This window comes from Triticum urartu, chromosome 6A (genome assembly GCF_056163025.1).
Source record: "Triticum urartu cultivar PI428250 chromosome 6A, HENAU_Tu73, whole genome shotgun sequence".
Taxonomy (NCBI): domain Eukaryota; kingdom Viridiplantae; phylum Streptophyta; class Magnoliopsida; order Poales; family Poaceae; genus Triticum; species Triticum urartu.
Window position 1 is genome coordinate 582,250,810 of NC_141878.1, and position 72,089 is coordinate 582,322,898.

General features: G+C 45.9%; 1 protein-coding gene and 1 non-coding gene across 2 annotated transcripts; one reads left to right on the top strand and one right to left on the bottom strand.

Moving 5' to 3' along the window:
• Nucleotides 1-4,595: 4,595 nt before the first annotated feature.
• On the bottom strand, nt 4,596-7,222 carry LOC125515383 (diphthamide synthesis DPH2 family protein). Its single transcript, XM_048680846.2, has 2 exons — nt 5,729-7,222; nt 4,596-4,977 (listed from the first exon to the last, which is right to left on the bottom strand). Exons 1-2 carry the CDS (start codon nt 7,116-7,118, stop codon nt 4,946-4,948), a joined length of 1,422 nt encoding a protein of 473 aa, XP_048536803.1. The 5' UTR covers nt 7,119-7,222; the 3' UTR covers nt 4,596-4,945.
• A 2,968-nt stretch (nt 7,223-10,190) lies between these two features.
• TRNAW-CCA (transfer RNA tryptophan (anticodon CCA)) lies at nt 10,191-10,262 on the top strand. The gene has a single exon. It is a non-coding gene; the product is annotated as a tRNA-Trp (tRNA).
• The last annotated feature ends 61,827 nt before the right edge of the window (nt 10,263-72,089 follow it).

Here is a 72,089-nt window from a genome sequence, read left to right on the forward strand (position 1 = left end):
GCCGTCTCCCTTAGCGATCCTGGTGAGCCAGTGGCACTTCCGGGTGGTGTGATTCGACGGCTTTGTGCCACTGTGGAACTTGCAAGGTCCATCCAAGGTCTGCTCATAGGAGAAGGCCGGCAACCAGTTTGGCTTGCCGCCTTTCTGTCGCTTGGGCGGGGGCTGCTCATCTGGCTGTTGGGCTTCAACGGTCGCGACCTGCCGGCTGCTGGAAGCCGGCTCCGGGGCCTTGCGCTTGTGGTCGCCCTGCTGTTGTCGCCGGCCGGCGTCTGCCGCTGGAGTTCTTGGAGCTTGAGGGACCACTTTGCCAGTTGTGCTAATTTGAATCTCCGCCTTCATGGAGGAGTCGGCCGTGGCGTACTTGTCCGCTATGATCAGCAGCTCGTCGAGGGTTTCTGACTCGTCGCAAAGGAGTTTGTGCTTGAGGAAGGTGCCTTCTCTGCACCCAGCTGTGAAGTACTCGATGGCCTGCACCTCGTGCACGCCCTCGCAGGAGTTCCGAAGCTCGGCCCAATGCGTGAGGTAGTCACGAGTCGACTCGTCGGGGCCTTGCACGCACAAGGAGAGCTGACGAGGTTTGGGAGTGCGCTTGTACGTGCTGGTGAAGTTGCGGACGAATGCTTCGGTGAAGTCGACCCAGCTGTTGATGCTGCGGGGCTTTAGGCTATTCAGCCATGTCCGGGCCGTGCCCTGGAGCATGAGCGGAACATACTTTACGGCGACACGCTTGTTGCCGTTTGCTATGCTGACAGACGTGGAGTAGTCGACTAGTCAGTCTTCCGGCTTCACGGAGCCGGTATACTTGGGCGTGTCTCTTGGGAGCGTGAACCCTCTGGGAAAGGGCTCGTCCCGAATGCGGGGCCCGAAACAAGGCGGACCCAGCTCGATCGATCCGGTGGCGGGCGTCATTCTCTCCAACTCCTTCTCGGCGGCCAAGGCGATCATCGAGAGTCGGATGGTCAACAGGCGGTGGGGAGACTCGCCTCTCCTTGCGGGGAGGGGGAGGCGGACAGTCATCCCGTCGTTCCACTGCTCTTGGGCGGCCGTCTCGGTCACGCTCTATGGTGATGCGAGTCCGACTGTGGCTGACAGCCGGCTCCTTGTCTCTTCTTCCTCGGGCGCCGCCAGTCGGCGTCCGAGACGTCGCGCCTTGATCTCGGTGAAGGTCGTCGTTGGGCCGTTGAGGCGCTTCCGTGCGGCAGCCGGCCTCGTTCTACGCGGCGGCCGCGTCGAGGAGCCGCTGGACTCGCTCCATCATGAGGCGGCATTCTTCGCCCTCGAAATTGTCCAGCTCATTCGCCGCTGCCTGGGCGGCTCGGATGTACACAAGGCGGCCTGCCCCAAACAGGTTGGCGATGGCTACGCCGCGCTGCTGGACCGCGCCAAGGCGGCTGGGCCCCGCCGGGGCCGGCGAGCCGCCGACGGGGCGATCCATCTCCCGCTGGTAGGCTTCTGACAAGCGCCTCATGCTGGCCAGCTTCTTCGCGCCTTCAACGAGCTGAAGGCGGCGCGCCTCCAACGTCTCTGCGTCAGCGTCTTCCGGAATGGGCGCAGTTAGGTCTTGCAGCGCCATGCCGAGTGAGTCGTGCGCTCCTCCGCCGGGAAGCTCGTCATGACTGATGACTAGCACCTCGGTGACAGTGCTTCCGTTGCTCTCCGCGCGAGGGAGAGGTTTGTCGTAGACCACCACATTGGTGGGGAACGCGTCGAGCGACGCGGTGTCGGAGTCGACCAGCATCGGGTCGGTGGAGCCTACGGACTCCAAGTCTACGGCAGGCTCGCCGGAAACGTGGAGTTGGTCGAGGAGGCCCGCGAGGAGGTTCTCGGGGCCGCCCGTGCCTGCGTCGGATGCAGGTTCATCAGAGAGGGGGACCTTGCTGACAAGTTCGGCCAAGGAGCTGGCCGCGCAGGCGATCTCAACGCCGCTTAGCGCGTCGGTGCAAACTCCGTCTGGCGTGCCTGGCTGGCTGCGCTCGCCAGGGAGGAAAAGGGTTCCCGTCCAAAACAGATCTCCGGACGGCGGTGCACCACGCCCCACGGTGGGCGCCAAATGTCGGGAGTTTGGTGCGACATATGCCAAAGGATGGCTTATCATGGTGGGGCGAGTAGAACGTCGCCGGTGCCTGGAAACGTGATGAGGCGAAGACATGCACGCCGGCGAATCTTACCCAGCTTCGGGGCTCTCCGAGGAGATAATACCCCTACTGCTGCTCTGCGGGGTCTCCGCATGATCACTATGGCCAGGTGTTTACACGGTTGCTCCTTGAGCTATTTCTTGGAGGTAGGAGAGGGCAAGGCTAGCTCTCTCCCTTCTATATGATCTGGTCTAGAGCTAATGGGTTCCAACCCTTTGCATGGGTGCCCTGGGGGGTTTATATAGGCCTACCCCCAGGGGTACAATAGTAATTCGGCTGGTCGCGGGCCCAGCCGTCAGTGCCTCTGGCCTCCGTCTTCTCTGCCGACCGCTGGGGCCCGCCGGCTGGTCTGGTACGGAGCCGACAGGCCGCGTCCGTCGTGGGTGGGTCTTGCCAGTTGCTGATTACTGTAGCCGTGCTTCTGATGGCGCGGGCTTGATCATGAGGTCGTGGCAACAGCCCCGCCGCCTGACGGGCGATCACTGTTGCCACTCCCCATCACATCTTGATTAATGGCGCGTGGGCCTCGGGGGAGGGCTCGGCCGACCTCCCCGGGCCGACTCCCGACGGGTCCGACTGGTGGTTCTCCTGCCGTCCCCGAGGTCTCACTGACTGGTGGGACCTGCTACCTCTAGGCCGTACAGACAAGCCGTCGTGGGTGCAGGATTCGGCCCTGTGGTGCTGATGTCAGAGCCGGCATGGCAATAGTGCCACGCCGCACGGAGATCTTCCGGGGTAGGGCTGGGCGTTCGGTTCCCCCGAACCGAACGGTTCGGTGCTTCGGGTTTTAATGAATTTCGGTTTTGAGATTTGGCAGACCGATCGGTTTCCTATAAAAATACTAACCGAGAGTTCGGTGTACCGATGCTTCGGTTCGGGTCTCGGTTGAGACCGAACAACTGACGAAAACAAAACTGAGCAGGCAACGAAGATAGAGGAAATATGACAGCGACGAAGATCAGTTGTGGCAAAAATCAAATCAAAAATCAAATCCTCAGATCCGTGCGCAAAAACAGAACCAAAAATCGAAGATCTGCAGCACGGATCTGCGCTCGGTAGGTCGAAGAGAGATGGTCGCCGCCTCGCCTCCATGAGCACCTGCACTGACGCCGTCATACCGGGGATGGATATAAGCAGAGGGACATGGATGAGAGGTGGAAGTGGAGCCGCCGCCGCCGCTGGACGCAGGGATGGATAGAAGTCAAAGGCAGTGGCAACTAGGTTGCGGTGGTCGAGGCACAGGCACTCGCGGGCGGCGGCTAGGGCGCGGTCGAGCGTTTAGGGCTCGAGATGCTGCTGATGTGAATGTACGACTCGCTCTATCCAGGTTCAGTAGTTGGGCTGTGGGCCGTGGGCTACGTAGATATCTCGTGAGTTGAAAATTGCTTCGATACTTCAGTGTGTTCGGTTACTTGATACATGCACCCGAATCAACCGAAGAAAGTTCGGTTCTCCAGATTGGCTGACCGAAGTTACGAGCGAACGAATCGGTTTCGGTGCGTTCGGGTTCGGTCCCGGTTATTTCGGGTCGGTATTTCGGTCATCGGTTTATATGCCCACCCCTATTCCGGGGTACGGCGTGTTGTGGCCATGCCTGCCCTTGGTAAGGGGCGGAGGTGGGCTTCGCTGTAGCCACGTCCATGCCCCATCCCCTTTGATGAAGTTATGGGGTTTATTGGAGTCGCAGGCCGACTCCCCGAAGCCGGCTTCTCTGGAAGTCGGCTCTCCTTGAAGTCGTTCCTGGGACTCGGCCGTGAGTGATCAGTCGGCCATCTTGCCGTTGACTTCTTGAAGGCGGTTCCTTATCCTGGGATCTTGAGGGGCGCAGCCTCCCCCGATATCTTGAAAGGTTCTGGGGCTCGGATTGGCCTACCCGTGGCCCAGTACTCCGACACTGCAACTGCAACTTAGGGCCATTTATTTTGGGGATTATGGGTGGCTGTCAAAATAAGCTACCCCCTACCCGTTTTATTCTAGCAGACCAACGTAAACTTTCATTCTAAAGCCTACTCCTATGCGTCTAGGGCCCTGTTTGGAATCTCTCTGCTCCACTCCCCGGAGCTGCGGAGCTCGGTTTGAGCAGCTCCATAAAAAACTGCAGTAGTCTGCTCCGCCCCGGGAGGTGAGTCACGGGAGCGGATAGAAACCGAACAGGCTCTTGATACACTAATTTCAGACGTTTAATTCCAGATGGAGGTTGTACTAGCTAATCCTTCATTATTATTTTTAGAATAAAATTTTAGGTTGGGCTGTCAAAATAAGCTAAAGCTGGGTAGGGCGAGAGCCACTCATAAGCGTCCCTGCACCACGCCACCAACAAAAATTGGCATTGGCTTTTATCCTAGTCGAATATCAGCTTGAAGTTCTATAGAAATCTAAATAAACAGGTCTGCGTATCTGGGTTGTTTGATAAAAAGAAGCATATAGTATTCTGATGCTTATAGAACGATGATGCGAAGATTTTGCAGTATCAAAACTTAATAGTCTGATAACCTGGGCCAAAGATTCAGCAGTAAACGATACACAAGTATACAGTAATGATGCAGGGAAAATAAATATACATTACATCCCAGTATACAGCAACGGTACCACAGCAGCGAACAACATCGTACATTGGGTTGTTTGATGATAAAGGAGCTCCGAGTATTTTGGTGCTTATAAAAGGGCCTGTCAGCACTGGCTAAGTTTGTCCTCTGTTGCGTTGCGTGAAGAATGACGATGCCAAGATTGAAGTCTGGTGTCAAAAATTCTGGAGCCAAGAAGGTTTTAGATATCTCAGTTGGCTTCCGTGACCTCAACAACATTTTATTTCATTGCTTCTCCTCGACTTGGACACTGCTGCCTGCTAATTGGAATTGATGAATATAAATGACCATAGACCAATATAACACATAGTAGAAATTTTGTGTCGACACGACTGATCATGCAGGATTTTGTTAATGAATAAACCAGAGCAAAGTTGCGCCAGACCAATTCATGCAAGATGTGTACAAATACTTGCAAATATTACCCTACGTCCCTAAGAAAGTACACACAATAGTTAGGACAGAATCTTAATTCTCAAACATGGGTTCATAAACAATCAGAGTTATGCACATGAGGCCTTATTCGGTTTGGTGAGGATCGAGGGGTATTAAATCCATGATAAGTCAAAATCCTCCTCATTCCCCTCCAATCCTCTTCGGAAACTAACTAACGTTCCTATTTCTCTCTATACCGACTATGCTAAACAATAACATCAAGAGAAATCTTTACAGACTTACAGTATACTGTTAGTGTTAGATATGAGCACAGTTCAGAGAAGCCTAGGTTTTCTTGAAATATTTCTCTTTCATTTCACTTATGCCTTTCTGCAAAAGAACACGACAATTCACTGAAATTACCATGCAAAAATCCGCTCTATGGCAAGATGTGTATCTATTCATAGCTTGTCAATTTAAACTGGTTACTTAAACCTATGGAAATGTCACTGAAACTGACAAATGCTAAATGCAAGACGTGTGTTAATAATACAAAGAATCAGTGCCATAATGTGCAAGGAAAGAACAGAACCGAATTGTAAGTAAGCTACTATGATTTTTTCAAGCAATTACCGATTCGAACTCGCGACTTTCTCTCGCCAGTGGAGGGCTTCTTCTTCATGTAGCAGCCATTCCAATCACCCCCGTCCTGCGAGTAGTAATCCATCGGGTATTCCCCTCCAAAATCATCTCCACCACAATCACCACTACTACAATCACCATTTCCACAAGTTCCTGATCCTGAACAGCACCCACTGCCACCTCCACCACCGCCATTTTGCCTACTCCCCTTCTCCCACCACCCAGGAACATACCCCAGTGCAACATCAAACTCAAATGTTGTCAGCACCGGCCTCTTGAACCCCTCCCCCCAATCGATCGACAACCGAGGGCACGCAATCTGCACCCATGCATCCACAGAATCCCCGAATAGCTCCATCCTCGTCGGGGAGAGCTCCGACATGAGCACCACCGTGTGTTCCAAACCTTTCTCCTCCAGATGCTCCACCACCCGGTCAAGAACCTTCAAGCTCCCCTGGCGGCCCAGCGTGCCGAGCACAACCCCCCAGCTCTTGGCCTTCCTCGCCGCCAGCACCGCCTCCTTCCTCGCCTGCTTCATCCCAACATGGTCATACTCCTCCAGCACAAGCACACCAAGAAAGGGATCGAACCGGTAGGCCTTCACCGCAGGGTTGGCAATCATGAAGGCCTCGAGGTGGAACCTGCCATCGGCGACGAACACCACCACGCCCACCCCCTCCGCCTTCTTCAGCGTAGGCGCCGTGCACCCGAGGATCTCGCCGGCAGAGAGCGGCTTGGCCTGCGGCACAACGATGTCGCGGTAGCCGTCCCGCGTGAGCATCTCGCGCGCCGCGTGCACCGCGGCGATGAACTGCACGGTGCCGGCGAGAGCGAGGCGGGGCGCGGCGTCAGGGTCCGGGAAGGCGCCCCGGACGGCGGCGGCGAGGCGGAGCGCGTCGACGCGGATCTCGACGAAGACGTAGAGCACGGGGAGGAGTGAGGATGTGACGGGGACGAGGCAGGAGTGGCCGTAGTGGACGAGGAGGTCGGCGGCGAGGGCCTTGGCGGGGCGGTCGCCGAGGCAGCAGGCGCCGTAGGTGGGGTCGGCGAGGATGAGGACGTCGTTGGAGGGGTCCTCGGCGAGGAAGGGGCCGAGGAGGTGGGAGAGGGGCAGCGAGAAGAGGAGCAGGCCCTCCGGGAGCTGCAGCGCGGCGCGGCGCGCGCCCGAGGAGCGGATGCGGTGCGCCGTCTTGTGGAGCTCGAAGTTGTAGGCGGCCGGGAGGAGCGAGGTGGCGGCGGCGGCGAGGGTGGGGTCGTTGAGGATGGAGACCGGAATCGGGGTGTGGATGAAGCGCTTGGGGGCCGGCTTCTTCTTGGCGCTGCTCTGGAGCGCGTCCACCGCGGTGACGGCGAGCGAGGTGGAGGGGTCGCCGGCGTCCATGGCGGCGGCGGCGGGTGGGGAGAGACGGGAAGAGGGGTTTGCTTAGCAGTACGAGACGACACGGAACCTCCTCCCCAAGAGGAGCAGCAGCAAGAGAAGGCCCATCCACACTGCGAAAAATGCATAGCCCTGCTGTATAATGGGCCAAAATGATTTTCTTTTGGCCCAGTTTAACTCGTCGTCTTCTTCCTTTCTTCCCATTGTCATTCTTCGGGGAAATTCTAATTTTGTTTTTCAAGAAACTTTAAACACATTCATAATCAATCATGAACGCCAACTATAATAATTTTACAATAAGGTCCATGGACCACGTAGCAATGAATAAAAGTGCTGAAGCGAGTCGAAGATGTGCCACCATCATCGCTCTTCCCTCACTGGAGCTTAGCAAACTTTGTTGTAGTAGACAGTTCAAAGTCATTGTGCTAAGGCCTCAAGGACCAGCGAACTAGCACCGTTGAAGTGACCCGCAGATTGAAAAGATCAAATATATAAACACATAAAACGAAGACTGCATCCAAAAGAGATCCACCGAAGATCAACACCGACCGAATCCTGGAAAATCGGACGAAGACACATCTTCACACACCCTCCAATAACATTGGACACACCACCAGAACAGGGATTAAACGTGGGAGACATCATTCCTACTAAAGGGTATCGCCGCCGTCACACAACCTCCACCAAGACGTTGAACTTAACAAGAATTCATCGGCAAAATCCTATCCGATGCTAATAGCTTCGAATAGTCACTTCTGGTCATCAACAACTATCAGCTTTTGCCAATCCTAGCGGTTGCCGCCATAGCTTCTCTACACATTGCGGCCTCAACCCCCCTTCTCTTCCTTGTCTGGTGCCCTCATTGGCGGCAAGAGGAGTGGTGCTCACATGTCTCATTTTCTTGTCCTTAGGTTTTTGTTCCCACTAGCAACATCGACGAGTTGTTGGTGGCATAACATGTTGGAATAAGGTTTCTTCGATCTCTCCCTAACTCGACGGCATCTGATCCGGCATCGACGGAGGCCCTGTGAGAGTTTGTGTCCTCGGATCTGTTGGTTCCCATCAGATATTAGCAGTTGTATGTGCTTTTCAAGGAGAGTTATGGCTGGCTATTGGTGCAGCGGTTTTGACATCTTCCTCCATGTTGTTCTATGACATGGTCCGGATTCTTCATTCTTCAACCCTGTGAACTACGTGGGGTGATGCTCCAACCAACATTGCTTCAGTGATTTATAAATCTCGCCTCAAGGGTCGAGTGGCTATTGCGGTCTTCAAAGCCTGGTACAGTGATAGCATTTGTAGGTAAACATGTCCTTTACTATTAGTTTATTGTAATTTTTAGTCTGCATCGGACACCGTACAATCGAGGAAGAAGAAGGTTATTATGATTTTCGATGTAATTTATTTTTTACTGCTCGTTCTACATTGAGTTGTCTTTACATTGTACTAGTTTTTGTTTTCCTTGATATTAATCTGATTTAAGATGCCTTTGGATGCCTTTACTAAGAAAGAAAAAAGTCATTGAACACAGATGATCTGTACATTCTGGTCTCGCCAATTTCAACTGTTTTTTTGTGGTCTTTGTTTTTCACTCGCTTATTTTTTGGTTTTTCTCAGTCTATTCTCTATTGATTCTTGTCAGCTTTTTTTGGTTTATTGATTGAATTTTTATGTTTTCTCTTTTTTAAAATTTATTTAATTTATTTTTATTTTTGCCTGTTTTTACTAATGAGCCAAAATTTTATATATAAACATTTTCAAATACATTGTAAACATTTTGTGTAAAATGGCAATAGTTTTTAATACATGTTGAATATTTTAAAAACATGATGAACAATTTTTAGATACACGAAGAATCCTTTTCAATACATGATGAACTTTTTTATACACATTGATATTTTTGCACATACCGTCAACATTTTATATATGCATGATGATTTTTGAAAGAAAGTTCATAATTTTATAAAATTTCCACACACTTTAAAACCATATAACTAGATTTTTTTGTTGACATTTTTATAAAAAGTGTTTTTGTTTAAAACAATAAATACCGTACAGCGCGAGCCCAAACTGGATGTGCCTGGTGCGCCATCCCCCCTCTCATTGGTTAAAAATGGAGAACTATGCACGGGGTGGTGCCGTGGGAGATCACCGAACAGATGATCCGCAATACTTATGTAACACTCTGGCAACATTAAATCTCAAGGGAAAATAAACGAGTCTCAATTGTTTGCCGCCAACACAGAAATACGGCTCTCCAAAGTCCAAACCTCTCTTATAATCCATACAGAACCATACAAATCTCACTTATAATTGCTTGTCAAGAAGTTGCTCGGCAAACGGGAAGGAAGATGCTTGTCAAGAAGTTGCTCCAACGACTGAATAAGCAGACCATCGTTTTGTCCTTAATTAAAATTTAATCTCTGAATCTTAATTAATTTGGAAGCATTTGGCACCTCCGCAGAATTCAAACCCTGCAAGCCAACAAAAATCAGGTTCCGAAAGCAATTCAGAAACAGCTGCGTCAAGCGAGCCAAAGTTAAGCTTCATTATAGGGGCAGCCGCTCTGCTCTCCCCTGCTTGACTGTAGAATGTGTTGAGTTGCTACTTGTACCAAGTACCAAGTGATTGATATCCTAGGGGGAACACATCATCTCATCCATATGATTTGTTGATTGAATTTGAACCATTGTAGATGTAGATGGCTGGGTGGAAATCTCAGGAATATTTCTCATCGAAAACAGTAGTATCAACTATGAAGGTTTACTTGCACAAGAATGACTGGAAACTATGACAATGTTCACTGACTTCAAGGGATGTTCCATATGATATATGAAAGAGATCATAGATAGTGCAAGCAATCGTGCTAATTCATGTAAAGTTCCCATGGATTGGGAGATACTGCTGCGGAACTTCAGCAAGTCAGATGGCCATGAAGGCAGTGGGCCAAAAAATCCTCAGCTACAACTAGAAAAGGAGAAGAGAAAAAAAATAAAATCATTGCTTCTGTCAATCTCCATCTAGCAAAGGTGAAGGGCGCGGTCTTGTAGCTTGATTAGCGAGCAACAGCACACCGGATCCGTGGCGCAATGGTAGCGCGTCTGACTCCAGATCAGAAGGTTGCGTGTTCGATTCACGTCGGGTTCAATACCCCCGATCCTAATCCGGTCTATTTTTCTTCCTTTTTCCTATCATTTCAACCGTTGGTTAGCTTTTTTTTAGCAGTAACTGTCAACGTCTCCCTGCGGCCCTGTGGGCTAAATTTGCTACATTATCGTCTATCTGACTCGGGACGATGACGACGCCATGTGTTGTAAGCTGAATAATTATCTGTGATGGGAATGAATAAGCAGGGTATTGTTTTGTTCCGAATACAAAGTTCCGTTCCCAATTTGGCACCTCCTCAGAAATTCAAACTCGGAGCCCCGAGCTAAAAAACTGTGTCTGCGTCTTGAACGGGACCGAGAACAAGCAAATCCTATGTCGTTGTGTACTTGTGTTATGTGCCAGTTCGAGCGTAGCACAGCATACGTAGGACTGGAATCGGGATTAGCAGTCGGAATTGAAAATTGCTAGGCAAAGTGGGATTAGGTGCTTTTCTTTTTGAGATGGAACCATATTTATTCCATTAACCAAATAGCTCAGCAAGATCGTTGGCAATCAAGTTGTGCACGAAATCAGGAGCTCCATCCGGCTGGGGAAGGGAGTCCCGAGCCTGCAACGAACATCGCAAGAGCGTCTGCAACTTTATTATAAGCCCGCGGGCAAAAAGAAGTGCGAAAGAAATTGAAATTCAAACGTGCAAAACACTTAATCTCTCTGAAGAGAATTCCATTCACTCCCATATCATGATCAGTGGTGGTCAGAGCTTGCACCAGCGTTGACGCATCAGTTTGCACATGGACCTCTGATAATCCCCACGACTGGGCAGCCTGTAGGCTTTGAAAGCATGCCATCGCTTCCGCATTCAGAGGGTCTTGTACATGCTGCATGAATCCCGCTCCCGCACCTATTGCTTGACCTTGTGCATCTGTGATAGTGAAAGCCCCAGCCACCAGTTCCCTGTTCTTCAGACATACTTCCATCAAATATTAATTTTAAGGGCGTTCTCACCTAGCAGTTTCCACCTAGTTTCTGACACGCTCTGGACCTCCTTCTTATCCCCAAATAGCTTGTAATCTTGCACCCAGACTCGTACTCTCTTCATGACAGACAATGGTGGAGCTATATGTATAGCTGAGGGGGCTGTCGAAAAGTGCCTGCAGCTCCCGAGCTTCATTGCTCTTTGATATTTGAATTTTTTGAAAAACACACTTTCGATGCTCAAAAAAAATCTTAAAACAAATATGTGAATACGTACACATATTCCTAAAGACTGGTAGAAATCTAGAGATGAAATACTTTGTATTTTGGGAAATACAAAAAAGAGAAATTTCCGACCGAAATGGCACCTTTTTTCTCCTATATACTGTCAGAAATTTGTTTTTTTTCTATAGTCCAAGAAAAGAGATTTGTACCGAAACTTGCAACGGGTATTCGGAATGTGTATATGCATCCCGGGAAATAATTTCACATTTTTTTGAAACTTCAAAAATACGAATTTGAAAAAGTCAAATATAGAGAGCACCGGTGCTCGGGTGCTGCAACGCCGCTCTCAGGGGGCTGTGCGCCTGTGCCCCCCCCCCCCCCCCCCCAGCCCAACACAAATCCTTGAAGGAATTACTTTTAGGTGGATATAATTAGGACAAAGTATTTTTATGAGCCCCCCAAACATGTATACTTTGCTTTTTGCCCCCCTGACATTGCAGTCAAGCTCCGCCACTGATTGACAGAACTGGTATTCTCATTGGCTCTCTTGTGTTCTTTTTATTTCTTACATCCCACCACACCCACAACATAGTAATACATTCAAGTTTGTTCTCTTCTAGTTGAGCTAATATTTTACTGACCAAATCCTTTGGCCCTTGATTGTGCAGTAGCCCTACTCTAATCTGCTCCAGTTGTAGTTCTCTCCACAGCGGCTTGACAAACTTACATTTCAAGAAAATGTGTGCCCCATCCTCGTCCTGCCTCGAACATACTGGGCAAAGTCGATGATCAATACTAAGCTTATGCGGGAGACTGTTGTGAGCAAGCCGCCATAGGAAGTGCTTCAGTTTCGGAGGACATTTGCTTGCCCATATATCACGGAGCATGTGGTATGCAGTTTTAACTGAAAACTTTCCATGCGAATCAAAATGCCATGCCTAGAAATCTTCAAAATCTTCATAGAGTGCCGGTAAGGCAAGAATTGCTCTAGCATCCTGGGGCAGAAGATTCCATTTACTAGATTTTCATCCCAACCACCTGTCACTAGACTGATCAGTTCCGAAACCTTCTGGAGCACAACCTGTCCCCTTTGTGTAACCACCTTTCTGCAGTCATCCCGGGGTAGCCAAGGGTCATCCCAAATATCTGTGCTTTCGCCATCACCGATACGACATCTATGTTTCTAAGATTCTTGTGGTCACTAAAATTTTCGGTGTTCTTCTCGACAAAGGGTGGATTTTATTGCCTCCTGAAAGGACATGCGGTGCCCCCATGTGTGGTTTTGGTAATTGATGACATTCTCTATGGACTAATGATTGCATTGAGTTATATTTGAAGGATTTTTCCATAGGCATTTCTTGAAGTCCATGTGTTGGTTTCAAGGAGTTTATGGGTTGATCAAGGTGCTATTAAGGAATTATCCAAAGATTGGTCATGTGAGTGTTGAGCTTATTGCAAGCATGTCTTGAAGAAGAAGATTGTGTGATCATTCATGTTTACCTTCAAGACATCATCCAAACGAAGAGAGTTGGAAAGACTCAAGGTTGATCAAGACTAAGTCAAGAGTGAATCAAGTTGATCAACTCACAAAGAGTAGAAGATGTACCGAGAGGGATCAAATGATCCCATGGTATGGTAAGCATTGTCCATTGCACTTTGTGTACTAACCCATGGTCTATGTGAGAGTCTATGTAGGGTTAGGTACATGTCCATGGGCTTGCATCAAGAGGATGATATCATACAACCCATGGGCACTAGTAGAAAAAGGGTCAAACGTGAAGCACATTAGTGCTGGTTTGAATTTGAGCCGGCACTAATGTGTACATTAGTGCCGGTTCCAACAGCTAGCCGGGCCGCTCTCATTAGTACCGGTTCGTGGTGAACCTTTAGCACCGGTCCGTGCCACGAACCGGTACTAAAGTGAGTGGTGGCAGGATGTTGTCAGTCCGGGGCCCCTCCAGCACCTTTAGTACCGGGTCGTATCACGAACCGGTACTAAAGGTCATCCTACATAGACCCTTCGTCCACCCGAGCTCGCTCTGTTCTTCCCCTTTCCCCTCTCCTCTCTGTTCTTTTCCCTCTTCCTCTCAAGCTCATCACATATTTTGCTCAAGATTTGAAGGCCCCCATCCATTCAAATGATCACAAAGGTTAGCAACTCTTTCCTTTCATCTCTCATTGCTAGATTAGCTCGTGCAATGCTTTATATAGTAATTGATTTTTGAGTTTAGTAATTTGGGAGGAATTATATATATGTGCTAGTATTTGATTTATATGAAATTTGAGGTCAAAAATAACACTTAGTTTTGCATATGTAGGTGTGGTTTACTTAGTACCTTTTAAATCTCCGTCGTAACCACCGTCGATCGCTCGCAACGTCCCGTCATCGGCACCACCTTGTGGTGAGCCTCTTGTTCATGAAGTTTTATATAAAAAATGATGTTTGTGTGATTTGGATATATAGTTACTCGTATAATTATCTTACCCATACGTTGTTTGTTATGCATAGTGCCATGGTTTTGATATTCGTCCCCGTCGGCCCTCGTCCGGGTTATGATTCGGATGTGGTATATTCTCTTTTAAAACTATTCATTGCATTTCGTGTTCATGACAAATTATGCCCATCAAGTTGACATAGATATTTGTATGTAGGAGGTAGTTGAACCCGAAATTCCAACCGACCCTATTGTCGAGAGGTTAAATTTAGTTGAAAGAGAAAACGAGGATTTGAAGGAAAAATTGAAAAGAATTGAGGGGGAGAAGATGGAATTGGAGTTGTATGTTGCCGATGTCGTCGATGATCACAAGATTAAGATGAAGAAAATGCGCTTGAAGATTTGAAAGATTAGAAAATATGCCATTCATAGTGAGGCTTGGTATCATTATGTTGTTGGATCAATTGTTACCTTAGTTGCGATCTTGATCGCATTTGTTGTTGCATTCAAATTCTTTAGCTAGAGAGTTATTTGTTTGTTGCATTGAAGTGTTGTATGCTCTTTATGTATGAACTTTATGTATTGTATTAATTTGATGTTTTCGGTGCTGTGTATTGAAGATGAGCCGGCAATGTATGTACGATGACCGATGCTCTCCCGAGTTCATTAATGGCGTGCGTACTTTTCTGCTTGCGGCTGAGGCAAACAAGCGAGCGGATGGTTTTATGCATTGTCCATGTGCTGGCTGGAAGGATGACATCAAGTGGTGATCGTCATCAAGATTGTCGTGTGCAAGTTCAAGTGGAGAATCATGAAGAGATCAAGTGCTTGAAGCTTGCCATCCATTGTGGTGTCAATGGACTTGTGAACATGTGCCGAAGAGTGGCTCACCCATAGTGGAGTATGGGGGAGCAATCATCTAGTCTCCATCGACCCAACGCAATCAAGAAAGGTGGTCCATCTTGAGGAGGACAAGATCGTCATCATCTAGCTCAAGTGAATCATGTGCAAGGCAAAGGTTTGCCCTTGATAGGTTTTCTATTTTACCGGTTTCATGGTGGTAGTTGGGAGACCGGGTTATAGGATCGATAGCCGTACTATGCTCTCAAGTAAATATCTTATTGGTATATGTATGACTTCCTTTTGGATATCTTGTTCCTTCGTGTTGTAACTATTTCGGGTGTACATCCTTCTTTGTAGATATATATATCATCATGATTTCATCTACCTAGAATCTTATACACTTGAGAGAAGTTGCATATCTAGATGATATCCTTTCTTTCACGTCCATCTTGTCTTTCTTATGTTATTTCTTTGGTGGCTCCGTGAAAGCTTTTTCCTTGAGTGTGTGTCTTCTATCGTTGCATCTTGATGCGCTCTTTTGTGGTGACGATTATTTTCCTCATGCTTATCTTTACGAGGTTTTTGCCATCTTAATTGGCATCCCTCGTCTTGATGCGCCTTTCATCTTCTATCTTCACCGCGGGTTGTCACAAGCATAGGTTCTCTGTATGCTTATTAGTAAGCTTGTGAACCCATTTACTAGTTGTGTGTGGGAATGATAGGCCTGGCACCGTGTGCCTCATTCTTTGAAGACTTTATTGATGCTTAATGCTCTTCTGTACATTAGTCTTCTCAAGTGCATTGCCTTGACTCACACACATCTTTTTGGTTGAGCCCACTCTTAAGTTGCCTCTCTTACTTGTTGCTCAACCATGTGTTTGTTGCAAGTACTAGGCTTAGTTTCTATATGTTGTCTTGCACTTGTTGTAAGTTTCTATTGATTTTGGGGGAGCTATGATCCTATTTTGTGCATTTTGTATCCAAATACAAAAATTCTTGATGTGCACAAATCATGGGGAGCTTCTCTAGTTTCTTTAGAACACTGCTCCGCTCTTATCATAATATCCTTTATTCATGTGGCTCGTAGGATCATTGGCCTAGTTGGTTCAATTGGTATCTTTTGATAGCTTGCTTCAATTGGTATCTTTTGATTACTTGATTGCTTGTTTCTCTCTTTGATTATGTCTTTGTGGCATATCTTCCGTTTGCAATCTTTGGGCCTCAATATAGTTTGTCTTCTTCCAAGTATTTACCGTTGGATATGTGAATGGCATTCCACTCTCTTGTTGTGAAATACACAATTTATGGAGGAACACATTTTATATTGGCCTTCTAAGCTTTTAGCCCATTTTGGCAATCGATGCCAATGGGGGAGAAGTTTCAGAGAGTTTTGTGGAGAAGTTTAGAGAGTTGTCTCTTCTGGCTTTGGTTTGTTCCTAAGTGTTGGGGAACGTTGCAGAAAACAAATTTTTTCCTACTCGTTTCACCAAGATCCATCTAGGAGTTCATCTAGCAACGAGTCATCGGATCCATCTACATACCTTTGTAGATCGCGTGCGGAAGCGTTCAAAGAACGGTGATGATGTAGTCGAACACGACGTGATGCAAATCACCGATGACCAAGCGCCGAACGGACGGCACCTCCGCGTTCAACACACGTACGGGACGGGAGACGTCTCCTTCTTCTTGATCCAGCAAGGGGGAAGGAGAGGTTGATGAAGATCCAGCAGCACGACGGCGTGGTGGTGGATGCAGGGCGTCACAGTAGCAGGGCTTCGCCTATACTACGAGAGAGAGATGTAACAGGGAGAGAGGGAGGCGCCAGGGGCTGGGGTATGAAGTCCCTCCTCTCCCCCACTATATATAGGGGTGCCAGGGGGGGCGCCGGCCCTAGTAGATGGATCTACTAGGGGGGGGGGCGGCCAAGGGTGGGGGGCTTGCCCCCCAAGCAAGGGGGCGCCCCCTCTAGGGTTTCCCCTCAACCCTAGCCGCATGGGCCCTAGGGGAGTGGCGCCCCAGCCCACTTTGGGCTGGGTTCCCTCCTACTTCAGCCCATGGGGCCCCCCGGGATAGGTGCCCCACCCGGTGGACCCCCGGGACCCTTCCGGTGGTCCCGGTACAATACCGGTGACCCCGAAACTTGTCCCGATGGCCGAAATAGCACTTCCTATATATAATTCTTTACCTCCGGACCATTCCGGAACTCCTCGTGACGTCCGGGATCTCATCCGGGACTCCTAACAACATTCGGGTTACTGCATATACATATCTTCACAACCCTAGCGTCACCGAACCTTAAGTGTGTAGACCCTACGGGTTCGGGAGACAAGCAGACATGACCGAGACGACTCTCCGGTCAATAACCAACAGCGGGATCTGGATACCCATGTTGGCTCCCACATGCTCCACGATGATCTTATCGGATGAACCACGATGTCGAGGATTCAATCAACCCCGTATGCAATTCCCTTTGTCAATCGATATGTTACTTGCCCGAGATTCGATCGTCGGTATCCCAATACCTCGTTCAATCCCGTTACCGGCAAGTCACTTTACTCGTACTGTAATGCATGATCCCGTGACCAGACACTTGGTCACTTTGAGCTCATTATGATGATGCATTACCGAGTGGGCCCAGTGATACCTCTCCGTCATACGGAGTGACAAATCCCAGTCTTGATCCATGTCAACCCAACAGACACTTTCAGAGATACCCGTAGTCTACCTTTATAGTCACCCAGTTACGTTGTGACGTTTGGTATACCCAAAGCACTCCTACGGTATCCGGGAGTTACACGATCTCATGGTCTAAGGAAAAGATACTTTGACATTGGAAAACTCTAGCAAACGAACTATACGATCTTGTGCTATGTTTAGGATTGGGTCTTGTCCATCACATCATTATCCTAATGATGTGATCTCGTTATCAAATGACATCCAATGTCCATAGTCAGGAAACCATGACTATCTGTTGATCAACGAGCTAGTCAACTAGAGGCATACTAGGGACATGTTGGTGTCTGTTATTCACACATGTATTACGATTTCCGGATAACACAATTATAGCATGAATAAAGACAATTATCATGAACAAGGAAATATAATAATAATGCTTTTATTATTGCCTCTAGGGCATATTTCCAACAGTCTCCCACTTGCACTAGAGTCAATAATCTAGTTACATTGTGATAAATCGAACACCCATGGAATACTGGTGTTGATCATGTTTTGCCCTAGGCAGAGGTTTAGTCAACGGATCTGCTACATTCAGGTCCGTATGTACTTTACAAATCTCTATGTCTCCATCTTGAACATTTTCACGAATGGAGTTGAAGCGACACTTGATGTGCCTTGTCTTCTTGTGAAACCTGGGCTCCTTGGCAAGTGCAATAGCTCCAGTGTTGTCACAGAAGAGTTTGATCGGCCCCGACGCATTGGGTATGACTCCTAGGTCGGTGATGAACTCCTTCACCCATATTGCTTCATGTGCTGCCTCCGAGGCTGCCATGTACTCCGCTTCACATGTAGATCCCGCCACGACGCTTTGCTTGCAACTGCACCAGCTTACTGCCCCACCATTCAGAATATACACGTATCCGGTTTGTGACTTAGAGTCATCCAGATCTGTGTCGAAGCTAGCGTCGACGTAACCCTTTACGACGAGCTCTTCGTCACCTCCATAAACGAGAAACATTTCCTTAGTCCTTTTCAGGTACTTCAGGATATTCTTGACCGCTGTCCAGTGTTCCTTGCCGGGATTACTTTGGTATCTTCCTACCAAACTTACGGCAAGGTTTACATCAGGTCTGGTACACAGCATGGCATACATAATAGAACCTATGGCTGATGCATAGGGGATGACGCTCATCTCTTCTATATCTTCTGCCGTGGTCGGACATTGAGCTGAGCTCAATTTCACACCTTGTAACACAGGCAAGAACCCCTTCTTAGATTGATCCATATTGAACTTCTTCAATATCTTATCAAGGTATGTGCTTTGTGAAAGACCTATGAGGCGTCTCGATCTATCTCTATAGATTTTGATGCCTAATATGTAAGCAGCTTCTCCAAGGTCCTTCATTGAAAAACTCTTATTCAAGTAGGCCTTGATGCTGTCCAAGAGTTCTATATCATTTCCCATCAATAGTATGTCATCTACATATAATATGAGAAATGCTATAGAGCTCCCACTCACTTTCTTGTAAACGTAGGCTTCTCCATAAGTCTGCGTAAACCCAAACGCTTTGATCATCTCATCAAAGCGAATGTTCCAACTCCGAGATGCTTGCACCAGCCCATAAATCGAGCGTTGGAGCTTGCACACCTTGTCAGCATTCTTAGGATCGACAAAACCTTCCGGCTGCATCATATACAATTCTTCCTTAAGGAAACCATTAAGGAATGCCGTTTTGACGTCCATTTGCCAAATTTCATAATCATAAAATGCGGCAATTGCTAACATGATTTGGACGGACTTCAGCTTCGCTACCGGTGAGAAAGTCTCATCGTAGTCAACCCCTTGAACTTGTCGATAAACCTTAGCGACAAGCCTAGCTTTATAGATGGTCACATTACCATCCGCGTCAGTCTTCCCCTTAAAGATCCATTTATTTTCTATGGCTCACCATTCAACGGGCAAGTCAGTCAAAGTCCATACTTCGTTTTCATACATGGATCCTATCTCGAATTTCATGGCTTCTAGCCATTTGTTGGAATCCGGGCCCGCCATCGCTTCTTCATAGTTCGAAGGTTCACCGTTGTCCAACAACATGATTTCCAAGACAGGGTTGCCGTACCACTCTGGTGCAGAACGTGTCCTTGTGGACCTTCGAATTTCAGTAGGAGCTTGATCAGAAGTATCTTGATCATTATCATTAACTTCCTCTCTAGTCGGTGCTGGCACCTCAGGAACATTTTCTTGAGTTGCGCCATTTCCCGGTTCAAGAGGTAATACTTCATCAAGTTCTACTTTCCTCCCACTTACTTCTTTCGAGAGAAACTCTTTCTCTAGAAACGACCCATTCTTTGCAACAAAGATCTTGCCTTCGGATCTGAGGTAGAAGGTATACCCAATAGTTTCTTTTGGGTATCCTATGAAGACGCATTTTTCCGACTTGGGTTCGAGCTTTTCAGGTTGAAGTTTCTTGACATAAGCATCGCATCCCCAAACTTTTAGAAACGACAGCTTAGGTTTCTTCCCAAACCATAATTCATACGGTGTCGTCTCAACGGATTTCGACGGAGCCCTATTTAAAGTGAATGCGGCAGTCTCTAAAGCATAGCCCCAAAAAGATAGCGGTAAATCGGCAAGAGACATCATAGATCGCACCATATCTAATAGAGTGCGATTACGACATTCGGACACACCATTACGCTGAGGTGTTCCAGGCGGCGTGAGTTGTGAAACTATTCCACATTTTCTTAAGTGTGTGCCAAACTCGTGACTCAAGTATTCTCCTCCTCGATCTGATCGTAGGAACTTGATTTTCCTGTCACGTTGATTCTCAACCTCACTCTGAAAATCCTTGAACTTTTCAAAGGTTTCAGACTTGTGTTTCATTAAGTAGACATACCCATATCTACTCAAGTCATCAGTTAGGGTGAGAATATAACGATAGCCACCGCGAGCCTCAACACTCATTGGACCGCACACATCAGTATGTATGATTTCCAATAAGTTGGTTGCTCGCTCCATTGTTCCTGAGAACGGAGTCTTGGTCATCTTACCCATGAGGCATGGTTCGCACGTGTCAAATGATTCATAATCAAGAGACTCTAAAAGTCCATCTGCATGGAGCTTCTTCATGCGTTTGACACCTATGTGACCAAGGCGGCAGTGCCACAAATATGTGGGACTATCATTATCAACCTTACATCTTTTGGTACTCACACTATGAATATGTGTAGCATTACGCTCGAGATTCATTAAGAATAAACCATTCGCCATAGGAGCATGACCATAAAACATATCTTTCATATAAATAGAACAACCATTATTCTCGGATTTAAATGAGTAGCCATCTCGAATTAAACGAGATCCCGATACAATGTTCATGCTCAAAGCTGGCACTAAATAACAATTATTAAGGTTTAAAACTAATCCCGAAGGTAGATATAGAGGTAGCGTGCCGACGGCGATCACATTGACCTTGCAACCATTCCCGACGCGCATCGTCACCTTGTCCTTTGCCAGTTTCCGCTTATTCCGCAGCCCCTGCTTTGAGTTACAAATGTGAGCAACTGCACCGGTATCAAATACCCAGGAGCTACTACGGACACTAGTAAGGTACACATCAATTACATGTATATCACATATACCTTTTGTTTTGCCGGCCTTCTTGTCTGCTAAGTATTTAGGGCAATTCCGCTTCCAGTGACCGCTTCCCTTGCAATAAAAGCACTCAGTCTCGGGCTTGGGTCCATTCTTTGGCTTCTTCCCAGCAGCTTGCTTGCCGGGCGCGGCAACTTCCTTGCCGTCCTTCTTGGAGTTCTTTTTACCCTTGCCCTTCTTGAACTTAGTGGTTTTATTGACCATCAACACTTGATGTTCCTTCTTGACTTCTACCTCCGCTGATTTCAGCATTGAGAACAACTCAGGAATGGTCTTTTGCATCCCCTGCATGTTGAAGTTCATCACAAAGCTCTTGTAGCTTGGTGGAAGCGACTGGAGGATTCTGTCAATGACCGCATCATCCGGGAGATTAACTCCCAGCTGAGACAAGCGGTTATGTAACCCAGACATAGTGAGTATGTGCTCACTGACAGAACTATTTCCTCCATCTTACAGCTGAAGAACTTATCGGAGACTTCATATCTCTCGATCCGGGCATGAGCTTGAAAAACCATTTTCAGCTCTTCGAACATCTCATATGCTCCATGTCTCTCAAAACGCTTTTGGAGCCCCGGCTCTAAGCTGTAAAGCATGCCGCACTGAACGAGGGAGTAGTCGTCAACACGTGTCTGCCAAGCGTTCATAACGTCTTGGTTCTGTGGGACCGGTGGATCACCTAGCGGTGCTTGTAGGACATAATCTTTCTTGGCAGCTATGAGGATGATCCTCAGGTTCCGGACCCAGTCCGTATAGTTGCTGCCATCGTATTTTAGCTTGGTTTTCTCTAGGAACGCGTTGAAGTTGAGGACTACGTTGGCCATTTGATCTACAAGACATATTGTAAATGTTTTAGACTAAGTTCATGATAATTAAGTTCATCTAATCAAATAATTAATGAACTCCCACTTAGATTAGACATCCCTCTGGTCATCTAAGTATTACATGATCCGAGTTAACTAGGCCGTGTCCGATCATCACGTGAGACGGACTAGTCAACATCGGTGAACATCTTCATGTTGATCGTATCTTCTATACGACTCATGCTCGACCTTTCGGTCTTCTGTGTTCCGAGGCCATGTCTGTACATGCTAGGCTCGTCAAGTCAACCTAAGTGTTTGCATGTGTAAATCTGTCTTACACCCGTTGTATGTGAACGTCTGAATAAAACACCCGATCATCACGTGGTGTTTTGAAACAGCGAACTGTCGCAACGGTGCACAGTTAGGGGGAACACTTCTTGAAATTATTATGAGGGATCATCTTATTTACTACCGTCGTTCTAAGTAAACAAGATGCAAAACATGATAAACATCACATGCAATCAAATAATAAACGTGACATGATATGGCCAATATCACATAGCTCCTTTGATCTCCATCTTGGGGCTCCATGATCATCTTGTCACCGGCTTGACACCATGATCTCCATCATCATGATCTCCATCATCGTGTCTCCATGTAGTTGCTCGCCAACTTTTACTTCTACTACTATGGCTAACGTGTTTAGCAATAAAGTAAAGTAATTTACATGGCGTTTCTCAATGACACGCAGGTCATATAAAAGAATAAAGACAACTCCTATGGCTCCTGCCGGTTGTCATACTCATCGACATGCAAGTCGTGATTCCTATTACAATAGCATGAACATCTCATACATCACATATAGATCATTCATCATTCATCACAACTTTGGCCATATCATATCACAAACCACTTGCTGCAAAAACAAGTTAGACGTCCTCCAATTGTTGTTGCAAGTTTTACGTGGCTGAATTAGGGTTCTAGCAAGAACGTCTTCTTACCTACGTTAAAGCCACAACGTGATTTGTCAACTTCTATTTACCCTTCATAAGGACCCTGTTCATCGAATCCGCTCCAACTAAAGTGGGAGAGACAGACACCCGCCAGCCACCTTATGCAACTAGTGCATGTTAGTCGGTGGAACCGGTCTCACGTAAGCGTACGTGTAAGGTTGGTCCGGGCCGCTTCATCCCACAATACCGCTGAAGCAAGAAAAGACTAGTAGCGGCAAGAAAGTTGACAAATCTACGCCCACAACAAATTGTGTTCTACTCGCGCAAGAAGAACTACGCATAGACCTAGCTCATGATGCCACTGTTGGGGAACGTTGCAGAAAACAAAATTTTTCCTACTCGTTTCACCAAGATCCATCTAGGAGTTCATCTAGCAACGAGTCATCAGATGCATCTACATACCTTTGTAGATCGCGTGCGGAAGCGTTCAAAGAACGGTGATGATGTAGTCGAACACGACGTGATTCAAATCACCGATGACCAAGCGCCGAACGGACGGCACCTCCGCGTTCAACACACGTACGGGACGGGAGACGTCTCCTTCTTCTTGATCCAGCAAGGGGGAAGGAGAGGTTGATGAAGATCCAGCAGCACGACGGCGTGGTGGTGGATGCAGGGCGTCACAGTAGCAGGGCTTCGCCTATACTACGAGAGAGAGAGAGATGTAACAGGGAGAGAGGGAGGCGCCAGGGGCTGGGGTATGAAGTCCCTCCTCTCCCCCACTATATATAGGGGTGCCAAGGGGGGGGGGCGCCGGCCCTAGTAGATGGATCTACTAGGGGGGCGGCGGCCAAGGGTGGGGGGCTTGCACCCCAAGCAAGGGGGCGCCCCCTCTAGGGTTTCCCCTCAACCCTAGCCGCATGGGCCCTAGGGGAGTGGCGCCCCAGCCCACTTTGGGCTGGGTTCCCTCCTACTTCAGCCCATGGGGCCCCCCGGGATAGGTGGCCCCACTCGGTGGACCCCCGAGACCCTTCCGGTGGTCCCGGTACAATACCGGTGACCCCGAAACTTGTCCCGATGGCCGAAATAGCACTTCCTATATATAATTCTTTACCTCCGGACCATTCCGGAACTCCTCGTGACGTCCGAGATCTCATCCGGGACTCCGAACAACATTCGGGTTACTGCATATACATATCTTCACAACCCTAGCGTCACCGAACCTTAAGTGTGTAGACCCTACGGGTTCGGGAGACAAGCAGACATGACCGAGACGACTCTCCGGTCAATAACCAACAGCGGGATCTGGATACCCATGTTGGCTCCCACATGCTCCACGATGATCTCATCGGATGAACCACGATGTCGAGGATTCAATCAACCCCGTATGCAATTCCCTTTGTCAATCGATATGTTACTTGCCCGAGATTCGATCGTCGGTATCCCAATACCTCGTTCAATCCCGTTACCGGCAAGTCACTTTACTCGTACCGTAATGCATGATCCCGTGACCAGACACTTGGTCACTTTGAGCTCATTATGATGATGCATTACCGAGTGGGCCCAGTGATACCTCTCCGTCATACGGAGTGACAAATCCCAGTCTTGATCCATGTCAACCCAACAGACACTTTCAGAGATACCCGTAGTCTACCTTTATAGTCACCCAGTTACGTTGTGACGTTTGGTATACCCAAAGCACTCCTACGGTATCCGGGAGTTACACGATCTCATGGTCTAAGGAAAAGATACTTTGACATTGGAAAACTCTAGCAAACGAACTATACGATCTTGTGCTATGTTTAGGATTGGGTCTTGTCCATCACATCATTCTCCTAATGATGTGATCTCGTTATCAAATGACATCCAATGTCCATAGTCAGGAAACCATGACTATTTTTTGATCAACGAGCTAGTCAACTAGAGGCATACTTGGGACATGTTGGTGTCTGTTATTCACACATGTATTACGATTTCCGGATAACACAATTATAGCATGAATAAAGACAATTATCATGAACAAGGAAATATAATAATAATGCTTTTATTATTGCCTCTAGGGCATATTTCCAACACTAAGCATACACATCTCCTACGCATGCATTATTGGTTGTTGCATTGCATGGTGATGCATAATTCCTTATATAAACTCTCTTGAACGTGATTGTCATCAATTACCAAAATGGGGGAGATTGAAAGGACATGCGGTGCCCCCATGTGTGGTTTTGGTAATTGATGACATTCCCTATGGACTAATGGTTGCATTGAGTTATATTTGAAGGATTTTTCCATAGGCATTTCTTGAAGTCCATGTGTTGGTTTCAAGGAGTTTATGGGTTGACCAAGGTGCTATTAAGGAATTATCCAAATATTTGTCATGTGAGAGTTGAGCTTATTGCAAGCATGTCTTGAAGAAGAAGATTGTGTGATCATTCATGTTTACCTTCAAGACATCATCCAAACGAAGAGAGTTGGAAAGATTCAAGGTTGATCAAGACTAAGTCAAGAGTGAATCAAGTTGATCAACTCACAAAGAGTAGAAGATGTACCGAGAGGGATCAAGTGATCCCATGGTATGGTAAGCATTGTCCATTGCACTCTATGTACTAACCCATGGTCTATGTGAGAGTCTATGTAGGGTTAGGTACGTGTCCATGGGCTTGCGTCAAGAGGATGACATCAAGTGGTGATCGTCATCAAGATTGCCGTGTGCAAGTTCAAGTGGAAAATCACGAAGAGATCAAGTGCTTGAAGCTTGCCATCCATTGTGGTGTCAATGGACTTGTGAAGATGTGCCGAAGAGTGGCTCACCCATAGTGGAGTATGGGGGAGCAATCATCTAGTCTCCATCGACCCAACGCAATCAAGAAAGGTGGTCCATCTTGAGGAGGACAAGATCGTCATCATCTAGCTCAAGCGGATCATGTGCAAGGCAAAGGTTTGCCCTTGATAGGTTTTCTATTTTACCGGTCTCATGGTGGTAGTTGGGTGACTGGGTTATAGGATCGATAGCCATACTATCAAGGGGGGCTCTCAAGTGAGTAGCTTGATCGTATCGTTCGTCGAGAGCTCAAACCATTGCATCCTTGCATCATGTTTCTTGGTTCTTGTTTGGTTCTCTTTGTGAGTCTTAGAGCTTATGGTCATCTTGATGACAAGCTTGAGTTCATCGAAAACAGAGTTTGCATGCGTCTTCTATGATGTTTTCGCTGTTGGAGGTTTTACCGGTCTTATCCAAGGAAGGGTTCTCACCATTTTCTTTTAGGCCTTTTATCATTTGCTTCTTATTGCTATTTCTATCAAGATTGTGTTAGCCCATGTCGTTAGCTTTTCCAACAAACTTGGTTTCATTGAATTCGGAGTCCGTTTGAAGAAGTTGTGGCTATTTTGGTAAAGGCTGCAGCGGTACTACCGTGGCTAGAGCGGGTGTAATTTTTTACTACCGCTCCAGAGCGGTACTACCACGGATCCTGAGCGGTAATACTGCTCCAGAGCAGTACTACCACGGCTCCTAAGCGGTAGTACCGCTCCAGACCAAAATCTCGTGTTTTGCTCAGCGGAAGTAGGCACAGAAGTGTTGTCTTGTACCGCTCGCAAGTTGTAGTGCCGCTACCATTTTGCGGTAGTACCGTGAGGTCGAGCGGTAGTATCGTGAGGACGAGCGGTAGTACCGCTCCGGCGGTTCTACTGGCCTTTTGCCTCCTCGCTATAGTACCGCTCCTTGGAGCAGTAGTACCGCTCTGTGCGGGCTGTGAGCATAACGGTTGGATTTTTCCCCACCTATAAAAGGGGGTCTTCTTCCCCAATGAAACACATCCTTTGAGCTCGTGTTCTTCCCCCATTGTTGACCTTCTTCGAACTTGCTAACTCTCAATCCCTCCATGGATTCTTGCTAGTTTTTGAGGGAAAAGAGAGAGGAGATCTAGATCCACGTTTCCACCAATCACTTTCTTCTCTAGGTGAGGGGAACCCCTTGGATCTAGATCTTGGAGTTCTTGGTGTTCTCCTTCTTGTTCTTCCTCTCATTTTCCTCCCTAGCATTAGTTGCTTCGGTGGGATTTGAGAGAGAAGGACTTGGGCACTCCGTGTGCCCTTGCCATTGCATTTGGTGCATCGGTTTGAGTTCTCCGCGTGATACGTGGAAGTTACAAGTTGAGAAGCTTATTACTCTTGGGTGCTTGGTACCCTTGAGCTTTTTCCTCTTGGGTGCTTGGGCGCCCTGGATGGTTGGTGGTGTTCGGAGCTCAATCATTATGGTGTAAAGCTCCGGGCAAGCGTCCGGGTCTCCAATTAGGTTGTGGAGATCGCCCCGAGCAATTTGACGGGTACCGTTGACCACCCCCAAGGGTTGCCAAAGTGTACGGGTTCGGTGACCGCCCCCAAGGGTTGCCATTTGTACGGGTTCGATGACCGCCCTCAAGGGTCCCTTAGTGGAATCACGACATCTTGCATTGTGCGAGGGCGTGAGGAGATTACGGTGGCTCTAGTGGCTTCTTGGGGAGCATTGTGCCTCCACACCGCTCCAAACGGAGATTAGCATCCGCAAGGGTGTGAACGTCGGGATACACCATTGTCTCCGCGTGCCTCGGTTATCTCTTACCCGAGCCCTTTACTTATGCTCTTTACTTTGTGATAGCCATATTGTTTCTTGTCATATATCTTGTTATCACATAGTTGTTTATCTTGCTTAGTATAAGTTGTTGGTGCACATAGGTGAGCCTAGTTGTTGTAGGTTCTGTGTTTGACAAATTAACCACTAGGTTTATTCCGCATTTGTTCAAGCCTAAACCATAATTATTTTAAAGCACCTATTCACCCCTCCCCCTCTAGGCGACATCCACGATCTTTCAATTGGTATCAGAGCCTCGTCTCTCTTTGTTAGGCTTAACTACCTAGAGAGTAAAGATGTCGACTAGGGGATTAGTATTCTCTGACACTCTTAGTTTCGATGGCACAAATTTTGATGTTTGGGTAATTCGCATGCTTAATCTCTTGAGGGTCATGGACCGAAATTTGGAGCGAATTGTAGATATGGGTTTTTCTCCTCCAAAGGATCCCCTAAGATTATCTTTAGAGGATGAGAAAACTCTTATCTCAATGCTCAAGATTCTAATGTGCTTTTCGATGCTTTGGGCAATGTAGTTATATTTCAACTCATGCCGTTCCGAGATGCTCATGAGTTGTGGACAAATCTTCAACATAAATATGACGTGTCCAAGTTTTGTGGGGATGATTGTTCTGCCTCCACCTCCGGCCGTGTTGTGTTCTCAACTTCTTCTACTTCACCTACGTGTGGTTTGCCACAAGGTAATGACATGGTGAGTAGTGGTGCTCATTGCAATGATGATAGTGGGCTCATTGTTGATAATCCTTCATCACTTTCTTATTGCAATGCTTCATCTTTGGAATTTAGCACTTCGAGCACTCCAAATGTTTCACATGCTTGTGTTGATAGTCCTTGCATATCATGTAGAAATTGCTTGACTAAATCTCATGATGATATGCTTGCTATATCTTGTTGCCATGATGAAAATGCATGTATTTCCTCGAGTTGTTGTGCTAACAATGTAGAGGAAACCCAACACTCCATGGAACAAGATGTGGTCTTGGATGGTGCTTCAAGGGATCGTAAATCATCATCTATTGCATTTTTCCTTATGGCCAAGGCTTCAAAGGTATCTCCCACTTTGAATCGCAATATATCTTGTGATGATATTGATGATGGCAAGAGCGATGATGATGTTGATTATGATGATGTTGCCTCCTTAAAAATTAAGGGGGAAATGATTTTTAAAGCTCTTCTTAAGAATAAAATTGCTCGTTTCAACTTCATGGAAATCATGTCTATTGCTACCGAGGGCAAGAAATATATTGATGAGTTGGAATCTCGTCTTGAGGAGCATGAGGTCACCATTGATAAAATGGAAGGTCATGAGCGTGATTATGCTAATGAGATTGCAAACCTCTCTCAAGCTCTTGAACTTGAACAAACCACCAAGGAATCTCTTGAGGAGACTTTTGCTCTAGAATTATCTAGAGTGAGGGAATCTCGTGATAGAGCTCTTGTGGTGGCCAATGATTTTGAAACTAAAAATGCTAAGCTTGAAGTTTCTCATGCTAGACTCCTTGAGGATTTTGAGCACCTCGAAAATGGCTCAAGGGTCATTAAGGGTGAGCTCATCAAACTCACCGAGTCTCATGCTCAACTTGAAGCTTCTTATTTAAAAGAGCTTTCCAAGTTGTCCTCTCCTCTTGTTTGTTAATGATCATGCTCGTGCTACTAACTCTATTACTTGTGAAGCATCCATTTTGAAGGAGAATGTTGAGCTACGGGCTCAACTTGAGTTGCTATCTAGCAATTATGGGAAATTGGAATAAAGTCATGAAAAGCTCTCAAGCTCTCATGATGATCTTCTAGTATCCCATAATGTGCTAAAGATAGCTCATGAGGCCATGATTGCTAAGGCAACATCTAGTGAGCCTCATATGGATACTAGCACTACTTCTAGTCAAAATGCTATGTTGCCATGTGCTAGTCCTTGTAATTCATCTACTCACAATGTTGGTACATCTTGTGATGAATTGCTTTCCTTTCCTTGTTGCTCTAACAATGAAGCTTATACTTCCTCTACTACTTGTGTTGAGACTAACCATGTAGAGGAAATCAAAGAGCTCAAGGCCCAAGTCACTTCTTTGAAGAAAGACTTGGAAAAGAGTCATGAAGGGAAATTCACACTCAACAATATCTTGACTGTGCAAAAATCCCCCAATGACAAAGGTGGACTTGGATTCAACTCCAAGAAGAATAAGAAGTCCAAGATAAACAAAAATAAGGGCCAAGAACAAGTCAAGAATTCGGCCAAGATTGTTTGCTTCAAGTGCAAAGTAGAAGGGCATCATGTTAGATCTTTCCCATTGAAGAAGAAGGCCATTGGTGACAAGCAACAAGGGAAGCGGCCACAAGTTCGATCTCATGCTCAACCATAAGTTGAAGAAAGTCCTCTTCCCAAGAATCCTCAAGCTAACGCTTCTCAAGTTGAGAAATCAAGTGAGAAGAAAGTGAAGAGTAGATGTTGCTACTTATGTCGTGAGAAAGGTCACCTCGCCTCTTCATGCACTAGTGGTAACTTATCCAACCCAATTATTATTGATGATATCTATTCTCTTGGGAAGGATAAGGTTGGCAATGTGTTTGCCAAAGTTGTTGGTACTCAAAGTGGTGTCAAGAAGAGAACCATTTGGGTAGCCAAGCCTATTGTGACTAACCTCTTAGGACCCAACTTGGTTGGGGACCAACAAGCTCCACCTTGATCAATAGGTGTTGTTGGAGGGCATTGGAGACTTGGCTACTTTATGAAGAATTAAAGGGACTTCATCATTCTAATTGTCTCAAGCCAAGTTATTCGAATTATCAAGTTTCTATCTTATATCCAATGTTTCTCCATGCGGTAACTCATGCTTAAAGTGTTTACATTGATAGTTACTGTGACGCCCCCGATTTAATCGTACACTAATCATACACGCAAACGTGTACGATCAAGATCAGGGACTCACGGGAAGATATCACAACACAACTCTACAAATAAAATAAGTCATACAAGCATCATATTACAAGCCAGGGGCCTCGAGGGCTCGAATACAAGAGCTCGATCATAGACGAGTCAGCGGAAGCAACAATATCTGAGTACAGACATAAGTTAAACAAGTTTGCCTTAAGAAGGCTAGCACAAACTGGGATACAGATCGAAAGAGGCGCAGGCCTCCTGCCTGGGATCCTCCTAACTACTCCTGGTCGTCGTCAGCGGGCAGCACGTAGTAGTAGGCACCTCCGGTGTAGTAGGAGTCGTCGTCGAAGGTGGCGTCTGGCTCCTGGGCTCCAACATCTGGTTGCGGCAACCAGGTAGAAGGGATAGGGGGAAAAGAGGGAGAAAGCAACCGTGAGTACTCATCCAAAGTACTCGCAAGCAAGGAGCTATACTACATATGTATGCATTGGTATCAAATGGAATAAGGGTATCATATGTGGACTGAACTGCAGAAAGCCGGAATAAGGGGGGATAGCTAGTCCTTTCGAAGACTACGCTTCTGGCAGCCTCCGTCTTGCAGCATGTAGAAGAGATTAGACTGAAGTCCTCCAAGTAGCATCGCATAGCATAATCCTAACCGATGATCCTCCCCTCGTCGCCCTGTGAGAGAGCGATCACCGGTTGTATCTGGCACTTGGAAGGGTGTGTTTTATTAAGTATCCGGTTCTAGTTGTCATAAGGTCAAGGTACAACTCCAAGTCGTCCTGTTACCGAAGATCACGGCTATTCGAATAGATTAACTTCCCTGCAGGGGTGCACCACATAACCCATCACGCTCGATCCCATTTGGCCGGACACACTTTCCTGGGTCATGCCCGGCCTCGGAAGATCAACACGTCGCAGCCCCACCTAGACCAACAGAGAGGTCAGCACGCCGGTCTAAACCTAAGTGCCCAGGGGTCTGGGCCCATCGCCCTTAGCACACCTGCACGTTGCGAACGTGGCCGGAAGCAGAACTAGCCCCCTTAATACAAGAGCAGGCTTACGGTCCAATCCGGCGCGCGCCGTTCAGTCGCTGACGTCACGAAGGCTTCGACTGATACCACGACGTCGAGTGCCCATAACTGTCCCCGCGTAGATGGTTAGTGCGTATAGGCCAGTAGCCAGACTCAGATCAAATACCCAGATCTCGTTAAGCGTGTTATTTTGAAGTAACCACGAACACCAACCAGGGCCAGGCCCACCTCTCTCCTGGGTGGTCTCAACCTGCCCTGTCGCTCCGCCACAAAGTAACAGTCGGGGGCCGTCGGGAACCCAGGCCCACCTCTATCGGGATGGAGCCACCTGCCCCTTCAGCCCCCATCTCTGAACAGTATCATAAGTAATGTAACTATGTAAAGTATATAGTATATGCCCGTGATCACCTCCCGAAGTGATCACGACCCAGTAGTATAGCATGGCAGACGGACAAGAGTGTAGGGCCACTGATGGAACACTAGCATCCTATACTAAGCAGTAGGATAGCAGGTAATGGTAACAACAGTAGTAGCAAGGACAGGCTATGCAACAGGATAGGATTAACGGAAAGCAGTAACATGCTACACTACTCTAATGCAAGCAGTAGAGAGAAGAGTAGGCGATATCTGGTGATCAAAGGGGGGGCTTGCCTGGTTGCTCAGACAAGGAGGGGTCGTCGGTGACGTAGTCGACCACAGGGGCATCAGCATCATCACGGGATCTACCGGAGAGAAGAGGGGGGAGAAACAGTAAATACATAGCAAGCAAGTGCATAACAGGACAACTGGCAAAGCTAGACATGTTCTAACGCGGTATGAGGTGATACCGGTGAAGGGGGGAAACATCCGGGAAAGTACCCCCGGTGTTTCACGTTTTCGGGCAGAGGAGCCGGAGGGGGAAAGTTACGAGTTCGATAGATTAGGGAGGTGTGGCGGACGAACGGGTTGCGTATCCGGAATCGTCTCGACGTTCTGAGCAACTTTCATGTTGAAAATATTTTAATCCGAGTTACGGATTAAAAGATATGAGTTTCTAAAGATTTTATTAATTTCTGGAATTTAATTAATTATTTAAATTAATTCAAAAAACAGATTAATGACATCAGCATGATGTCATGCTGACATCAGCAGTCAACAGAGTTGACTTGGTCAACCTGACCAGTGGGTCCAGTGGGACCCACCTGTCATACACCTTTTAGGTTAATTAGAGATTAGGCTAAACAAACTACTGTTTAATTAACTAACAGATTAGTTAGACTAATTAACTAGGATTAATTAACTTAGTTAATTAATTAATTAATTAATTTTATTTATTTATTTTATTATTATTTCCTTTTTTTATTGGAAACGTTCTGTGGGGTGGGGCCCGTTCGTCAGTGGCACTAGGCCAACCCCACGGGGCGGGTTAACGGGTAGAACCCCGGGGTCGGGAGCGGGGCGGGCGCCCGTGGAGGCCGCAGCCTGCCTGGGGCGGGGCAAGGCCGGCGGGGCGCCGGCAGCTGCCAGCAGCGGCGAGGGACGGCAGTGCAGGACGACGACGAGCAAAGGCGCGAGCGATAGGCGGGGCAATGGCGTGGTCCGAGCAGCAGCAGGGGACGGGGACGGTGGGCGAGGCGCGGACGGGCGCGGTCGTGGCCGGTGCGGGTGCGGCGATGCGAGCCGCGGCGAGGGAGGCCGGAGCGGAGCGAGGGAAAACAGGGGTGAGCACGGGCCGCGGTGAGCGCGGGCCAAGCGGGGCGCGAGCGGGGGAGGCCCGAGGCACGGGCGACGAGCAGCGCGGGTGGCGGGCGCGGCCGCCGCGCGGCGGGTGCGTGCGTGCGCAGAGGGGGAGCGGGGCGAGGGAGAGAGAGGAGGCCGAGGCCTCACCGGGAGTGCAGGGGCTAGGGCAATGGGCGCGGTGAGGTTCGGGGAGGCTGACGGGGACGACACGGCGGAGTGGGAGGCAGTCCGGTGGGGGAGGGCGAAGCAGGCCGGCGAGGAAGAGGCGCTCCAGGCGGCGGTGGCCAACAGCGACGGCGAGGCGCGTCGGTGGCCTCCTCTCGATCCCGATCCAGATCGGGAGAGAGGAGGGGAGGGGATATTTTGCGGAAGAGGAGTGGGGGGTGTCGGTGGAGTGGGGGGGGGTGAGTGGCCTAATAGGCCAGGGTCAAGGTGGCCGGCTGGGCCGGCCGGCTGGGTAGCTGGGCCGGTTGGCCTAGCGTGGGGGGGGGGCTTTAATTTCTTTTGTCTTTTGTTTTTATTTTCCTTTTTCTTATCTTCCCTTTTACTGTTTTGGTTTCTTTTAGTTTCATAAAACATAAAGGTTGTACCTATAATAGTATCACTAATTATACCTCTGCTACAAAAGGTTTAACCCCCAAATAATATAGTTTAGTATTTTATAAAATACAAGCGACATTTAGTTAATTGTTTTACCTACTGTTTTAATTATTTTAGAGCAGTTAAACATTTTATAAAAATGTGGTTTCTCTACAATAATCACTTATGATTTATTTTTCACCCTTTGAACTTTTTAGTTTTGACTTTTGAAAACTTTTCTAGTTTGACTTTATTTTAAATTTGAATTCCGAAACGATTCTGAATCCCGAGATTACCAACAGTAACCGAGGTGACCTGGCATCATTAGCAGAGGTTTACTGTAGCTTGATTATCCGGGCATCACAATTCTCCTCCACTACAAGAAATCTCGTCCCAAGATTTAAGCGGTGGAGTAAGGGGCGAAGGTGTTGGTAGCGAAAAACCTAACGAGTCTTCTCGGTCTTGGCTGCCCTTTCGAAGAGGTTGATCCCTTTCGTTGATGTCTTCATTTCACTGCTTCAAGTCACCATGATCAATTTGTCATCCTTTCTTCGGGATCTCCATCGTACTTACGAATAGGTAAGGGGCAGCTCTACAACGATAGGATGTTACAAGGGAAAATCTTCTGGGGGTTTCCCAAGTATGAACATATGAGTATCTCTCGAGTTGAACAAATGAAACACATCGAGAGCAAAGTAAGACGGTGCAATAAGAAGTTTCAAGCGGATAAGCAATCGTTCATTGCCTGAAACAGAGTGTGAATGGGGTTCAGAGCAACGGGAATAAGTATTGTGTCCGATACCAGAATAGATCACTAGGAAGGTGGCTCGCAAATTACATACGAAGTCAAGCTCTAGGAATAACTTTGGCAACAGGGTGTATAGGAGAGTCAGGTTTCGATCCTGGGACCTGTGGGTTATGGGCCCACCATGTGGTTCCTTTTCCTTTTTTTCTTTTTTTATTTAATAGGAGCAGTGACATCTTGCACGGTCATGATAGCAAGTCATGTCAGGGAGTACCATGTCAGCTATGTCGGCAACAACGTTGGTACCAAGGGCGAGGGACGAAGAGAACCATTTTCCTGCTCGTTGAACGAGGCGGGCCAATAGGCAAGGTTCCCGTCCATCGGTGGCTACCGAAATGTCATCAACAATAGTAACAGGGTCTGACTGATAAGGTGGTACACCGAGGTGTTTTCGTAAGCAGGAAAATATTACTGCTTAGATCATATAAACCTCAAGAAAGGTTAAACCAAACAATGGAAAGGATAATATGATTATCAAATTAATCAGAACAATGGAAAGGAAAATGTGTTTAAACACATATATCAGGGGTATATCCTCCCCAAAGTCAAGCAGAGGATGATATCCAAGACAGGATATAAAGTAGAAAACCTTTTAGGTAAGGGGGGAGGAATATCATGATATTACCCATACAACGGTGTTAGGATAAATGATAAATAAAATTTAGCATCGTTCTTCAAATGTTCCTGTTGAAAATCGGAGTACCATTGACATGCTTCGAGATAGCATTGACATGGTCATCAGGTGAAGATCAGACTTTGGAAACACAAAGGATCCATCAGGAATAACTTGTAGAATAAGTCTTACAATTTCCTCAGGGAAGAATGGATAACCTTGTTAAAAAGGAAACATTAACAATAGGTCCTCCGGCCAGGTGTACTGGGCAATACATCACCTTACCGGGTCATAAAAGAACATTGTTATTACCCTTGGAAATATATTCCAACCATCATATCTGACCGGGATTCAGATCTGGTCGGTGTTAGGATACCTCAGACTCAGGGTGCCTGAGAAGAAAAGGTGTAACACACATTGACTAGATGATAATGTAAGATCCTTGGAAATGAACTATGGAAGCGAGTTCCAAAACAAGAGTTCATCATTTAACCAATGAGAGGACGAGGAGGTGGCTGATGGACTCAGCGTCAATTCCTCGAGATTTCCAAAAGGATGGATTTCCGCAACTATGTGAATAAGGAGATAACATTTCTCAGATCAGATGACATAAGGAGGTATGCTTGAGGAAAACATACACAATTAAACATTTGTTGAAAGGTGCACCCGAATTATGGGGTTATGTAGCATGATCAATGTTAGATCGGTGGTTCAGCAACCGATAGTCTAAGAATGAAATTTCGATCATTAACTTCAAAGCAATAGGGTTGCTAGAAGTGCAGAATCCATACCCCACCGTTCACTTGTGGGTACCCCGGTTGGAATCAACACGAGGACCAAGAAAGAATGGTGATGGTGAGAAGTATCATTATAGCAAGAATTCTTAAGAGGTGGAGCAATCCTCACAACCTTCTTGACGTTAAATATGGTAATACTCCGCGGTAGAACATATCATAAGTCGGATAGCAAGGAACTCAAGGTACAACACAAATCAGGAATAAGTTTTGTGTTGGAGGGAATGCAATAATGTTGTCGATGATAACCCAAATCATCGAGGGCAAAGGATGCTATTTCTCACCAAGAATTCAATTGATATCCTGGAAACACTCAGAATGTTGATGATGATCACGACACTTTTGTGGAGAGGTTTCATGAAGATGTAATCAACCAGTGACGACATCAATTCAAAGGAATGATGAAGCGAAAGGCTATTGGAACCATGGGTACGGCACAACTCGAAATCAAGCTTGTTGTTCAAGGCAAAATGATATGATGAGGAAAATCGATGTAAGCTTAGCTCATTGTCAAATAATTGTGCTACGGGAAGAAGGACCGGGTAGCACAGTTAAATTTAACATGGTAATGATATAGCCGATCACTTGAAGGATTATTAAACTCATAAGCAACGGAGATTAACTTATTGAGTCGGAGTGCGGAATTGATTCACTTGTCGGTGTCCTTGAGGGGTTCTAACAACTCAGAACCCGTTGGAAAAATGGAATCGACGAGAATAATAGTTGATGAAGAACTCATAAGAAGTTATGTAGTTCCGTGTTATTCTCGAGACACCAGAGGGTAATACTCGAAGGTAGATCAGAATAAGGATTGGACAGGTATAATGAACTGCAGAAGACAAGTACTTTAACTTGTCCAAGAAATGGATCAAAGGAAGAAATTTTGGTCGAAACCACATCCAAGGATACAAGATGATCTTGTAACAAGGGGATAATTATTTTAAGAGAAGCTTCCATGATCAGGTATGCATCATGTCCATGGGCATGAACACAGGGTTCAAGGTCGACTCCCACTTGTTCAACGCATAACCTTTCATTCACTTCTCACTTTCGAAGAAGTTGTAGTGTTGAAATTTCATTTGGCAAAATACCAGAAGTGTATGACTTGTGAAAACTTTCGAGTTCACACGGTTTCAGAGAAGGTTGTATAGGTTCAACCCATTGGGGTTTCTTAGAAACATATACCACAAGTTTCAAGAGTAAATATCACAAGCTCGAAAGTAGAGCATGGTTAGCAAAACAGAGGATACAATTTACCAAAGGTATCACATACCCATGGAGAGGCTCACAAGGTTATTGAATAGGAAGGACACTGCCGGATAATAATCCAACAAGGGGTCCTATGGTCTACAATGGAGCGGATGCGAGTATCGGTACTCTATCTGAGGAAGATGGAATGAAAGGGCATCAGATTAGCATTTCGAAATCAAGGGATCAAAAGCCAACGCTCTCATTAAGAATGGATCAGTCGAATGGACTTAGGGGTACAATCGACGACAATTTGATTGGTCGATAACCAGCTCATGTTTAAAATGACGTGTGAGCCGGAAGGATGAATCATTGGATCTGATTGAGGATGGCGAGCATTCACAACATTTTGAATCAACGGACTCAAAATGATAATGACAAGGGATGCCAATAAAATTATAGACTTATGGGATTAACCATAATGCAAGCAAGTAAGAACTTCAAGAGTAATAGGCTACTCAGGATTTTCGGAAGTTCAAATAGTATTTTGAAGACTTTGTGAAATACATGAACCAACTGGGGATGAGCAAATATCCGGTGAGTGCTAGAAATTACCCATAGTGGTATTCATGTGGCAAAGAAATGCAAGGCAGTAGGCACAAAGTATTCTCAGAACAATAGAGAGAATTTTGGGGCATCTTGTAATAACAAGATCAATGAGGAATGATTATATGAATGGCACGTGTACGTGGTTATCCATAGAGGTTTATCGATAGAAGGGAATTGCAAAAGCAACACGCACAAGGTCTCGACAGAATATCGGAGAGTATCTTCGAAATCTTCTAGTGCAGCCGGCGATCATCTGGACTGAAGGGGCTCTCCGGGAGAAAGTATTTTCGAGAACCTAAGTTAGATTTCTAGTAAATTCATTAAACCCGAATAGGAGAGAGTTCAGAGTCCTAGAGTAAGGATCGAGGAGTAAAAGAGCCTAATACCACCCAGATGGCGATGTGGGCCCGTAAGGCACATAGCCATGTTAGTAAAAGTTTTTGTAATGTCTAGACTCAACTTCGGCCAAGGAGTGTGGAAGGGGGATTCCTACAGGCAGTCGGCTCTGATACCAACTTGTGACGCCCCCGATTTAATCGTACACTAATCATACACGCAAACGTGTACGATCAAGATCAGGGACTCACGGGAAGATATCACAACACAACTCTACAAATAAAATAAGTCATACAAGCATCATATTACAAGCCAGGGGCCTCAAGGGCTCGAATACAAGAGCTCGATCATAGACGAGTCAGCGGAAGCAACAATATCTGAGTACAGACATAAGTTAAACAAGTTTGCCTTAAGAAGGCTAGCACAAACTGGGATACAGATCGAAAGAGGCGCAGGCCTCCTGCCTGGGATCATCCTAACTACTCCTGGTCGTCGTCAGCGGGCAGCACGTAGTAGTAGGCACCTCCGGTGTAGTAGGAGTCGTCGTCGAAGGTGGCGTCTGGCTCCTGGGCTCCAACATCTGGTTGCGGCAACCAGGTAGAAGGGATAGGGGGAAAAGAGGGAGAAAGCAACCGTGAGTACTCATCCAAAGTACTCGCAAGCAAGGAGCTATACTACATATGTATGCATTGGTATCAAATGGAATAAGGGTATCATATGTGAACTGAACTGCAGAAAGCCGGAATAAGGGGGGATAGCTAGTCCTTTCGAAGACTACGCTTCTGGCAGCCTCCGTCTTGCAGCATGTAGAAGAGATTAGACTGAAGTCCTCCAAGTAGCATCGCATAGCATAATCCTAACCGATGATCCTCCCCTCGTCGCCCTGTGAGAGAGCGATCACCGGTTGTATCTGGCACTTGGAAGGGTGTGTTTTATTAAGTATCCGGTTCTAGTTGTCATAAGGTCAAGGTACAACTCCAAGTCATCCTGTTACCGAAGATCACGACTATTCGAATAGATTAACTTCCCTGCAGGGGTGCACCACATAACCCAACACGTTCGATCCCATTTGGCCGGACACACTTTCCTGGGTCATGCCTGGCCTCGGAAGATCAACACGTCGCAGCCCCACCTAGACCAACAGAGAGGTCAGCACGCCGGTCTAAACCTAAGCGCCCAGGGGTCTGGGCCCATCGCCCTTAGCACACCTGCACGTTGCGAACGCGGCCGGAAGCAGAACTAGCGCCCTTAATACAAGAGCAGGCTTACGGTCCAATCCGGCGCGCGCCGCTCAGTCGCTGACGTCACGAAGGCTTCGGCTGATACCACGACGTCGAGTGCCCATAACTGTCCCCGCGTAGATGGTTAGTGCGTATAGGACAGTATCCAGACTCAGATCAAATACCCAGATCTCGTTAAGCATGTTATTTTGAAGTAACCACGAACGCCGACCAGGGCCAGGCCCACCTCTCTCCTGGGTGGTCTCAACCTGCCCTGTCGCTCCGCCACAAAGTAACAGTCCGGGGCCGTCGGGAACCCAGGCCCACCTCTACCGGGATGGAGCCACCTGCCCCTTCAGCCCCCATCTCCGGACAGTATCATAAGTAACGTAACTGTGTAAAGTATATAGTATATGCCCGTGATCACCTCCCGAAGTGATCACGACCCAGTAGTATAGCATGGCAGACGGACAAGAGTGTAGGGCCACTGATGGAACACTAGCATCCTATACTAAGCAGTAGGATAGCAGGTAATGGTAACAACAGTAGTAGCAAGGACAGGCTATGCAACAGGATAGGATTAACGGAAAGCAGTAACATGCTACACTACTCTAATGCAAGCAGTAGAGAGAAGAGTAGGCGATATCTGGTGATCAAAGGGGGGGCTTGCCTGGTTGCTCAGACAAGGAGGGGTCGTCGGTGACGTAGTCGACCACAGGGGCATCAGCATCGTCACGGGGTCTACCGAAGCGAAGAGGGGGGAGAAACAGTAAATACATAGCAAGCAAGTGCATAACAGGACAACTGGCAAAGCTAGACATGTTCTAACATGGTATGAGGTGATACTGGTGAAGGGGGGAAACATCCGGGAAAGTATCCCCGGTGTTTCACGTTTTCGGGCAGAGGAGCCGGAGGGGGAAAGTTACGAGTTCGATAGATTAGGGAGGTGTGGCGGACGAACGGGTTGCGTATCCGGAATCGTCTCGGCGTTCTGAGCAACTTTCATGTTGAAAATATTTTAATCCGAGTTACGGATTAAAAGATATGAGTTTCTAAAGATTTTATTAATTTCTGGAATTTAATTAATTATTTAAATTAATTTGAAAAATAGATTAATGACATCAGCATGATGTCATGCTGATATCAGCAGTCAACAGAGTTGACTTGGTCAACCTGACCAGTGGGTCCAGTGGGACCCACCTGTCATAGACCTTTTAGGTTAATTAGAGATTAGGCTAAACAAACTACTATTTAATTAACTAACAGATTAGTTAGACTAATTAACTAGGATTAATTAACTTAATTAATTAATTAAGTTTGTTTATTTATTTATTTATTTATTTTATTATTATTTCCTTTTTTATTGGAAACGTTCTGTGGGGTGGGGCCCGTTCGTCAGTGGCACTAGGCCAACCCCGTGGGGCGGGTTATCGGGCAGAACCCCGGGGTCGGGAGCGGGGCGGGCGCCCGTGGAGGCCGTAGCCTGCCTGGGGCGGGGCGAGGCTGGCGGGGCGCCGGCAGCTGCCAGCAGCGGCGAGGGACGGCAGTGCAGGACGGCGACGAGCAAAGGCGCGAGCGATAGGCGGGGCAATGGCGTGGTCCGAGCAGCAGCAGGGGACGGGGACGGTGGGCGAGGCGCGGACGGGCGCGGTCGTGGCCGGTGCGGGCGCGGCGATGCGAGCCGTGGCGAGGGAGGCCGGAGCGGAGCGGGGGAAAACCGGGGTGAGCACGGGCCGCGGTGAGCGCGGGCTAAGCGGGGCGCGAGCGGGGGAGGCCCGAGGCGCGGGCGACGAGCAGCGCGGGTGGCGGGCGCGGCCGCCGCGCGGCGGGTGCGTGCGTGCGCAGAGGGAGAGCGGGGCGAGGGAGAGAGAGGAGGCCGGGTGCCTCACCGGGAGTGCAGGGGCTAGGGCAATGGGCACGGTGAGGTTCGGGGAGGCCGACGGGGACGACACGGCGGAGTGGGAGGCAGTCCGGTGGGGGAGGGCGAAGCAGGCCGGCGAGGAAGAGGCGCTCCAGGCGGCGGTGGCCAACAGCGACGGCGAGGCGCGTTGGTGGCCTCCTCTCGATCCCGATCCAGATCGGGAGAGGAGGGGAGGGGATATTTTGCGGGAGAGGAGTGGGGGGTGTCGGTGGAGTGGGGGGGTGAGTGGCCTAATAGGCCAGGGTCAAGGTGGCCGGCTGGCTAGCTGGGCCGGTTGGCCCAGCGTGGGGGGGGGGGCTTTAATTTCTTTTGTCTTTTGTTTTTATTTTCCTTTTTCTTATCTTCCGTTTTACTGTTTTGGTTTCTTTTAGTTTCATAAAACATAAAAGTTGTACCTATAATAGTATCACTAATTATACCTCTGCTACAAAAGGTTTAACCCCCAAATAATATAGTTTAGTATTTTATAAAATACAAGCGACATTTAGTTAATTGTTTTACCTACTGTTTTAATTATTTTAGAGCAGTTAAACATTTTATAAAAATGTGGTTTCTCTACAATAATCACTTATGATTTATTTTTCACCGTTTGAACTTTTTAGTTTTGACTTTTGAAAACTTTTCTAGTTTGACTTTATTTTAAATTTGAATTCCGAAACGATTCTGAATCCCGAGATTACCAACAGTAACCGAGGTGACCTGGCATCATTAGCAGAGGTTTACTTGCATGTTTGGTTTTGTTCCTTGCATATGTTTGTATATGTTGTGCTTCCAACTTGATTATCTTGAGCAATGAAGTATGTGTGTGTTGGTTTGCACATCATGTACGTGTGTGTCATGCATTGAGCCTTTTGCATCTTGTTCTTTTCTTAGTTGGCTCTTGTGAGAGATTAATGGAATATCCCATTATGGGGGAGTGATGTGCTTTGTGCACCTCACAATCCTATATATGTGTGTACATGAGTAATACCATCTAGTATTGATATTTCAAGATTATCTAGTCGCTATGTGGTATGTCTTCTCATGAGAAATTCAAATTCTATATTGTCCATTAATTATGTCGTGTTGGATAGTTATTTTTCCTCTTGTTTATCTTTAATTGGTATCACATTATGGGGGAGTAATATGCTATGTGTATATTACTAGCCTAGAAAATGTGTACATTTGAGATATTGTCACCTAGAATTGATATTGCAAATTATCTTATTCCTAGGTGGCATGTTATCTCTACAAGTTGCAATTTTCTTTTTGTTTGGTGTGAAGATGATGTCGGATATCCTTGTTATCTACCACCGGGAATTATTTCCAAATACTTCTTGTCTTTTGACAATTGGTACTCACTTATGTGTGGTAGAAATTATTGATCATATTTACATTGGCCTTTGCTTTTACTTGCTTTATCTCTTGCCTAGGATTGTGTCAACTCCCATTGTATTCCATACCACTTGTGGATCTTGTTAATTTCTTGACCTTGTCTAGTGTTTTCTAGATATAGTGAAAGTGGTGACCCCACCTCATGCATTTTGTATTCAAATGCAAATTCTCTATAATGCACTAGTCTTGGGGGAGCTATCATATTCTCTATAAAACACTCATCTTGTGATCCTTATCAAGTGTGTGTTTGTGGAAGGCAAGCCGTTTATTTTTGGTACTTTGTGCCATCATAAAACTTTGTAGAGGGCTTGGTTTGTTTGGAACCATCCTCTCTTTTGGGAGTTTGACATCTTTCTTTTTGAGTGTATCAATGGATATCTCATTCCTTGATGTATCTTTTATGGATATCCTCCAAGTGATGATTTATTCATTTGGTATCTTTTCTTCGCTTGGTATTTCTTTGTCTTTTGGTCTCGGTTCTTGAAAGTCTTGAGCATGCATATTTACTTCTTGTAGTTTCTTTGGCATGTTTTCTTTCTTTGACCCAATATATACGGGGAACTCCACCAAGTCTCAAATTGGATTAGATGTGCATGAAATTCATTTTCATATCTATATGCACATATTTATGTGGAGTTTGTCCTATGTGTTGTTGGTTCTCTAACTCTTTGGTACCAATGAGTTAGGGTACCATTTTGTTTGTGTTGTTGTTCTAGGAACAAGTGGAGATGCATTGGATGCTCGGCTCACTCACAAGGAAGGTGTTGTCACCATGTGCTTATTGGAGTCAAGCTAGGATGATCAATGAACTACTTTGTACCTTCAATTGGTATCTACTACATCCTTCCAATGTTATCTCGGTAACAAGTATCTTCATATACTTCATGCACACATTTCTTGCATCAACCTTGTGTAGGTTGTATCATGGCATCTTATCCACTCTTTCTTGTGATACTTGTTTCCCTTCTCAAAGCATCCCAACAATGATGTCTTGTTGCTAGTTGTGATGTCTTTGATGTTCGTGTGGTTGGAATTCATTTATACACAATAAGACCATATCTAGCCATGTGTTATGCTCTCAAGTAAATATCTTATTGGTATATGTATGACTTCCTTTTGGATATCTTGTTCCTTCGTGTTGTAACTATTTTGGGTGTACATCCTTCTTTGTAGATATATATATATCATCATGATTTCGTCTACCTAGAATCTTATACACTTGAGAGAAGTTGCATATCTAGATGATATCCTTTCTTTCACATCCACCTTGTCTTTCTTATGTTATTTCTTTGGTGGCTTCGTGAAAGCTTTTGCCTTGAGTGCGTGTCTTCTATCGTTGCATCTTGATGCGCTCTTGTGTGGTGAAGATTATTTTCCTCATGCTTATCTTTACGAGGTTTTTGCCATCTTAATTGGCATCCCTCGTCTTGATGCGCCTTTCATCTTCTATCTTCACCGCGGGTTGTCACAAGCATAGGTTCTCTATATGCTTATTAGTAAGCTTGTGAACCCATTTGCTAGTTGTGTGTGGGAATGATAGGCCTTGCACCGTGTGCCTCATTCTTTGAAGACTTTATTGATGCTTAATGCTCTTCTATACATTAGTCTTCTCAAGTGCATTGCCTTGACTCACACACATCTTTTTGGTTGAGCCCACTCTTAAGTTTCCTCTCTTACTTGTTGCTCAACCATGTGTTTGTTGCAAGTACTAGGCTTAGTTTCCTATATGCTGTCTTGCACTTGTTGTAAGTTTATATTGATTTTGGGGGAGCTATGATCCTATTTTGTGCACTTTGTATCCAAATACAAAAATTCTTGATGTGCACAAATCATGGGGAGCTTCTCTAGTTTCTTTAGAACACTGCTCCGCTCTTATCATAATATCCTTTATTCATGTGGCTCATAGGATCATTGGCCTAGTTGGTTCAATTGGTATCTTTTGATAGCTTGCTTCAATTGGTATCTTTTGATTACTTGATTGCTTGTTTCTCTCTTTGATTATGTCTTTGTGGCATATCTTCCTTTTGCAATCTTTGGGCCTCAATATAGTTTGTCTTCCTCCAAGTATTTAACATTGGATATGTGTATGGCATTCCACTCTCTTGTTGAGAAATACACAATTTATGGAGGAACACATTTTATATTGGCCTTCTAAGCTTTTAGCCCATTTTGGCAATCGATGCCAATGGGGGAGAAGTTTCAGAGAGTTTTGTGGAGAAGTTTAGAGAGTTGTCTCTTCTGGCTTTGGTTTGTTCCTAAGCATACACATCTCCTACGCATGCATTATTGGTTGTTGCATTGCATGGTGATGCATAATTCCTTATATAAACTCTCTTGAAAGGGATTGTCATCAATTACCAAAATGGGGGAGATTGAAAGGACATGCGGTGCCCCCATGTGTGGTTTTGGTAATTGATGACATTCCCTATGGACTAATGGTTGCATTGAGTTATATTTGAAGGATTTTTCCATAGGCATTTCTTGAAGTCCATGTGTTGGTTTCAAGGAGTTTATGGGTTGACCAAGGTGCTATTAAGGAATTATCCAAATATTTGTCATGTGAGAGTTGAGCTTATTGCAAGCATGTCTTGAAGAAGAAGATTGTGTGATCATTCATGTTTACCTTCAAGACATCATCCAAATGAAGAGAGTTGGAAAGATTCAAGGTTGATCAAGACTAAGTCAAGAGTGAATCAAGTTGATCAACTCACAAAGAGTAGAAGATGTACCGAGAGGGATCAAGTGATCCCATGGTATGGTAAGCATTGTCCATTGCACTCTATGTACTAACCCATGGTCTATGTGAGAGTCTATGTAGGGTTAGGTACGTGTCCATGGGCTTGCGTCAAGAGGATGATATCATACAACCCATGGGAAGGATGACATCAAGTGGTGATCGTCATCAAGATTGCCGTGTGCAAGTTCAAGTGGAAAATCACGAAGAGATCAAGTGCTTGAAGCTTGCCATCCATTGTGGTGTCAATGGACTTGTGAAGATGTGCCGAAGAGTGGCTCACCCATAGTGGAGTATGGGGGAGCAATCATCTAGTCTCCATCGACCCAACGCAATCAAGAAAGGTGGTCCATCTTGAGGAGGACAAGATCGTCATCATCTAGCTCAAGCGGATCATGTGCAAGGCAAAGGTTTGCCCTTGATAGGTTTTCTATTTTACCGGTCTCATGGTGGTAGTTGGGAGACCGGGTTATAGGATCGATAGCCATACTATCAAGGGGGGCTCTCAAGTGAGTAGCTTGATCGTATCGTTCGTCGAGAGCTCAAACCATTGCATCCTTGCATCATGTTTCTTGGTTCTTTTTTGGTTCTCTTTGTGAGTCTTAGAGCTTATGGTCATCTTGATGACAAGCTTGAGTTCATCAAAAACAGAGTTTGCATGCGTCTTCTATGATGTTTTCGGTGTTGGAGGTTTTACCGGTCTTATCCAAGGAAGGGTTCTCACCATTTTCTTTTAGGCCTTTTATCATTTGCTTCTTATTGCTATTTCTATCAAGATTGTGTTAGCCCATGTCGTTAGCTTTTCCAAAAAACTTGGTTTCGTTGAATTCGGAGTCCGTTTGCAGAAGTTGTGGCTATTTTGGTAAAGGCTGCAGCGGTACTACCGTGGCTAGAGCGGGTGTAATTTTTTACTACCGCTCCAGAGCGTACTACCACGGATCCTGAGCGGTAATACCGCTCCAGAGCAGTACTACCACGGCTCCTAAGCGGTAGTACCGCTCCAGACCAAAATCTCGTGTTTTGCTCAGCGGAAGTAGGCACAGAAGTGTTGTTTTGTACCTCTCGCAAGTTGTAGTGCCGCTACCATTTTGCGGTAGTACCGTGAGGTCGAGCGGTAGTATCGTGAGGACGAGCGGTAGTACCGCTCCGGCGGTTCTACTGGCCTTTTGCCTCCTCGCTGTTGTTTTTCAAAGGGGTACTTCCGCCCTAGCGGTAGTACCGCTCCTTGGAGCAGTAGGACCGCTCTGTGTGGGCTGTGAGCATAACGGTTGGATTTTTCCCCACCTATAAAAGGGGGTCTTCTTCCCCAATGAAACACATCCTTTGTGTTCGTGTTCTTCCCCCATTTTTGACCTTCTTCGAGCTTGCTAACTCTCAATCCCTCCATGGATTCTTGCTAGTTTTTGAGGGAAAAGAGAGAGGAGATCTAGATCCACGTTTCCACCAATCACTTTCTCCTCTAGGTGAGGGGAACCCCTTGAATCTAGATCTTGGAGTTCTTGGTGTTCTCCTTCTTGTTCTTCCTCTCATTTTCCTCCCTAGCATTAGTTGCTTCGGTGGGATTTGAGAGAGAAGGACTTGGGCACTCCGTGTGCCCTTGCCATTGCATTTGGTGCATCGGTTTGAGTTCTCCACGTGATACGTGGAAGTTACAAGTTGAGAAGCTTATTACTCTTGGGTGCTTGGTACCCTTGAGCTTGTTCCTATTGGGTGCTTGGGCGATGATGTCTACTACACAACCTTCTTCTTGTAGACGTTGTTGGGCCTCCAAGTGCAGAGGTTTGTAGGAAAGTAGCAAATTTCCCTCAAGTGGATGACCTAAGGTTTATCAATCCGTAGGAGGCGTAGGATGAAGATGGTCTCTCTCAAGCAACCCTGCAACCAAATAACAAAGAGTCTCTTGTGTCCCCAACACACCCAATACAATGGTAAATTGTATAGGTGCACTAGTTCGGCGAAGATATGGTGATACAAGTGGTAAATGGATGGTAGATAAAGGTATTTGTAATCTAAAATTATAAAAACAGCAAGGTAACTAATGATAAAAGTGAGCGTAAACGGTATTGCAATGCTAGGAAACAAGGCCTAGGGTTCATACTTTCACTAGTGCAAGTCCTATCAACAATAATATCATAATTGGATCACATCACTATCCCTCAACATGCAACAAAGAGTCACCCCAAAGTCATTAATAGCGGAGAACGAACGAAGAGATTATGGTAGGGTACGAAACCACCTCAAAGTTATTCTTTCCAATCAATCCGTTGGGCTATTCCTATAGGTGTCACAAACAGCCCTAGAGTTCGTACTAGAATAACACCTTAAGACACAAATCAACCAAAACTCTAATGTCACCTAGATACTCCAATGTCACCTCAAGTATCCGTGGGTATGATTCTACGATATGCGTCACACAATCTCAGATTCATCTATTCAACCAACACAAAGGACCTCAAAGAGTGCCCCAAAGTTCCACCGGAGAATCACGATGAAAACGTGTGCCAACCCCTATGCATAGGTTCATGGGCGGAACCCGCAAGTTGATCACCAAAACATACATCAAGTGAATCACGTGATATCCCATTGTCACCACAGATATCCACGGCAAGACGTACATCAAGTGTTCTCAAATCTTTAAAGACTCAATCCGATAAGATAACTTAAAAGGGAAAACTCAATTCATTACAAGAGAGTAGAGGGGGGAGAAAACATCACAGGATCCAACTATAATAGCAAAGCTCGCGATACATCAAGATCGTATCACCTCAAGAACACGAGAGAGAGAGAGAGAGAGAGAGAGAGAGATCAAACACATAGCTACTGGTACATACCCTCAGCCCCGAGGGAGAACTACTCCCTCCTCGTCATGGAGAGCACCGGGATGATGAAGATGGCCACCGGAGAGGGATTGCCCCCTCCGGCAGGGTGCCGGAACGGGTCTAGATTGGCTTTCGGTGGCTACGGAGGCTTCTGGCGACGGAACTCCCGATCTATTGTGCTCCCGGATGTTTTTAGGGTATATGGAGATATATAGGTGGAAGAAGTACGTCAGGGGGGGCACGAGGGGCTCACGAGGGTGGAGGGCGCGCCCAGGGGGGTGGGCGCGCCCCCCTGCCTCGTGACCTCCTCGCAGATCCCCCGACGTGCACTCCAAGTCTTCTGGGCTTCTTTCCTTCCAAAAATGAGTTCCGTGAAGTTTCAGGTCAATTGGACTCCGTTTGATTTTCCTTTTCTTCAAAATCCTAAAACAGGGTAAAACAGAAACTGGTACTGGGCTCTGGGTTAATATGTTAGTCCCAAAAATGATATAAAAGTGTATAATAAAGCCCATAAACATTCAAAACAGTAGATAATATAGCATGGAGCAATCAAAAATTATAGATACGTTGGAGACGTATCAGGCGCCCTAGATGGTTGGTGGTGTTCGGAGCTCAATCATTGTGGTGTAAAGCTCCGGGAAAATGTCGGGGTCTCCGATTAGGTTGTGGAGATCGCCCCGAGCAATTTGACGGGTATCGGTGACCGCCCCCAAGGGTTGCCAAAGTGTACGGGTTCGGTGACCGCCCCCAAGGGTTGCCATTTGTATGGGTTCGGTGACCGCCCTCAAGGGTCCCTTAGTGGAATCACGGCATCTTGCATTGTGCGAGGGCGTGAGGAGATTACGATGGCCCTAGTGGCTTCTTGGGGAGCATTGTGCCTCCACACCGCTCCAAACGGAGATTAGCATCCGCAAGGGTGTGAACTTCGGGATACATCGTCGTCTCCGCATGCCTCGGTTATCTCTTACCCGAGCCCCTTACTTATGCTCTTTACTTTGTGATAGCCATATTGTTTCTTGTCATATATCTTGCTATCACATAGTTGTTTATTTTGCTTAGTATAAGTTGTTAGTGCACATAGGTGAGCCTAGTTGTTGTAGGTTTTGTGTTTGACAAATTAACCGCTAGGTTTATTCCGCATTTGTTCAAGCCTAAACCGTAATTATTTTAAAGCACCTATTCACCCCCCCCCCCTCTAGGCGACATCCACGATCTTTCACCTCCTAATGGGGCATGAAGAGGATACAAACATAATGGAAACACATCGGGCCTCTGCATAGTTTTGAATGCACACAACCAACACAAATGCACACACACACAAAAACACATCGGGAAATAGCAAAGTCATATAAGACCGAAGCTATGTGTAGGCATGGAAAAAAATAGAAACCGAGAAATTTTTGGTGTTCTGATTGGCATCAACATCAGAGCCATTTTCCTCGACTACATTCTCAGTCTGATCAGGTTGTTCTTTACCTAGTAGGGTCTCGTAAAAAAATTTACCTGTGAATTACCTGTTGATCTTAATCTCTCCCCAATTTCATGCCGACTTGATTGCTCCCATTCCTTCGTCTCCAACTTTCTGTGACCATGCGTGATTAGGGAATTAGAGATTTTAGTCAAGGCAGGCAGGGTCGGTCCTGAGATTTTGGGGGCCCGGGACGAGAGTAAAAGTCGGGGCCCTTAATATAGACATCTTAACAATAACATTGAATATACGTACATGTATTATCAAGCACTTAAGTGCATCCAATACTAGTATGCATATCAAGTACTTTATAAATATTACCTTTAATAATAATTCTAACATTCCTTGATGCAAAATCACTTATGATGGGGTCGTTGCCAATATCTTCCAATATTTTCTTCTCGATTCCATTATGTTGCCAAACTATATAACCTCTCTTGGGTCATTGGTGACCTCAGATAGTTCCTCAATAATTTCAACTTCAAAAAACTTCTTCCGGCCTATACGATAGTCACATGTATAGTAAATAAAGATGTGATAAGCAATGTAGATATCAGGATAACAACCAACTTCTCTTGACATTCTCGAAATCTCCATAGCATATATTACAGTCATCTGGCAAAGTGAATCCGCAATTTTCAATTCAGAAATAAGATCATATACCTCAACATCACATGAACTATGAAGAGAAAAAGTTTCTGCAAATTTTGTGCACCACTCTTCAAGTTCATTATCACCAATGACTTCATAGTTTCCGAGCTAAAAAAATTCCAAATATATCTTTAAACACCATAGGTTCTTTCAATCTACCCTTCAAAGAAGTGATCGCTATCAACCAAAACAAAAAAATTAACTTGGACAGCCTTCTCAAATTCTAGAATTTCTTCTCGACAATCACTTTCGTCAAATTGTTTCTTATTGTAACACGACGTCTTACCGGAAACAATGGATCTACACTCATTTCATTTGTGATAACTCTGGCAATTATCAAACTAGCAGAAAACCCCTCATCTCTATATATACATCTTAAAATATTGCGTTATACCTTGTATTTTCTTTCTTTTCCTTTGTCGCTAGCAGATGCATATTTTCTTCCAGATGATATGATGACACAACACTGAAAAAATTCATTAATTGTTGAACAGTGCAACTGGGCCGGCTATGCATCTACAGAACCATAATAAGAATACATGTTATACCTCGGATGGCCGAATCAGCGATGGATGGAAACCAGAGCCGGATTACGACGGGCCCCCGGCGAATTGAAATCGGCGACGAGGGACTGATGATCTAAATTAGGATTAGGAGAAAAGGAGAAAAAAGCGTCGAGCACGCAGTCGCGAACAATCGAAGCCTCGGCGGCCGCTAGAAATCGCTGCGTCAATGCGAGATGAAATAGGAAGGGATCAATCACTCCTATTTTTACGTGAAAAAAGAGAAAGAAACGATTGTTGCCGCTGTGCCTCGCTGGCCTGCTGCGTGCGTGCTGCATGCTGCGTGAGGCCCAGCCGGCCAGCCTGATATCTGCCTCGTTGGACATATAGGCTAAAAAAGGCTATGTTACATACCTCGGGAAGGGCCCTTGAACTTTGGGGGCCCGGGGCGGCCGCCCCTGCCCCTCCCCAGGGCCGACCCTGAAGGCAGGGCGATAGCTGATGGCCTCCATGCATGATTCGCTTGAGAGAAAACGAAACATCAACCTTCTGTACGTTACTTCTTGCGTGTGTGGCTCGGTGGTCGCGTGCTTGCTGGAGACCTGCGCTGGCTATGCTATTGGTCATAGATGGACTTTTTTTTCTTTTTCATCTACTCTACTTTATACATACTGTGTACCAGATATGGGCCCCTATTTTGGCCGGGCCCCAGGCCGTCGCCCCTCCTACCTTGGGCCAGAGCTGGCCCTGGAAGCAACTTTTGTATGGTCTGGAAATTATGCAAAATGGTAGCAAGTTTGGATGGGATGACGAGAAGGATATGGTAACTGGAGACAGGGAGATATATAGGGGCCGGGCAAGGTGCAATATGTTTATTCAATATGTAAATAAAGATGCTCTGTTTCATGTGATTTTCGATTGCAATTAAGCATCTAATGGCAATTTTATGTTTTTTGAAGTACCATGACTAAAAGAGATGCATGTGTTGTATCTTCAACCACACAACTTTGCAAACACGACTCTTCATGCTTGGGGTCAAATGAGTGAAAAGTGCAAAACTTTAGGTAATACCTAAACTGTTATTGTTATACAGATATACAGTTCTCCTATTATACCCTACTGCCCTCTTAACATCAAAACATGGTATGGTTTTGTCATTGCAGGTGCAGATAAGTGCAATCAAGATGTCACCGAATTAAAAAGAATTCATAATATTGTTCAAGATTTGAAAATGAAGTATAATCAAGATGCCATCGAATTAAAAGGACTACATAATACTATTCAACACTAGTCGAAGGCACGTGCTTTGCATGTGCACTACAAAAAAAATACACATTCGGGACATTTTGGGCCGAATGAATTTTTTCTGTCATGCTTATGACACTTCTATGACGATAATTGTGACAAAACCCGGTATCATCATAGATGTGGTGGGCTCCTACTTCTATGACAAAAAATCATGACAGAAAATAGGCTTTTCGTCCTGGGCGGGCCGGAGACGTAGCCGCATGACATTCTTTGGGCCGTCCATAACGGAAAAAACATGATAGAAGCGAGGGCAAGGAAAATATTGGGAGTTCCCGGTTACGGTGGGTGCTCAGGGCCAAGCGATGCACAGAGGTTTGCGCGTTTCTCTCATACACGTATGTGCGTGTGCGTGAGGCGTTGCACTCTAACTGAACCCGAGCAAGGCGTTAGGCTCTAAGTGAACCCGAGCGATTGCACTAGCTACGTTACTGAACCCCAATCGATCCATTGTTGTTAACTGAACCCGGGTGATTCCTTCGCTACTGTTGCTAACTGAAGCCGATCGATACTGCCTCTTGATGAACAATGAGCGTTGTTGCAGGGGGGAGGGGGGTTGGATGAACAGTTCCCGATGGAGGGGGATGAACAGGACCCCGTGGTAGTAGAGGCCATTGTCGCTGGAAGAACAGGACCCCGTGGAGGGCTAGATGAACAGGACGACCCCGTGGAGGGCTGGTTGAACAGTAGCCGGTGGAGGGCTGGATGAACAGTAGCCCATAGAGGGGTGGTTGAACAGGACCCCATTGAGAGGACTGGTTGAACAGTAGCCGGTGAAGGCTGGATGAACAGGAGCCCGTGGATGAACAGTCGCAGGTGGAGGCTGGAGGAGGTCGACGGTGGATGAACAGTAGCCCGTGGAGCTGGAGGAGGTCGATGGTGGAGATGAACAGTATTTCGTGGAGTCCCATTTTGCGGTACGCCACCCCCCCCCCCCCCCCCCCGATGAACAGGACCCCCGTTTCGACCGTAGCGCTCCAACATAAGTTTGTTTCCTTCGTTTTGTGGTATGCCACACCCCTCCGAATCAACAGGACCCCGTTTCGACCGTAGGAGGTCCAAGAAAAGTCTATTTCCTCCGTTTTGCGGTACGCCAGACCCCTCCCGATGAACATGATCACGTTTTGATCGTGGCCGGTCGAACACAAGGCCGTTTCCTCTGTTCTGCGCTACGCCAGGCCTCGTTTTGATCGGTTGTTCCGTCCAAGCCGGTTGGCTCCCGATGAACACGATGACGCGGTTTCTCCGTTCCGACCCAGCATGTACACGAGTCCTGGCCGTACATATGACCGATTAGGCGTTCGAGACCCCGCACGTATGTACATACGTGGCCGTATTTACTTTCTTGCAACATGGCCGTTGTACGTATGTGTACATGCTACGTGCACGCCTCTACTATGACACGTGCGCGCCTCTACTATGACATGTGCCCTTCCTTACATGGCCACGGTTCATCGCTGCAGCCTGCAGACATACCGATCATATGTACCTACACGTTCACGACCAGAATGACAACGCTACATACGCTTCGACCAGGTGAGTCCCGACTGTTAGGCACTTCCTTGCGTGCGAAGATGTAGCTGGTGGGTCCCAGCAGTCAAGGGGAAAATATTTTTTCGCAAAATACGGTGGCCCATCCGGTGGGTCCCTGCTGTCAGGTGGAGAAATAATTATTTTGCGTGTAATAAGGAGGCACTTCCTTGTTGCGGCCGTGGACCCAGCTGTCAGCCTCTCCACGTACAATACTCTTCCGATGAAAGTCGTTCCTTGACCACATTGACCATGCCGCGCCGAGAGCACCAAGGCGGTGGACGACGGCGAGGCCTAGGAAGGCGACGGCGCGGAGCCGGGGAAGACGCGGCAATGAATGCCCACGCGGAGAGGAGTACGAGGGTTGACTGGTTCGGCTGTGGTGTGAGGCTGTCGTCGCCGCAAAATAATAGGGGTGTGGGTGAGTAGAGGGATGGCCTGGCCAGCGATGAGAGTAGTAGGGGCAGTGAGGCCTCCGCGGCAGCATGGCCGGCCACGGGAGGCAGAAGCAGGCGGCACGACCGGCGCTGGTTTGGGCGGCTGGAGCAAGAAGACCAGAGGTTGAAGAAGCACTACGGCCGTTGGATAGACATCGTATGGTCACTGAAGCTAGAATCGTCATATTGACTAAGCTGACAAAGCCCTTTGTCAGCGTCAACTTAGTAGGCCCACAAGTCAGCCTCCCATTATGATGGGTCCCAGCTAGCAGGGGTAGTATTCATTTTTTTGTGCGTAATAAGGAGGTACTTCCTTGCGTGTGAAGAAATAGCCGGTGGGTCCGAGCTGTCAGCCGGTGGAACGTTTTTTTCATGAAATACAGAGGCCCTTCCGGTGGAATCATTATTTTATGCAGAATAAGGAGGCATTTCCTTGTGTGCGGCTGTGGACCCAGCTGTCAGCATCTCCACGTACAGTCCATTTCTGATGGATGTCGTTTGTTGACCACGTTGACCAGGCCGCGCCAAGAGCACCAGGGCGGTGGACGACGACGAGGCCTAGGAAGGGAACGACACAGAGTCGGGGAAGACTCGGCAATGGTTGCCCATGCGGTGGGGAGTACGGGTTTACTGGTTCGGCTGCTATTGCCGAAAAATAACATGAGGTGTGGGTGAGTAGAGAAATGGCCTGGCCAAGAATGGAGTAGGGCGGGCGGTGCGGCCTGTGCGGCAGCACAGCCGGCCACAGGAGGCGGGAGCAGGCAGTCCCATCGGCGCTGGTTTGGCCGGCAGGAGCAAGAAGATCAGATATTGAAGAAGCAGCATGGACGTTGGATTAACATCCCACTACTAGGGAAAAGCCTATGCACAGAATCTTATCAGCAGCGCGCTTTAAAATAAGGCGCCGCTTCTAATTAGCAGTAGAGAGCTCAAGAATAACTCGCTACTGAAATAAATATAGCAGTAACGCGCCATCTCAAAGACGCGCTACTGCTATAATTCCCACGAGGCCGCCGCGAGGCTAGCTATAGCAGCAACGCGTTATAACGACGGGCGCTACTGCTACGTAGCATAGTAGCAGCGCATTTCGCCAATAAGCACTACTGCTAAGTTTACTACAAAAATTTAGTCCCACCTCGCTCCGTGAAGAGAGTTTCTACCATCTTAAATATGTTATTTCTCAAACTTTGACAAGCACTTGGTCTTCATTGAATTCTATGTGTGGAATTTGTGGCTGCAATATGAGTCTTTACCTGTTCCTAAACCGGTGAGGACTCATATTGACAAATCAGATTGTACACAAAAAGATCGTTGATGATCAATGTATTTTTGATACATTGAACTAAATCTATTTTTACATGCTGACACATAGCAGTAGCGCTTCTTTGTGGAAGGCGCTGCTGCTAGGTAGTTTAGCAGTAGCGTCTTTCTCTATAGCGTGCTACTGCTAAGCCATTCCATCTCCCACCCCCCATCTCCTCTATCCGATCCACTCACAGTCACACACTCACTGGATCCCTCTCAATCCCCCACGCCGGTCCTCCCCCGTCGCCCCTCATTCCTCTGCGCCGTCGTCACCTCCTCCTCCTTGCTGGACTCGGTACCAGCCTCCTCCTCCATCCTCCCTCTCCACTCGCCGCTGGCCGACCCCTCCTCGCTCCGCCTTTCTCCTCCGTCCTCCCTCCACTGGCCGCCGTCCGGCCCCTCCTCGCTCCGCCTTTCTCCTCCGTCCTACTCTCTTCTCCCTCCTCGAGTCGCCCCTCCTTCTCCCTCCTGCCTGCTACATTTTTATTTAGTAGGCTAGTTCATATGCAACATTTTGATTTAGTTGATATGATTTAGTTGATTTAGTAGGCTAGTTGATTTAGTTGATTTAGAACATTTTGATTTAGTTGATTTAGTAGGCTAGTTCATTTAGTTGATTTAGAACATTTTGATTTAGTTGATTTAGTAGGCTAGTTCATTTAGTTGATTTAGTATGCGCCATTTTCATTTAGTTGATTTAGAACATTTTTATTTAGTTGATTTAGAACATTTGCATTTAGTTGATTTAGTTACTTTTTGGCAAAATGTAGGTGGTACCTTGTCATCTAATATGTTACTAGATCTTAGGATTATAATTGTCCATCAAATTGCTTCTCGCGGAAGAACCAAAAATATCTCATGCTACTGTTTTTCTTTCCTGTGAAGTGGATCGTTAATCCTTTGCTCATATTGCTTTAGGAAAAATGGCGCCACCACCACCACCACTATGTCGACTGTGCAAGTCAAGGTGCGCCAGCAGCCTTGCAACTGGCAAGCTGTTCGGCATCTACTTCCAGCTGGGTTTTCGTCATGCGGCGGTAAGAAATTAGATGAAATGTAATAACTATTTTATTTTTAGTGTTGGCATTACTGCATTGTGTCATTTTGCTTATTTTACACAGATCGTCCCATGCAATGTGAGGTTGAAATTCAATAAGCTGACAGGAGACACTGTGACATTTGAGGCTCCTGGGGGGCGTACACTATGGAGGTCGAGAAAGGACGCAATATGTCGCATATTGGAGGAGATGGAGGGGCCTGTTTCGTCGCTCGCATGCGTCTTACTGGTGGTGAGTTGATCAGCTTCTCCTTCAGAGCAGAAAGACCCAAGCTGGCTGTCATTTATCTCAACCTGGTGGAAGATGATGAAGATGATGAAGATAATGAGGACCCACTCGATGAAGATGATGAGGACTCACTTCATGAAGCCATCGTAGCTCAAAGAACAAGGCTGGGCGAGGAGGAGGTGTCCAACCTGTGGGACATAATTCCGCCATGTGTTGACTTTGTTGGGGTGCCATTCGTGACCCGCCTGACAAATACCATGGTTGATCGACATGATATGGTATGTTATACTTACAAATGCAAATTATCCGATGAAATACTTAGTGTACAGTCCAATGATATGGTATGTTGTGTGGAATCTAGTCGATGATATGTTTTAGTGTAGAGTTCGATCACATGCTTATTAGTGTAGAATCTAAGGAAACTATTAATAGTGTAGATAATCCATATGTACTTATTTGCGAGGCTATTTATTAATTGAAATGTTTTTCTTATTCAGAAATTGGCAAAGAGCATATCTGTGAGTTATGGTATCGAGTCTGATGAAGAAGGCTCAGCTGGACTACGCCTCACTGCAAGGGGCTCCGTCACAACCTGTACTTACCGCGTGGACACGGACGGTCGCACACACTTAAACTCGGTTGGGTGGAAGAAATTCCTCGATGGCAAGAATCTTCGTGTTGGACATGCCATCCTAATTACTATCAAGAACACCAACCGCCCAGGCTTGACGATGATGATTGTCTTCGATATCATCTAGAACTACATATGTGTGTGTGGCTATATCTTCTAGAACTACATATGTGTGTGTGGCTATATCATCTAGAACTACATATGATGATCATCGTCGATATCATCTAGAACTACATATGATGATCGCCGTTGATATGACCTTGTACTGCTTAAGGATGCATGTTGACTACCCAGTAATGGTTTATGAATTTGATATCTACTAGCAGTACCTAGTATCTAGTATGTGAAAAGGAAACTGAAAGGGAAAGGGGTACGGGGGGAAATGATGAAAGATATAGCAGTAGCGAGGGACTGCGAAATCGCTACAGCTAAGTAATAGTAGCACGTTCATAAAAAGCGTTGCTGATATCGTCAACTGTAGTAGCGCGGGTAAGCACCGCGCTGCTACTATAAGTTAGCTGTAGCGCCTTATTAGTAGCGCGGCCACCCGCGCTGCTGCTAGCCTCAAAACCCGCGCTACTACTAGGGTTTTTCCTAGTAGTGTCCAATGGTCACTGCTGCTAGAATCGTTTGTGGACTAATTTGACAAAGCCTTTCATACACGGCAACCTAGTAGACCCACAAGTCAGCCTCCAAATCTGTCCCAAATAGTATACAACCCGAATTTTTTAGCCAAATACAAATTAATTTAAAAACTAAACATATCTTAATTTAAATCCAATGGAATTTCACCTGCACAAAAATAGTGAAATTTAAAATATAAAAATCCGAAAGAAAAAAGTATTTTAAAACTAATTGCTTATTTGCTGTATTTTGTCATTTTACAACCCATTTATTATTACTTATAGCCCATTTATCTCTCCCTAATAATAAAGCACGGATTGATTTTGTCGAGTTTACCGTCACAATACGCTTTCTTTTCATGTCATAGTATGCTTTTACAATTTGTATGAACAAAATCGTAATATAAACGAGGTGGTACTAATTTGGGGACGCCAGAACTCCTTTTTGAGTATTCAACGCACAGTCCTCACAATTCGCATCGCCCCCCTCACCGCCGGCGGTTCCCTCCCACAACAAGTGGACCCCCCACCCATCCACCTCTCTCTCCCTGGACACATCTCCGCCGCCACAGATGCCGACCGATTCCGGCGTTCTCTGGCGACTTCCGCCACCGCGCAGCACCGGTCCGAGCTCGCCTCGCTCCGCTGGGTCTTTTTGAAGGAAATATGCCCTAGAGGCAATAATAAAGTTATTATTTATTTCCTTATTTCATGATAAATATTTATTATTCATGCTAGAATTGTATTAACCGGAAACATAATACATGTGTGAATACATAGACAAACAGAGTGTCACTAGTATGCCTCTACTTGACTAGCTCGTTAATCAAAGATGGTTATGTTTCCTAACCATGGACAAAGAGTTGTTATTTGATTAACGAGATCACATCATTAGGTGAATGATCTGATTGACATGACCCATTCCATTAGCTTAGCACCCGATCGTTTAGTATGTTGCTATTGCTTTCTTCATGACTTATACATGTTCCTATGACTATGAGATTATGCAACTCCCGTTTGCCGGAGGAACACTTTGTGTGCTACCAAACGTCACAACGTAACTGGGTGATTATAAAGGTGCTCTACAGGTGTCTCCAAAGGTACATGTTGGGTTGGCGTATTTCGAGATTAGGATTTGTCACTCCGATTGTCGGAGAGGTATCTCTGGGCCCTCTCGGTAATGCACATCACTTAAGCCTTGCAAGCATTGCAACTAATGATTTAGTTGCGGGATGATGTATTACGGAACGAGTAAAGAGACTTGCCGGTAACGAGATTGAACTAGGTATTGGATACCGACGATCGAATCTCGGGCAAGTAACATACCGATGACAAAGGGAACAACGTATGTTGTTATGCGGTCTGACCGATAAAGATCTTCGTAGAATATGTAGGAGCCAATATGGGCATCCAGGTCCCGCTATTGGTTATTGACCGGAGACGTGTCTCGGTCATGTCTACATTGTTCTCGAACCCGTAGGGTCCGCACGCTTAAGGTTACGATGACAGTTATAATATGAGTTTATGCATTTTGATGTATCGAAGGTTGTTCGGAGTCCCGGATGTGATCACGGACATGATGAGGATTCTCGAAATGGTCGAGACGTAAAGATTGATATATTGGAAGCCTATGTTTGGATATCGGAAGTGTTCCGGGTGAAATCGGGATTTTACCGGAGTACCGGGAAGGTTACCGGAACCCCCCGGGAGCTAAATGGGCCATGATGGGCCTTAGTGGAAAAGAGAAGAGGCAGCCCTACATGGGCTGCGCGCCTCCTCCTTCCCCTAGTCCTATTAGGACTAGGAGAGGTGGCCAGCCCCCTCTCTCTCTTTTCCCCCTCCGTGAATCCTATTCCAACTACGATTGGGGGGGAATCCTACTCCCGGAGGGAGTAGGACTCTCCTGGCGCACCCCTTGTGGCCGGCCAGCCTCCCCCCTTTTGGTCCTTTATATACTGAGGTAGAGGCACCCTAGAACACACAAGTTGATCCACGTGATCTATTCCTTAGCCGTGTGCGGTGCCCCCAGCCACCATAGTCCTCGATAATACTGTAGCGGAGTTTAGGCGAAGCCCTGCTGCTGTAGTACATCAAGATCGTCACCACGCCATCGTGCTGACGGAACTCTTCCCCGACACTTTGCTGGATCGGAGTCCGGGGATCGTCATCGAGCTGAACGTGTGCTCGAACTCGGAGGTGTCGTAGTTTCGGTGCTTGATCGGTTGGATCGTCAAGACGTACGACTACTTCCTCTACGTTGCGTCAACGCTTCCGCAGTCGGTCTGCGTGGGTACGTAGACAACACTCTCCCCTCTCGTTGCTATCATGTCATACTTTGGTTCGGCGGTATTGTTGGACGAGACGACCCGGACCAACCTTACGCGTACGCTTACGCGAGACCGGTTCCCCCGACGTGCTTTGCACACAGGTGGCTTGCGGGCGACTGTCTCTCCAACTTTAGTTGAACCAAGTATGGCTACGTCCGGTCCTTGCGAAGGTTAAAACGGAGTCTATTTGACAAACTATCATTGTGGTTTTGATGCGTAGGTGAGATTGGTTCTTACTTAAGCCCGTAGCAGCCACATAAAACTTGCAACAACAAAGTAGAGGACGTCTAACTTGTTTTTGCAGGGCATGTTGTGATGTGATATGGTCAAGGCATGATGCTGAATTTTATTGTATGAGATGATCATGTTTTGTAACCGAGTTATCGGCAACTGGTAGGAGCCATATGGTTGTCGCTTTATTGTATGCTATGCAATCACGCTGTAATGCTGTACTTTATCACTAAGCGGTAGCGATAGTCGTGGAAGCATAAGATTGGCGAGACGACAACGATGCTACAATGGAGATCAAGGTGTCGCGCCGGTGACGATGGTGATCATAACGGTGCTTCGGAGATGGAGATCACAAGCACAAGATGATGATGGCCATATCATATCACTTATATTGATTGCATGTGATGTTTATCCTTTTATGCATCTTATCTTGCTTTGATTGACGGTAGCATTATAAGATGATCTCTCACTAAATTATCAAGATGTGTTCTCCCTGAGTATGCACCGTTGCCAAAGTTCGTCGTGCCCAGACACCACGTGATGATCGGGTGTGATAAGCTCTACGTCCATCTACAATGGGTGCAAGTCAGTTTTGCACACGCAGAATACTCAGGTTAAACTTGACGAGCCTAGCATATGCAGATATGGCCTCGGAACACGGAGACCGAAAGGTCGAGCGTGAATCATATAGTAGATATGATCAACATAACGATGTTCACCATTGAAAACTACTCCATCTCACGTGATGATCGGTTATGGTTTAGTTGATATGGATCACGTAATCACTTAGAAGATTAGAGGGATGTCTATCTAAGTGGGAGTTCTTAAGTAATATGATTAATTGGACTTAAATTTATCATGAACTTAGTCCTGGTAGTATTTTGCAAATTATGTTGTAGATCAATAGCTTGCGTTGTTGCTTTCATATGTTTATTTTGATATGTTCCTAGAGAAAAATTGTGCTGAAAGATGTTAGTAGCAAGGATGCGGATTGGATCCGTGATCTGAGGTTTATCCTCATTGCTGCATAGAAGAATTATGTCCTTGATGCACCGCTAGGTGACAGACCTATTGCAGGAGCAGATGCAGACGTTATGAACGTTTGGCTAACTCAATATGATGACTACTTGATAGTTTAGTGCACCATGCTTAACGGCTTAGAATCGGGACTTCAAAGACATTTTGAACTTCATGGACCATATGAGATGTTCCAGGAATTGAAGTTAATATTTCAAGCAAATACCCGAGTTGAGAGATATGAAGTCTCCAACAAGTTCTATAGCTAAAAGATGGAGGAGAATCGCTCAACTAGTGAGCATGTGCTCAGATTGTCTGGGTACTACAATCGCTTGAATCAAGTGGGAGTTAATCTTCCAGATAAAATAGTGATTGACAGAATTCTCTAGTCACCATCACCAAGTTAGTAGAACTTCGTGATGAACTATAATATGCAAGGGATGACTATAGTGATTCCCAAGCTCTTCATGATGTTGAAATCGACGAAGGTAGAAATCAAGAAAGAGCATCAAGTGTTGATGGTAGACAAGACCACTAGTTTCAATAAAAGGGCAAAGGGAAGAAGGGGAACTTCAAGAAGAACGGCAAGCAAGTTGCTGCTCAAGTGAAGAAGCCCAAATCTGGTCCTAAGCCTGAGACTAAGTGTTTCTACTACAAAGGGACTGGTCATTGGAAGCGGAACTACCCTAAGTGATTGGCAGATAAGAAGGATGGCAAAGTGAACATAAGTATATTTGATATACATGTTATTGATGTGTACTTTACTAGTGTTTATAGCAACCCCTCAGTATTTGATACTAGTTCAGTCGCTAAGATTAGTAACTCGAAACGGGAGTTGCAGAATAAACAGAGACTAGTTAAGGGTGAAGTGACGATGTGTGTTGGAAGTGGTTCCAAGATTGATATGATCATCATCACACACTCCCCTATACTTTTGGGATTAGTGTTGAACCTAAATAAGTGTTATTTGGTTTTTGCGTTAAGCATGAATATGATTTGATCATGTTTATTGCAATATGGTTATTCATTAAAGTCAGAGAATAATTGTTGTTCTGTTTACATGAATAAAACCTTCGATGGTCATACACCCAATGAAACAAGTTCATTGGATCTCGATCGTAGTGATACACATATTCATAATATTGAAACCAAAAGATGCGAAGTTAATAATGATAGTGCAACTTATTTGTAGCACTGCCGTTTAGGTCATATTGGTGTAAAGCGCATGAAGAAACTCCATGCTGATGGGATTTTGGAATCACTTGATTATGAATCACTTGATGCTTGCGAACCATGCCTCATGGGCAAGATGAGTAAGACTCCATTCTCCGGAGCGAGCAACTGACTTATTGGAAATAATACATACTGATGTATGCGGTCCGATGAGTGTTAAGGCTCACGGCAAGTATCGTTATTTTCTGAACTTCACAGATGATTTGAGCAGATATGGGTATATCTACTTGATGGAACATAAGTCTGAAACATTTGAAAAGTTCAAAGAATTTCAGAGTGAAGTGGAAAATCATCGTGACAAGAAAATAAAGTTTCTACGATCTGATCGCAGAGACAAATATTTGAGTTACGAGTTTGGTCTTCAATTAAAACAATGTGGAATAGTTTCACAAACTCATGCCACATGGAACACCACAGCATAATGGTGTGTCCGAACGTCATAACCGTACTTTATTGGATATAGTGCAATCTATGATGTCTCTTACCGATCTACCACTATCGTTTTGGGGTTATGCATTAGAGACAGCTGCATTCACGTTAAATAGGGCACCATCTAAATCCGTTGAGATGACACCATGTGAACTATGGTTTGGCAAGAAACCTAAGCTGTCGTTTCTTAAAGTTTGGGGTTGCGATGCTTATATGAAAAAGTTTCATCATGATAAGCTCAAACTCAAATCGGAGAAGTGCGTCTTCATAGGATATCCAAAGGAAACTATTGGATACACCTTCTATCACAGATCCGAAGGCAAGACTTTTGTTACCAAATTCGGAAATTTTCTGGAGAAGGAGTTTCTCTCGAAAGAAGTGAGTGGGAGGAAAGTAGAACTTGACGAGGTAACTGTACCTGCTCCCTTATTGGAAAGTAATACATCACAGAAAATTGTTTCTGTGACACCTACACCAGTTAGTGAGGAAGCTAATAATGATGATCATGAAACTTCAGAACAAGATACTACTGAACCTCGTAGATCAACCAGAGTAAGATCCGCGCCAGAGTGGTACGGTAATCCTGTTCTGGAAGTCATGCTACTAGATCATGATGAACCTACGAACTATGAAGAAGCGATGGTGAGCCCAGATTCCGCTAAGTGGCTTGAAGCCATGAAATCTGAGATATGATCCATGTATGAGAACAAAGTATGGACTTTGGTTGACTTGCCCGATGATCGGCAAGCCATAGAAAATAAATGGATCTTCAAGAGAAAGACGGACGCTGATAGTAGTGTTACTATCTACAAAGCTAGAATTGTCGCAAAAGGTTTTCGACAAGTTCAAGGTGTTGACTACGATGAGATTTTCTCACTCGTATCTATGCTTAAGTCTGTCCGAATCATGTTAGCAATTGCCGCATTTTATGAAATCTGGCAAATGGATAAACAAAACTGCATTCCTTAATGGATTTACTAAAGAAGAGTTGTATACGATGCAACTAGAAGGTTTTGTCAATCCTAAAGGTGTTAACTAAATATGCAAGCTCCAGCGATCCATCTATGGACTGGTGCAAGAATCTCGGAGTTGGAATATACGCTTTGATAAGTTGATCAAAGCATATAGTTTTATACAGACTTGCGGTGAAGCCTGTATTTACAAGAAAGTGAGTGGGAGCACTACAACATTTCTGATAAGTATATGTGAATGACATATTGTTGATCGGAAATAATGTAGAATTATTCTGCAAAGCATAAAGAAGTGTTTGAAAGGAGTTTTTCAAAGAAAGACCTCGGTGAAGCTGCTTACATATTGAGTATCAAGATCTATAGAGATAGATCAAGACACTTGATAAGTTTTTTCAATGAGTACATACCTTGACAAGATTTTGAAGTAGTTCAAAATGGAACAGTCAAAGAAAAGGTTTCTTGCCTGTGTTACAAGGTGTGAAGTTGAGTAAGACTCAAAGCCCGACCACGGCAGAAGATAGAAAGAGAATGAAAGTCATTCCCTATGCCTCATTCATAGGTTCTATAAAGTATGCCATGCTGTATACCAGATCTATTGCATGCCCTACCACTGAGTTTGGCAAGGGAGTACGATAGTGATCTAGGAGTAGATCACTGGACAGCGGTCAAAATTATCCTTGGTGATATGTTTCTCGATTATGGAAGTGAAAAAAAGGTTCGTCGTAAAGGGTTACGCCGATGCAAGTTTTGACACTAATCTAGATGACTCTAAGTCTCGGTCTAGATACATATTGAAAGTGGGAGCAATTAGCTAGAGTAGCTCCATGCAGAGCATTGTTGACATAGAAATTTGCAAAATACATGCGGATCTGAATGTGGCAGACCCGTTGACTAAGATTCTCTCACAAGCAAAACATGATCACACCTTAGTACTCCTTGGGTGTTAATCACATAGCGATGTGAACTAGATTACTGAATCTAGTAAACCCTTTGGGTGTTGGTCACATGGCGATGTGAACTATGGGTGTTAATCACATGATGATGTGAACTATCGATGTTAATCACATGGTGATGTGATCTAAATTATTGACTCTAGTGCAAGTGGGAGACTGAAGGAAATATGCCCTAGAGGCAATAATAAAGTTATTATTTATTTCCTTATTTCATGATAAATGTTTATTATTCATGCTAGAATTGTATTAACCGGAAACATAATACATGTGTGAATACATAGACAAACAGAGTGTCACTAGTATGCCTCTACTTGACTAGCTCGTTAATCAAAGATGGTTATGTTTCCTAACCATGGACAAAGAGTTGTTATTTGATTAACGGGATCACATCATTAGGTGAATGATCTGATTGACATGACCCATTCCATTAGCTTAGCACCCGATCGTTTAGTATGTTGCTATTGCTTTCTTCATGACTTATACATGTTCCTATGACTATGAGATTATGCAACTCCCGTTTGCCGGAGGAACACTTTGTGTGCTACCAAACGTCACAACGTAACTGGGTGATTATAAAGGTGCTCTACAGGTGTCTCCAAAGGTACATGTTGGGTTGGCGTATTTCGAGATTAGGATTTGTCACTCCGATTGTCGGAGAGGTATCTCTGGGCCCTCTCGGTAATGCACATCACTTAAGCCTTGCAAGCATTGCAACTAATGATTTAGTTGCGGGATGATGTATTACGGAACGAGTAAAGAGACTTGCCGGTAACGAGATTGAACTAGGTATTGGATACCGACGATCGAATCTCGGGCAAGTAACATACCGATGACAAAGGGAACAACGTATGTTGTTATGCGGTCTGACCGATAAAGATCTTCGTAGAATATGTAGGAGCCAATATGGGCATCCAGGTCCCGCTATTGGTTATTGACCGGAGACGTGTCTCGGTCATGTCTACATTGTTCTCGAACCCGTAGGGTCCGCACGCTTAAGGTTACGATGACAGTTATAATATGAGTTTATGCATTTTGATGTACCGAAGGTTGTTCGGAGTCCCGGATGTGATCACGGACATCATGAGGATTCTCGAAATGGTCGAGACGTAAAGATTGATATATTGGAAGCCTATGTTTGGATATCGGAAGTGTTCCGGGTGAAATCGGGATTTTACCAGAGTACCGGGAAGGTTACCGGAACCCCCCGGGAGCTAAATGGGCCATGATGGGCCTTAGTGGAAAAAAGAAGAGGCAGCCCTACATGGGCTGCGCGCCTCCTCCTTCCCCTAGTCCTATTAGGACTAGGAGAGGTGGCCGGCCCCCTCTCTCTCTTTTCCCCCTCCGTGAATCCTATTCCAACTACGATTGGGGGGGAATCCTACTCCCGGAGGGAGTAGGACTCTCCTGGCGCACCCCTTGTGGCCGGCCAGCCTCCCCCCCTTTTGGTCCTTTATATACTGAGGTAGAGGCACCCTAGAACACACAAGTTGATCCACGTGATCTATTCCTTAGCTGTGTGCGGTGCCCCCAGCCACCATAGTCCTCGATAATACTGTAGCGGAGTTTAGGCGAAGCCCTGCTGCTGTAGTACATCAAGATCGTCACCACGCCGTCGTGCTGACGGAACTCTTCCCCGACACTTTGCTGGATCGGAGTCCGGGGATCGTCATCGAGCTGAACGTGTGCTCGAACTCGGAGGTGCCGTAGTTTCGGTGCTTGATCGGTTGGATCGTGAAGACGTACGACTACTTCCTCTACGTTGCGTCAACGCTTCCGCAGTCGGTCTGCGTGGGTACGTAGACAACACTCTCCCCTCTCGTTGCTATGCATCACATGGTCTTGCGTGTGCGTAGGAAAATTTTGAAATTACTACGAAACCCAACACTTCTCCCCCAGCGGGATTCGCCGCTATCGGCCACCAGCGATGACCTTAAGCCCTCACCATGGCTAGGGTTTCGGGCGCCTCCACACTGGCGTGGCTCCCGCGCCTCCAGCGACTCCTCTCCGACGCCCACCGCGCCCTCACACGCAGCTCCATCTCTAGGATGTTGCTCCTCCGCCTGGTGGCCATGGGGTGAGTTCATCCCCTCCCATATCTCTCCCCCTTTCTCTCTCTAATATATGGTTTGATCCTCCATGGTACATGTATCTGGTTTGATCCTCCATGGTAGATGTGCAGGGCAAGGATTGGATGCTTGAGGAAGGAGGGGTCGACCTTGCCTTGCTGCAGCTCGGGGCGACCACCCATGGAGCTTCCTCCTTTCTATCTTCAGGTGAGTTCACCTCCTCCTCTCTCTGCTCTTGTACGTGGCCATTGAGGCATTGCTCTTGGTTAGGATTTACCACTGTTTGGGCTCAATTGGCTACTGTTTGAGGTCAATTTTGTTGATACTGTTAAGTGTGGATTGTTCCTTGAATTGAACAGCAAGGTTAACCATGAATTTGTTAGTTGAATTGATGCCTGACTGAACCGCAGTTGTTAGTTGAATTGTTCAATCTTCAATTTAGGGAGCTGCTACTGAAAGATGAAAAAAAAATTGGAACTTGCTACTGTTTGAGCCCAATTTTTGGGTACGGTTTATGTGTTAATTGATCCATGCTATGTTGCATCCCACCCTCCCCTTCGGTGACGGCAGCCAACGCTTGCATTGGAGGAGCTCCTGCTGCACTTCCTTCTCTGATTTTTCTGCTACATGTTGCAGGTGTTTGAGGCATCGACAAGCAACGACAGGGTTCGGCGTCGGTTGAGCTAGCTGCTAGGGACGCCTCTCTCTCAATTATCTCTATCTCCATCTCTGTCATGATATTTAGAAGCCATCTATTAATCCCGTCGATGCCTAATTCCAAAATCTCATTTCGCTCGCTCTCAATACCCCGTCCCTCTCTATAGTTACGGGATGTGCCGCCGCCGCCAGCACGGTCCCAACGGCCGCCATGAGTCTCCCCGGTCGACGTCGCCGTCCGTCTGTGCTCCAAGCTCGACGGTTCCAGTAAGAGAATAGACAATGCTGACAGTTAGGTGATATTTCATAGCACTGTTAATGTCAGGTATGTCGAAAATTGCTCTCTTTTATTTATCATTTACTTAGCCAACTTATTTTACTACCTGGGGTGTTCTGGAGTTTTGTTTGTAAAACAGATTGTGTTTTCTTTTGTTCTGGAGTGTTGGTACTGATGCATAAAACTACTGCATCCAAAATGGCATGGTATTAGTATTTTTATTTTTAAAAGAATGCCACTTGCTTTAAGCTCTCATTAAATCAAAATATGTACTGATGTTATCGACACTTGAATATTAGTACTTTATCGACACTAGAATATGCATTATGATTTAGTGCACGTTCAACAAATGGTCAATGGATCAGTATTTTCTGGAAACTTTCTGTTACATATGAAGTTTTGATTTCAGCTTGATATATTAATAATATTATTACCATGTTTCTTGTAAATATCTATTTGAGAACTTTGCAGCTAAATTGGTGCATGTATATTATAGAAGTAAAACACTTGAAAATAGATTCAGCATGGTTCCTGCACTCCCAACTTTTCATTGTTGACTGCTCGTCAAAAAACAATTATTCATCAGGGGCAGTCATGGTTGTTCGCGACTCCGCAAGAAGATGATCAAGGGTCGGCGGCGCGGCTGCTTCGTCGTCATCTTAGACGAGTACCGTCCAACACGATTTTCCGCTGCCATGTTCCATGGAATGTCACTGCTTTTATCATGGCATCCAACACTTGCAGATGTGACTCAAAAGGGGGTTCTGAAGTTGATGAACTTGGATGGCCTGACAGTCTACCATACCAACAACCATCTCCAAGTACACGAACTTGAAGAATTTCTTAGATTCATACACACCTTCAGTTATAGATATTTGCTTTGTTCTCTAGAATTCTTATACATTTTAAGCGGATGAGCTGCCCATATATCCATTAGGAAATGATGGAGGTGACCCTTTTTAAAATGATGTTTCAGGAAAAAATTGCAGTAAAGATCAGGGTGCCAGCAGCGTTTCTATTATGTTTCAGGAGAAATTTGGATTTTTTGGACAGTTATTGCAGCCATCTTTATGAATGAGTATAAAAACAACACTATGAGGTAATGCAAGAATGAGGGTGCCTCTTTTTTCATAATATTCGAACATATGGGCTACTCAAGGCTTTATGTTGTTTTTCAATCTAAGGCACGTGAAACTTTACTGTCATTATTTTACATACCAATATCATTGCTTCCTCCAATTTCAATTGATTTTGATTTCTTGATTCATGTGTGTATAGGACAAAGAGGAGTATTGGAAATCTTAAAACCACCCCCCCCCCCCCCCCCCACACACACACACACACACACACAAAAACCTCTCTGGCTCAAGAAAGAAGGAAAAAATTGGCATGATCTGTTCGATCTACTACAGGTAATTTGGTCTTCTATTGTGCACACACTATATCTTCATGTAAAAATAATCTAGAGGCTTGTTCTCGAAAGAAGCAATTCTTCTCTTCAATTCAAACAGTTGCAAGCAAGATTCTGAAATAACACTGTGCAGTCTTCCTTTCTTTCTTTCTCATGTCTATACCTACTATTAAAGAGAATAACACTTCTTCCTCCTGATTTTTTGTACGTTTGTCTTCCTTTCTTTCGTATGTCAAAAGTGCTTTCGTCCGTCAGGTGTGGGACAAGGGGATCGAACTCCTAACCTGGGCTCTGTTACGAGCAACAACTACCACCGAACTAGCATCAGGTTGTGTTCCTAAGTTCTGATTCGTCTGTCTATTAAATAGTCCCTTCTGCTTTCTAAAACCCTAACTGATCAATTTATATACTCCCTCCGTCCGAAAATCTTGTCGGAGAAATGGATGTATCTAGACATACTTTAGTTCTAGATACATTCATTTGCCGGAGGGAGTATGTCTTTGACTTGAAATCAGTAAACCACCTTGAGGTTCAATAAGCAGAGTGTAGTGGGTCCTGTTTAATTACAAATATCATCAGGAATGAATTACCTCCATTGAGGGCATATATATGAACGAGGGACAAGGCAAATGGACGCCGGAACCGCAATACATATGAACAAGGCGGGATTCAGGAAAGAAAAGAGAGGAAGCGAGGCGGGATTGAGTTCTCTCGCACCATGTGACGGAGGCGAGGGTCTGATGGACGAGCGGCGCTGCCGAGAGGGAGAGAGACTGCCATGGAGAGTTTGGAGAGCCGCACCGTTGTGGGGGAAGGCAGAAGCACATACGCCGCCGACTCGGATCTTCCAACGTTTCTGATGCAAAGCTATAGCCACTAGAGGTAATTGAAATCGCTGGCATGGAATATAATGTTAGGTCTGCAAACAAATAAATTAAGTGTTGTATACTGCAATCAAAAAATCTTTGGCGTTCAAACCAATGTGGTTAGTGTTATGCACTGCGGCAAACAATTTTTGACCTACAGACTAAGTGATTGAAAATTTCTGTGTTATGTTACAAAATTTTACTTACGTTAAGCACTTTCAAATTTCAGTGTTGTGCTAACATTTTCTACTTTTGTAATAGACCAGTTTTTGCCTTCTATAATCTGGTCATAATCAAATTATTTTCCTGTGAAAATCTTCAGGCTGGAGAGGTCCTATGCATCGCTGCTGCTATTCATGTCACTGGAAAGCTGAAAACTGCCAAGTCTGATTGTTCTCTTTTAGTGTATATATAGCCACCGTGGGAAGGCTAGCAGGACAAATATATTGCATCATGTGAAGAAGCAAACAAAGCAGCAACAAGGTTCTAGAAGCCCGGTGTAGATGCAGATGATGGCGATGGTCATGAAGACGATCAGGCTCAGCCATCCGCCATGAACGTATGCCCAAGAACAAACAAACAATTAATCAAGTGAATGCATCAAAATGTGTACATACAGGTGACAAGTGCTTGAACTACTAGCTAGCATTGGGCTGTATATATAGATAGAATATTTCTTGCACGGTTTTATTTATCTTTTGTGTCTGGTCACCCTGTAATATTACAAAATCACTAAAAAAAATCATGTGTTCATAAAATGTTGGGCTTCAAAACATGTTTCAACTCTAATAACAAAACATAAAAAATGATAGACAAACTATTTCATGCACCACTATACTATTCCATAGACGAAGGAAGTTAGGCTAGCTTCTTCACATCCACACTTTATGCTCCGAACAACAATAAGAGTGTAATCTTATTACCGATGTTTATCATAACTGCTATAAGAAAGGCTTCGCTTTTTTTTTGCACGTTGCAACGCACGGGCATTTGTACTAATTATTACTTATGGTTTATTTTCTTAAAAAAACAAAATAGCTGGGCTAGACATTTTCAGAAAGGAAAAAAACCAAACTGGGCTGGTCATGTCGTGAACATATGAAATAAAAGTCTGGGCTAGACGGGCCACAGCTCCCGCACAACCCAGTTGATACCCTTCTCCGTCCCGAAAAAATAAAATTACTGCGCGCGTTGCTGGATCCCTACCGTCATCCTCACCATGTACAGTCATCTCCTTATTCCTCTCGGTTGTTAACCATATTGACAACACCGGAGGGCGGCGCCGCGGCGAGCGAACCAAGGCGGAGGACGATGGTGAGGCCTCGGACGGGAACGAACAGGAGCCGGAGAAGATGCGCAGAGTTTTAGGGTGTGATGTGGCCACGATTCGTGCGCGGCAGCACAACCAGCCGTGGAAGGCGGGAGCAGGCGGTCCCGCAGGCGCTGGTTTGGCTTTAACGGTTGGAGGAAGAAGAGATTGAAGAAACACGACAGACGTTAAATGTCAATCCAATAGTTAAGGTTGGCACAATTGTTTTTGACTAAGACGACACCAAGTAGCATACTTTTTATATATAGGAAGAAAAGAAAAACTGAGCTCGTTCGCCTAATAACATTTCCGAAACTACGACCGTTCGATCTTGCATCGCAACTAAAACTGCGAGGAAAATGTGTTTGTCTGCCGTCTTCCTCCCAGGGAACGTTAGTCACATAAGTAACTCGCACCCTTGGTTTTCAACCGAGAGGTCTTGGGTTTGAGTCCCAGGAACTCTTAATTTTGTCCTCCTTTTTTCCTCGCAAAAAAGAAAAAGAAAATCAAAGACTTGAGAAGGCGTATACAACAAGCTAGTGTATCAGTAAAGAGACGTTGCTGA

Bases quoted from the DNA above. Each gene is read 5' to 3' on its own strand.
- LOC125515383 (XM_048680846.2), bottom strand. From the start codon at position 7,118: ATGGACGCCGGCGACCCCTCCACCTCGCTCGCCGTCACCGCGGTGGAC. The intron at 4,978-5,728 runs GTAATTGCTTGA...TCCAATTAGCAG, and splicing joins AAAGTCGCGAGTTCGAATCG to GCAGCAGTGTCCAAGTCGAG.